Raw genomic sequence first — 72,089 nt, 5'->3', positions numbered from 1 at the left:
TGCTCAGTAGCAGTGCTGAAAGGAAGAGCAGAGGAACTCTCTAGGCAAATCTCCATAAATATGAGTTCCCATCTCAGTCTTTCCACTCTTTTATTTCTCCAGAGTATCTGTGCTTTACAATTCTTATTAGTTAAAAGAGGGCATCTTCTGTATTGAATGCAATACCTTGTTTATTTAAAAATTAATGTGAATTTATAGTTGGGGAGGGGGAAGTTGTCCCCTCTCCCTATCTTAAATTCTCGTTGTTAGACTAATAATAAAACTGACACAAGACAGGTTAACAGGAGAAAGAGGAACAAATTTTAATTCGTGTATGTGTAAATGGGACCTACGTGTGCTCAGTCATGTCCAGCTCTTTCAGACCCCATGGACTGTAGCCTGCCAGGCTCCTCTGTCCATGGGATTTCCCAGGCAAGAATACTGGAGTGGGTGCCATTTCCTGCTCCAGAGGAGCTTCCTGACCCAGGGATCATAGCCGTGTCTCCCGTGTCTCCTACACTGGCAGGCAGATTCCTTACCACTGCATCACCTGGGAACCCCAGATGGGACCTAGCAAGTTAGTCACTCAGTCATGTCCTACTCTTTGCAACCCCACGGGCTGTAGCCTGCCAGGCTCCTCTGTCCACAGAATTCTCCAGGCAAGAATACTGGAGTGGGTAGCCATTCCCTTTTCCAGGGGATCTTCCTAACCCAAGGACTGAACCCACGTCTCCTGCATTGTAGGCAGATTCTTTTCAGTCTGAGCCACCAGGACCCAAATGAGACCTAAGAAGTGGCCAAGGCAGACAGCTTTTATATTTTTTGGACAAAGAAACAATGTTTGGTGAGTAATTGATAGGACAAAGAAACTTAGGTTTGGGGTCCTCAATTACTGAAGAATTTAAACAGAGTTTGGGCTTGGGGTAATGAATTAAAGACATAACCAAGGTTTGTTTATTCCTGCTTCTAGGCCCCTGTTCTTCCATCTGAAGTAAACACAAGACATGATTGCTCACTCACATCAGCAAGTATTTCCTGTCCTGGTTAAAGGTGGACTGAAGCACAAACTAGGGCTCACTCATGAGGCCCAGGACCCTGGACACTTGTGCCCCTCCTTTCTCAGTCCAGGAGATTTTGTATGGGAGACATATAAAATCAAAACACCCTCCTGTTCACACACTGGCCTATTTGGGAAAATAGACAAATTACTGGTAATCACTTTGAGAAATTCACATCCAAGTAGTACCTGGGTATTTAATTTTAATGCTTTAAATATATAAAATTTTAACATTAAAATTTTATCATTAAATACAGACCATAAATATGTGTGTTTTTGTTTTGTGGTTAGACTATGTGACATGTGGGACCTTTAGTTCCCCCAACCAGGGAACCTGTGCCGCCTGCAGTGGAAGCGTGAAGTCTTAACCACTAAACCACCAGGGAAGCCCAAACTTATAAAGCTTTTTTTTTTTTTTTTTTGTCTTTTTACTTTTTTTTTTTTTTTTGGCCATGCCCTGGCTTGTGAGATCTTAGATCCCAAAGCAGGGATTGAACCAGGCCCTTGGCAGGGAAAGCATGGAGTCCTGACCACTGGACTGCCAGGGAAATGCCTTGTACTGCTCTTATGTCTGCAGATTAAAAAAAATATATATTTGTCTATTTATTTAACTACATCAGGTTTTCACGTTGCAGCATGCTGGATCTTTAGTTGCAGCATGCGAATTCTTCATTGAGATATGCGGGATCTAGTTCCCTGATCAGGGTTCAAACCCCAGGCCCCTTGCATTGGGAACATGGCGTCTTAGCCACTGGACCATCGAGGAAGTCCCATATCTGCAGATTTTTGAAATGTAAAGATAAATGGACAGATAGTTTAAAGGCTTCCCTAGTGGTGCTAGTGGTAAAGAACCCACCTGCCAATGCAGGAGACATAAGAGACAAGAGATACGGGTTTGATCCCTGGATCAGGAAGATGGCAACCTTCTCTAGAATGACAGAATCCCATGGACAGAGGAGCCTGGCAGGCTATATATAGTCCATGGGATCACAAAGAGTCGGACACAACTGAAGAGACTTAGCACGTATGCACAGTAAACATTAATTGTCAGACCTAAGTGGCGGTAAAATTCTAGATAAAAGTTACACTTTATACCCTCCACCACTAAGAAAGAGGGACAATGCATCATAACCTCTTTGAGCTTTGCAGGTGGCATATATGCAAGTGTAACTTGAATATATTCCTTGAAAATACTCCTTTGACACATTTCTTGATTAACTCACTATGCTGCCAGTTTTGAGCGTTGCCAGAATAACAAAGTGCTCTAAGTCAGGTCCAGGCTGTGCTGTAAGCTTGCCTGCCTCTTGATCCATATGCCCCTGGACATCCATTGAGTAAGACTTAGCCATGATGGGTAAACAAGCTGTGTGGAGTTCACAAAGCAAAACCCAAAGGGCTCGGGAGCAAGACTGCCTTCCATGGCAAAGAGCTCCTTGCTCTTAGAAAATTAGCTCCTGGCATGTTACTTGGCCCATGTAAATACCAAGTAGCTGATCATGGACAATCAAGTGACTAGGTGTCCAAAGAGGGATACATGAGCTCTATTCGTGCCATTAAAATAGCATTTAATATACTCAAGGCACAACTTTCAAATGATCTTCCAAAATTCTATAAGATTAGTAACTCTTTGGCTTGCTCCTTGTGTCTCCTTACATATATGTCCCAAAGAGATATCATTTATATCCACTGTTCATTTAATTCTTAAAGAAATGGGGTTCTCTGTTTCCTTTCCATGGTAGACATAGTTGTGATAATGAGAGAAGAATTTGGTGTGGGCAGGAGACAGACAGAGACCGCATCATGTAGAACTTCTCTGAAGAGGCCAAGGAGTTTAGATTTTATTCTAAGTGCAATGAGAAGCTTCGAGTGAGTTAATCAGGAGAGGACAGGATTTGATCTTCGCTTCTAAAATATTACTCTGGCTACTACACAGAAGAGTTGAGAAAGAGTCGTAGGTGGTGGGGGGTATGATGAAGGCAGAATTTGTTATTGTTTAAGATAAGAGATGGAGTGTGTTTGTGTACCAATGAGAATGATTCAGCACAAGTGCTATAAAGGGTTCCAGAAAATACCACTGTAGCATAAAAATTATTTAAGTTGAAAGCACTTTCGAGAATAGGCTTTTTTCTGAACACCCTTATCTGCTTGGATATATTTGCCATTGAGTGATAGGATCGGATGCCACGATCTTAGTTTTTTGAGTGCTGAATTTTAAGCCAGCTTTTTCACTCTCCTCTTTCACCTTCATCAAGAGGCTCTTTAGCTCCTCTTTGCTTTTTGCCATAAAGGTGGTGTCATCCGCATATCTGAGGTTACTGATATTTCTCAGTCTGAGTAAATATATGTCTTTTCTCTTGCTAATCTGATTCTTATGTGTTTAACTTGCAGAATCCCATCACTAAACATAAAGAGAGTAGAAAAAAAAAAAGGTTTTCCTCTCTGATGGTTAGATAATGCTTCAAAAGAGTGTCACAGGGACTTCCCTGGTGGGTCAGTGGCCAAGACTCCATGCTCCCAATTCAGGGGGCCCAGGTTCAATCCCTGGTCAGAGAACTTGATCCCAAACATGCTGCAGTTAAGATTTTGCAAGTCACAAATGAAAAGGTCTCACATGCCACAATGAAAACAGATCCTATGTGAGGCAACTAAGACCTGGCACAGCTAACTAAATAAATATACAAAATAAACATATTTATTTGATACAGAAACAGAGTGTCACAGAGCTTAGCCCTAGGGCTCTGGCAGACTCGCCCTCCAGGACAGAGAACTACTTGCCATGAAGAGGGAATAATTGCCAAAGTGAAGTTCTTCAAAAAGCTAGAAGGGCAGGAAAAGAACAGGGAGAGATGGGATCCTGTGTCTAGTGGAGAAGTGGGAACAAGAGCTTCACACATAGAAACAGAAGAAGAGGCAGTGAGCCTGCTGTCAGATGCAGAGAGTTTGATCGGTTTGCTGCTGGAAAATGAGGATCTTTCTTGAGACTGCTGCTGTTTTTGTCAATGGAGACCGCTTCATCAGTGGGAGTGAGGGTCAGAAAGGAAGCATAGGCACTCTGAAGACAGAAGACATGTAATACAGCCTCTTTTGGAAAGGGCGAGACAAGAAACAGCACTGGACATTTCTTCTCAGGGAGTGCTTAACACCTATTTGAGATTTGTGTTCTCTGATTCAGTCTGCACGCTTGAGGTTGTTTATTTGCATTCAGGAACGCTCAGCTTCTTGGCGCAAGCACAGAGAAGCATCAGAGCTTAACAAGAGCTGGATTGGAGACTTCCCTGGGGGTCCAGTGGCTAAGACTTTGGGCTCCCAATGGAGGGGGTTCAGGCTCGATCCCTGATTAGGGAACTAGACTCCACATGCCACAACTAAGACCCGGCACAGCCAAATAAATAGTAAGTAAATAAATATTAAAAAAAAAAAACAAACAAACCAGACCTGGACCTTCACCAGGTGAGTCTAATGGAGGGAGGGAGACTCAGAAGGATGATGACAACAAAGAGTCATGGAATCTGAGCTGGGTAAGAAGAGGAGGGATGAAAGAGTCGGGTAAGTGATCAGAAATGGGAGAGTCAACTGACTGAAGGACACCCCTCAAGCAATTGCTGTGATAGGTGAATTTAAGTGGGGAAATTAGCAGGAGGAGAGAGGTATCAGTAAGAGTGGGAGGCTCCAAGTAGAGGTTGGGATACGTTGCAGTTTCTGGGGATGTCAAGATCACAAACACAACCGTGGGAAATGGGGTTACAGAGAACTGAATAGAAGGCCCACCTGTCATTTGGGGGCCTCATTCAAGTCTCATATCTGCACACTGATCTCCCATGTGTAACTGTTTTCACCATTGCACAATAGTGGTGGATTTGGCAGGTCTCAGGGGACATCATCAATGTTTATGAAAGAGCAATGATCTCTCAAAGGTTATCAATGGCAGGTAGGCTTAAGGCAGAGTAAATAGACTTGTAATTCACACTGGGGAAATCATGACAGAGTTCTGGCAGCCTTATAAAGTTCAAGAGAAAATCAAGAGTATAAATCAGGGGCTTCCCTGGTGATTGATTCAGTGGCTAAGACTCTGAGCTCCCAATGGTCAGGGAGCTAGATCCCCTACACCGCAAGTAAGAGTTCACATGCTGCAGCTAAGGATCCCAAATGCCTCAACAAAGATCAAAGATCCTGTTTGCTGCAAATGAAACCCAGCCCAGTCAAATAAATGTGGAGCCCTGTACCAAGGTCACAGGATAAAAATCTCTGGAACTCACCAAGCTCCGGTAACAACTATCGCCATAAGCCCCCAGATCTAAACCAGCCAGTTCCCTGATCCTATATTAGGTAAAATACCTACCCTGTTACCCACCCTACAGTATCCTAACCAATCACCTAACGCCGTCATTCAAGTAGGAATTTTCCCCGTCTTGAGTTCCCATCACTTCATGGCAAATGGGTGGGGAAACAATGGAAACAGTGACAGACTTTATTTTCTTGGGCTCCAAAATCATTGCAGATGGTGACTGCAGCCATGAAATTAAAAGACGCTTGCTCCTTGGAAGAAAAGCTATGACCAACCTAGACAGCATATTAAAAAGCAGAGACATGACTTTGCCGACAAAGGTCCGTCTAGTCAAAGCTATGGTTTTTCCAGTAGTCACGTATGGATATGAGAGTTTGACCATAAAGAAAGCTGAGCATCGAAGAATTGATGCTTTTGAACTGTGGTGTTGGAGAAGGCTCTTGAGAGTCCCATGGACTGTAAGGAGATCCAACCAGTCCATCCTAAAGGAACTCAGTTCTGAATATTCATTGGAAGGACTGATGCTGAAGCTGAAGCACCAGTACTTTGGACACCTGATGAGAAGAACTGACTCATTAGAAAAGACCCTGATGCTGGGAAAGATTGAAGGCAGGAGGAGAAGGGGACGACAGAGGATGAGATGGTTGGATGGTATCATCGACTCAATGGGCATCAGTTTGAGCAAGCTCCAGGAGATGGTGAAGGACAGAGAAACCTGGTGAGCTAAATTTCATGGGGTCGCAAAGAGTTGGACAGGACTGATTGAACAACAACAAGCCTGTGAAAGGGTTCAGCTCTCCTGTGAGCCAACCCGCTGTTCTAACAGCGGCTCCCACTCTAAAAAACTTTATTCTCCTTTCCTGCTGCCTCATGTCTGGAAATTCTTTTCCAAACCACCTACAGACCACGGCAGTACATAAATATCAAAACATATGTTTATAAACCAATTTGTGGCCCAGAAGGCTGCTGCTAAGTCGCTTCAGTCATGTCAGACTCTGTGCACCCCATAAACAGCAGCCCACCAGGCTCCCCCATCCCTGGGATTCTCCGGGCAAGAACACTGGAGTGGGTTGCCATTTCCTTCTCCGGCCCGGAAGGCTACAGACAATAAAAGTGATAAAAACAGGATAGTTTGAGTGCTTTTCTTATGATGAAGTCAACTGCTCAGTAGAGGGAAAGGAACTGAATTAAACAAATTCCCTCTAATCTCTAGGGTCACAAGTTAAGAACAAATAACCCTGCACATTCTTCTGTTTACTCCCTCATCTCTCCATCTGCGTCTGTGTTCAGTCGAGTCTGACTCTTTGCAACCGCATGGACTGTAGCCCACCAGGATCCTCTGTCCTTGGAATTCTCCAGGCAAGAATACTGGAGTGGGTTGCCGTTTCCTCCATGGGGAGGATTTTTGCATGAAATGAATCAAGATTTAATGAAAATCCACAGTAGCTTGAACAGGAAAACAAGTAGCAATTAAACGAAGGTGGAGATTATAGAAAATTGATTCTGAATCTTTTTTCCTCAGTACAAGGTTTACCCAAGTCACTGAATAACAGAAAACAATAAACAAATTAGATGGAAACAGCATTAGGTTCCAGGGTGGAGTAAATGCCACTCTCTTTCAAAGCCTGATTTAAAAATTGTATAGTCTGAACATTACATATACAGAGTTTCTTATTTAAGATATTCGGTTTCAATTCAAGTCTCATTGATGAGGCAGGTCTATGTAGACTGGCTGATTTAATGTGTATCTGGTTTAACAAGCTTCACCGTCTTGTTCAGCAATTTACTGATAGAGTTTTCCTTGGACCACAAACTTAGATAATATCCTTATAGTGAGTTTTCTTACTGGTCGTTGGATTATAGATAACTTTCTGAAATTTCCACTACCGTGGCTGAATTATTCTTAGTAATTATTAACTTTTATACCCATCTGACCCTCTTTTCTTTGATTCAATCAATACCTTTTAGCACCTTTAAAAATACAGAGCACTAAGTTGGGTTTACTATTTCAGCTCAGGGTAAATGTATTATATTTTTAAAGAATCTAGCTGGTAAAATTTCAGTTATCTTTCAAAATGCTACTGAAGTGTTATTCACTGCCCCATTGTTAAAGCAGGCAAGTAGCTAGGTATGAGCAGAGAAAAGGGGGCAGGGACCAGATGGCAGGAAATTATGTATCTTGCAAACAGCGAGGGTCCATAGACAGACGAAAGAAAGCAGGAACTTTCAGACTGACAGGAAACCACACATTCGGGGTGATAACCTCCCAGTGGCAGACAAAGAAGGCAGGGAAAGGCAGGAATCTCCCGCGTTCAAATGCAACCTTCCACTCATTATGCTCTCACTCCCAGGTGGCACTAGAGGTAAAGAACCCGCCTGCCAATGCAGGAGACATAAGAGACACGGGTTGCATCCCTAGGTAGGGAAGATCTCCTAGAGGAAGGCGTGGCACCCCACTCCAGTATTCTTACCTGGAGAGTTCCATGGACAGAGGAGCCTGGCAGGCTACAGTGCATAGTGTCCAAGAGTCGGACACGACTGAAGTAACTTAGCAGTAAGGTTAGCCTGACAGATAAGAAGTGCCCATCATGCACTGATGCCGTGACACTTCTGATCTAAACTAAATAAGGACAAAAATCCCTCCTCTCCTGGGAAAATGGAGCTGGGATGAAAATCATGAAAGATGACTTCCAGACTCCTCCTTCCCTCGAGACTATTCCACCCCTTCATTCATATGCTGCTCATAACCAACTTGGGGCTTCTCAGGTAGCTCAGTGGTAAAGAACACCCCTGCCAATGTAGGAGACTCAGATTCTATCCCTGGGGCAGGAAGATGCCCCGGAGAAGGAAATGGCAACTCACTCCGGTATTCTTGCCTGGGAAATCCCATGGACAGAGGAGCTTGGCGGGCTACAGTACTAGGGTCACAAAGAGTTGGACACAAATGAGCAACTAAATAACAGTGACATAACCTGCTTGCCACAGAAACTCAAGGCTGCAGCTCTTCATCTGTCTGCCCACTCTTGCTCTGAGAGTGTATTCTTGCTTAAATAACTTTCACTTTACTTTCTTAACCTCTCTGCTTTCACAACAAAGAACCTTAAATCCACCCAGAACACCATTACGAAGAAATACATTTAATCACCATTCTGTAATCATTTATACTAGCAAAAAAAAATTACAATGAGGACCTTCCTGATGGCCCAATGGTAAGAGTCTGCCTTCCAACACAAGGGATAAGAGTTTGATCCCTGGTCAGGGAACTAGATCCTACATGCCTCACCTAAGAGTTCACATGATGCAAATAAAATATCATGCATGCTGCAACTTAAGGCCCAACACAGCCAAAAATAAATAATTTTTCTTAAAAAATTACCGTGAAAAAGCTGAAAACTAAAGGAAAGACATGATCCCTTAACATTAGGTGTAATTTCCAAATAAGGAGATAAGTAAAACCTGCCAGCAAGATTTAATTTGCTCATACTACAAACAAAGAAACTTCTAAAAAAAATAAATAAATAAATAAATAAGGAAACTTCTGAGAGTAACTAGGGCTTGGATAAGTAATTCTCAGTTGAGGATTAAAATGAAACAAAGGGCAAAACAGAGGCCTTCCTAAGGAGGAATAACCAGGATCTTCACAACAATGTGTAATTGGTGGTGGGGGGGAAGTATATTAACAATTAATAATATTAATATTTATTAATTCCCAAAGACATATTTAAACAGTAATTGATTAGATTTTTGTTCAGTTATTTCAAATAACATTAAAGGAAAGCATGAAGTTTAAAAATTATTTTTAAAAGTCAAAATGACTTCAAGCCTGAAAAAAGAAAAGCCTAGAAACAAAATATTCAGTTGTTGTCCTAGTTGTCCTGGGCCTAATGGCCAGTAAGTACAGGGTAAGAAACCCCAGGCCAGCCTGACTTTAAATGCTGTTTGTGTTTCACTCAAACATGCCAGGCACATCCTACCTCAGGGCCTTTGCACTTACAGATATGCACTGACTTGCAGTATAAACATATTTCTTACTGTAGACCCTGACATAAAATATTTTAAAGACACTATATTACATCAAGCTGTTCCACTTCTGTACATTCTCTTGCCTGAGGTTTCCTAAACCCAGGAACAGAAGTATATTATATTATATTTCTATATAATGAAATTAATTGATAAAGTAATTGTATTTTTTAAACTAGATGATTTTGTCTTTCCATCGTCTTTCACAGTTTATATATTACTGTGGATTTATTTGAGTATATCACACATTTTAGATTTCATGCAAAAATGTGAAAGAAAGAGAATTCCCTGGTGGTTCATTGGCTAAGACTCCACGTGTCCAGTGCAAGGGGTTCTGTGTTCAATCCCTGGTCAGGGAACTAGATCTCATATGCCAGAACTGAAGATCCTGCATGCTATGACTAAGACCTGGCACAGCCAAATAAATAGATAATTTTTTTTTAATGTGAAAGAAAAATAATAATGTGTCAGAGTGGTATTTTCCTCACAGTCTTTAATTAAAAAGAAGATAAACAGTTTGATTAGATGTACTCAACTTGTGATTGTGAGAGAACTCAAGGTATCAATGTGTAACAGAAAGGTGGATAAAAGGTATAAAGTTCAGGAGAAAGATCAAGATCAGAGCAGTACATATGTGAGTCACTCTGCTATAGACTGAATATCCCCATATTCATATCTGGAGGAGGAAATGGCAACCCACTCCAGTTTTCTTGCCTGGAGAATCCCATGGACAGAGGAGCCTGGTGGGCTGTAGTCCATGGGGTTGCAAAGAATTAGACTTGACTGAATGAGCTCATATCCATGCAAATTCATATGTCATGGTATTTGGAGATGGGGCCCTTGAGGTGTAATTACATCACGAGGACAGAGTCCTCCTGAGTGGGATTTGTGCCCTTATAAGAGGGTCTGTATTTGGGCTGTTGACAAATAACCTAAAATGTGGAAAGGAGCTTTGGAACTGAGCGGACATGGAAAGAGTTTTGAGGTACATGCTAGAAAAAGCTATATGGGGGCTTCCTTGGTGGTCCAATGGTTAAAGAATCTGCCTTCCAATGCAGGGGCTGCGGGTTCTATCCCTGGTTAGGGAACTAAGATCCTACATGCCACAGGCAACTGAGCCCATGCTCTGCTACTAGAGAAGCCTGCATGCCACAACAAAGGGCCCCATGAGGACAGTGAAGACCCAACACAGACAAAGACAGAGGAAACAAAAAGGAATCATTCACATTGCTCTGAATGAATCATTGAAGGTAATTCTGATGAGGACCCAGAAAGAAAAGAGGGGAGCTATAGAGAAAACCTGTCTTCCTAAGAACACCTCAATAATCGGGATGGTAGAAATGTTGAAATGCAGCATCACCCTGTGGGGCTCCTGGGAATGGTAGCCTTTCCACATACTCCATGTCTTGCTTGTAGGAAACAGGCTTCAGCCTCCATCACTTTGCCTGAGTTCCAAAGAGCAGGCTCAAACAATTGCTAATCAGGTGAGGAGGGGATGCTGAGATAAGGGAGGAGAGGTCAAGAAACAATAATGCAGCCTTGGAGCAAGGGCCAACTTCTGCCTCAAGTTCAGTTCAGTCGCTAAGTTAACTGAAGTGTCCAACTCTTTGCAACCCCACAGACTGCAGCACACCAGGCTTCCCTGTCCATCACCAACTCCCAGAGCTTGCTCAAATTCATGTCCATCAAGTAGGTGATGCCATCCAACCATCCTTATCCTCTGTTTGTCCCCTCCTCCTCTTGCTTTCAATCTTCCTCAGCATCAGGGTCTTTTCCAGTGAGTCAGTTCTTCACATCAGGTGGCCAAAGTATTGGAGTTTCAACTTCAGCATAAGTCCTTCCAATGAATATTCAAGACTGATTTTCTTTAGGATTGACTAGTTTGATCTTGCAATCCAAGGGACTCTCAAGAGCCTTCTCCAACACCACAGTTCAAAAGCATCAATTCTTCTGCACTCAGCTTTCTTTATAGTCCAACTCTCACATCCATACATGACTACTGGTAAAACCATAGCTTTGTTGGCAAAGTAATGTCTCTGCTTTTTAATATGCTGTCTAGGTCTGTCATAGCTTTTCTTCCAAGGAGCAAGTATCTTTTAGTTTCATGGCTGCAGTCACCATCTGCAGTGATTTTGGAGCCCCTCCCCCCCAAAAAATAAAATCTCTCACTTTTTCCATTGTTTCCCCATCTATTTGTCATGAAGTGATGTGACCAGATGCCATAATCTTAGTTTTCCGAATGTCGAGTTTTAAGCCAATTTTTTCACTCTCCTCTTTCACTTTCATCAAGAGGCTCTTCAGTTCTTCTGCCATAAGGGTAGCTCAAGGGATATACTTAATACGCTTTCTGCCTCAAGGGATACACTAAATATCTTTGATCTTCTCTACTAAAAACTCCAACAAATGGAAGATTCCTGACGAAGCATTCATCATTCCAGAGAGCAAGTCCCAGTTTGATAACCTCAAGAATCCACAGACGCTCATCAGGAAACCACTTGAGGTCAGATTAAAGGAATGTAGGCCCTGCACACACTCAGATCCTTATCAACAAACCCATCCTTGAACCATTGCTATAAAACTTCTTACCATATCCTCCCAGGTAGGGGGACACACAGTTTTGAGGGCATCAGCCTGCTGTGTCCTCTGCCTGGCAGAGCAATAAAACTACTCTTTTTTATTTTAAACAGTATAATTGCTATACAATGTTGTATTAGTTTCTGCTGTATAACAATGTGAATCAGCTCTATGTATACATGTATCCCCCACTTGGACCTCCTTCCCACCATTCCCATCCCACCCATCTAAGTGATCACAGAGCATGAAGAGGAGCTCCCTGTGCTAAATAGCAGGTCCATACTAGCTATCTAACTTACACATCAGTTCAGTTCAGTCGCTCAGTCGTGTCCGACTCTTTGCAACCCCATGAACTGCAGCACACCAGGCCCCCCTGTCCATCACCAACTCCCGGAGTTTACTCAAACTCATGTCCACTGAGTCAGTGATGCCATCCAACCATCTCATCCTCTGTCATCCCCTTCTCCTCCCACCTTTAATCTTTCCCAGCATCAGGATCTTTTCAAATGAGTCAGTTCTTCGCATCAGGTGGCCAAAGTAATGGAATTTCAGCTTCAACATCAGTCCTTCCAATGAACACTCAGGACTGATCTCCTTTAGAATGGACTGGTTGGATCTCCTTGCAGTCCAAGGGGCTCTCAAGAGTCTTCTCCAACACCACAGTTTAGACACCATCAATTCATCTTGTCAGCTACAAACTGGCACTTGCCAATAGCATTTGCCAGCGATTGAACAGCAACAAGGGCGTTTGCCATCTGCCTGTGCTGCTGCAGCTGCTGACCTTTGAAATTTCCTGAAGGGATTTCAGGGTAGATAGTGAGGCACTCTGTGCTCCAGGAAAGCTGGTAGAACAGGTCTTTAGATAGTTAGATATTTTTAGGAACTGATTTCATGATCCCAATTCTTGGATCGCCTCATACCTAGAAAAGCACTAAATCCCTTCTTAGTGACATCAGGTTCTGATTAGCAGAAAACCTTTGGAAAATGAGTGCCTGATTGTACTGAACTCCCCCTTTACCAAAACCACCTTCCCCTACTGCCTGTTTGGAACAGTTCCTAGGAGCTATCTGAGGCACTGTCTCCCAGGCTGCAGGCCTCATTTTGCCCTAAATAAGACTTAACTTGCAACTCTCAAGTTGTGCATCTTTTTAGTCAACAATCCCATGACCCAAAATCTGAGATTCAGTTCAGTACTGGTGCACAGAGGCTGTGTTCTGGTATCCAGATGGATGTTGAAGGCTATTCTGTTGAGGTCTTGATGCCAAAAGCTCAGCTTCTCTGTACAGCAGTGCTAAATCAAATCTCAGAGACAGAGATTTGGGTGAAACAGAAAAAGATAGCTTTTTTTTTGCTTTGCCAGGCAAAGGGAGCCACAACGGGATCCAGCTCTCAAAAGCTATGTGTCCCAACCTGGAGGATTTGATGAGAAGTTTTATAGCAATAGTTCAAGGGTGGGATTGCTAACATAATTAGGGTGTGCAGCATCTCATGTGGTTGGTTTCCTAATCTTAATGAGCTTCTCTTGTCTCTTTTGATGTCAAGGCTGTATATATTAAATATACTTATTTAACTCATATGCAGAGTACATCATGAGAAATGCTGGGCTGGATGAAGCACAAGCTTGAATCAAGATTGCCAGGAGAAATATCAATAACCTCAGATATGCAGATGACACCACCCTTATGGCAGAAAGCAAAGAAGGACTAAAGAGCCTCTTGATGAAAGTGAAAGAGGGGAGTGAAAAAATTGGCTTAAAACTCAGCATTCAGAAAACTAAGATCATGGCATCTCATCCCATCACTTCATGGCAAATAGATGGGGAAACAGTGGAAACAGGGACAGACTTTATTTTCTTGGGCTCCAAAATCACTGCAGATGGTGATTGCAGCCATGAAATTAAAAGATGCTTACTCCTTAGAAGGAAAGTTATGACCAACCTAGATAGCATGTTAAAAAGCAGTGACATTACTTTGCCAACAAAGGTCCATCTAGTCAAAGCTATGGTTTTTCCAGTAGTCACATAGGGATATGAGAGTTGGACTATAAAGAAAGCTGAGTGCCGAAGAATTGATGCTTTTGAACTGTGGTGTTGGAGAAAACTCTTGAGAGTCCCTTGGACTGCAAGGAGATGCAACCAGTCCATCCTAAAGGAATCAGTCCTGAATACTCATTGGAAGGACTGATGTTGAAGGTGAAACTCCAATACTTTGACCACCTGATGTGAGGAGCTGACTCATTAGAAAAGACCCTGATGCTGGGAAAGATTAAAGGCGGGAGAAGGGGACGACAGAGGATGAGATGGTTGGATGGCATCACCAACTCAATGGATATGAGTTCCGGGAGCTGGTAATGGACAGGAAGGCCTGGTGTGCTACAGTCTATGGGGTTGCAAAGGGTCAGACACGACTGAGCAACTGAACCAAACTGGACTTGTCTCTTTTATCTTACCTAAGGTGGTTTCTTGTCTCCTCCCTTAATTAGCAACTGTTGAAATCTGCTCTTTGGAACTCAGGGAAAGTCCTGGATGCTGAAATCTTTCCTATAAGAAATGGGAGACAAAAAAGTCCTTCACTGCCCAGGAGCCCCAGAATTTGGTTTCAGTCTCAGGTGGAAATGAAGAATATATTATTGGAAACTGTTCTAAAGTGGCAAAAAACTTAGCCAAATTGTGTTCAAGTTCTAGTGTTTTGCAGAAAGTAGAACTTGCAAGCAGTGAAAATGGATATTTAGCTGAAGCTATTGGAGAAGGCAATGGCACCCCACTCCAGTACTCTTGCCTGGAAAATCCCATGGATGGAGGAGCCTGGTGGGCTGCAGTCCATGGGGTCGCTAAGAGTCGGACACAACTGAGCAACTTCACTTTCACTTTTCACTTTCATGCATTGGAGAAGGAAATGGCAACTCACTCCACTATTCTTGCCTGGAGAGTCCCAGAGACGGGGGAGCCTGGTGGGCTGCCGTCTATGGGATCACACAGAGTTGGACATGACTGAAGTAACTTAGCATAGCATAGCATTACTAAGCAAAGTGTTAAGGAGTGACCTGGATCTTCCTACCAGCTTTAGTATGATGAAACAAATTTTCACATGTTGAGGTGAAGTCATTCTGGGGAAGTCATTCTGACTCATACATAAGTCAACTTGAATTTTTTTTTTCTTACCAAATTAGACAAGGAATTTTTATGCTTATACCAAATGAGTCATCCAAAATAACATAATATAATGATGTTTTAAGACTTACAAAATAATTTACAGTACTGTCAACACAATTCAATAGGAAATGTGAAAACACACCATATCTGACTAGGTCAAACATCTGCTATTTTGGTAAAGTGCCCACATTGAAAGCAGTTTAAAAAGCAGCCCCTGTTTTTCTAAAGTAAGTGCATGCGTGATAAGTTGCTTCAGTGTTGTCCAACCCCTTACAACCCTATGGACTGTGGCCTGCCAGGCTCCTCTGTCCATGGAATTCTCCAGGGAAGAATTCTGGAGTGCGTTGTAGTGCCCTTATCCAGGAGATCTTCCTAACCCAGGGACCAAACCCTTATATCTCCTGCATTGGCTGGCGGGTTCTTTACCACTAGTGCCACCTGGGAAGCCCAAAGAAAAGTAGTGACAGTGAATAACTCATCATATTCTTTCACTATTACACTGCTTTCATACAAATTCAGGAGAATGATACCCTGAACACAACGTATTTCACATTAGTGAACAAATCTAAAATTTTAATGAAGTTTTGACTTTTGGCCAGAAGATAAACTGTCTAAACTCTTAAACTCTTATTATGAAAATGGCTCTATGACTTGTCTTTAAGTTAAAAAAAAAAGTATGAAAAGTATGAAATACATTTGTATTTATGTCTGAATTAAGAAACTAATGAGAAACTACTCAGTACAGGGAGCTCTCCTCAAAGCTTTGCGGTGACCTAGATGGGAAGGAAAGCTAAAAAAGAGGGGATGGTGTAGGCATGCATTCTTAGTAGTATCCAACTCCTTGCAACCTCATGGATTGTAGCCTGCCAGGCTCCTCTGCCCTGTCCATGTCTTATATGTATATATCCACGTAACTGACTCACTTTGCTGTTACAGTAGAAACTAACACACCATTGTAAAGCAACTCTACCCTATAAAAATCAATTCAACTCCAATTTTATGCTAATTAAAATAGCCTATTCAAGCATACATTGTACATCTGCTTTAATTATTAAAGAAAAGGGCACACTGACCAGAAATAAAGAATGTCCGTCTTAAAAGTAAAAATGAAATGTCTCCCTGAAATGCCAATACTGTACTCCTTCTATGTAAGACTCCCTTCCCAGGTACTAAGGCCATACTGACTCACTATGGACGTGCTGATCTGTTTTTTTGAAATCTTGAAGGACTATATTCCTGACATGTTTGATGTTCTTTGTTCTGACAAGGCATAAAACTGTCCTGTAAACCCTGCTTCTCCAGAGTAGTTCCTCAGAGTTATCTGAGAATCTGTCATGGGGGCTGTGGACCTCAGTTTGGTGCAAATAAAATTCTTTTCTATTCCAATGATAGTTTGCTTATTGATTATTTTTATTGACAAGAAAAATGCAAAAGGAGAGAAATGACTTATTGATGTTACCAATCATCAAAAATGAAGTAGAGGATTTCCATGGTGGTCCAGTGGTTAGGAATCAACCTTGCCAGTGTGGGAGACAAGATTTCAATACTTGGTCCAGGAAGATAGATCCCAAGTAACGCAGAGCAACTAAACCCATGTGCCGCAACTTCTGAGTTTGCTCACTCAGGTATGATTCCTCCTGACGCAAACTGCTCTCCAGCTGTGAGCCTGTGAACCTAACATGCTATGTGCTGTCAAAATACAATGATGGGACAGACATAGGATAGGCAATCCCATTCCTAAAGGGAAAAATAGGAGCGAAGAAAGAACAGGTCTCAGGTAGGTGCTCGACAATAAGAGAAGCCACAGCAGTGAGACGCCCGGGCAACTAGAGAAAGCCCGTGTGCAGCAGCAAAGACTCAGAGCTGCCAAATAAATAAATAAAATTTTTTAATTAAAAACAAATGTAGAACATGAAGACTTGGAAAACTCTCAGTCTATTTATGTTGGGAAAAATGAGAAAGCAAGATTGAAACAGAAGGCTAAGTGTGTGCCCAAGTGATTGTTTCTTAAGGCGACTGGTATCGATCAACCATCTCACCAGAAGTTATTCTCGAAGAGAGCCAGAAGAACGAGCATGAAGGCAGTTCAGAGATCTTTGGGGCTGCCCTCAGAAGCCCAGAGTACAAAGGCTCTGGAGGTGGAGCAATTTCTAAAGGGAAGGCATCCTGCTCCTACAGAACCTTGGCATGCCCTGCCCAGCGTGGCCTCACATCTTAGGTTCATTGCTTGAACTTTGGTGCCATGCTCTTTGGGCACACTGGGTGTGGGTTCCAGCGGGCTGGGGTAGCTGCCACTCCAAAGGTAGCAAGCTCTGGCAACATCAGTGCAGCACTTTCTTCATCGGCAAACAGAGTGCAAGGGCCCAGGGGCACGGCTGCCTCCACCTAGGTTTCAAAGGGCAGGGCCACTGCAGAGAGCCCTCCTTAGGGTCTAGTGGAGTGAGGGTGGGGCCCTCCACTGACTCCAGAGCGGCAGAGTCACCTGCACTTGACCTCAACCAGGAAAAGATGCAGAGTTAGGACTGCAGCCCCGGCGGGCATGGAAGACAGAGCGTACAGCTGAAGAGGATTGTTCCTTAGTCTCTAAGGCTTAGTTTTGTTTGATTCTTTAGGTTTTAGACTTATCTGGGATCTGTTCTTTCTTCATTCCTATTTTTCCCTTTTGGAATGGGACTGTCTATCCATTGTATCCATTGCATCTTGGCAGCACACAGCATATTGGTTTCACAGCTGGAGAGCAATTTGCCGGAGGAGGAATCATACTTGAGTCTCACTATCTTATTTCAATAATGTATAAATGAGACTTTGGATTTTAGATTTCGTACTAAAATGAGTTAAGTCTTTCGGCTATTGGTATGTAATGAAGGTGTTTTTCATGTGTGAGGAACATGAATTGGGAGGGGGCAGGAGTGAAATGCTATAGACTGAATGTGTATGATCTCTTAGACATGACATCAAAAGAGCAAACAAACGGAAGTATACTGCATCAAAATTTAAAAGACACGTTTGTGCATCAAAGGACACTATCTAGCAAATGAAATGACAACCTGAAGAATGGGAGAAAGTATTTGCAAATCATATATTAGATGAAAGTCCAGTGTTCAGGCTATATAAAAACTCTGACAGCTTAACGACCAAAAGACAAGTAACTCAATTTAAAAATGGGCCAACAGAGACTTCTCTGATGGTCCTGTGACTGAGACTCTGCATTCCCAAAGCAGGGAACCTGGGTTCAATCCCTGGTCAGGGAACAAGATCCAATGTGCCACAACTAACATCCAGTGCAGCCAAATAAATAAATATTTTAAGATACATAATATACATGTAAATAGGAATGGGCAAAGAACTTTAAGAAAATATACAGATGGTCAACAAGCACATGGTAAGGTGCTCAGGCATCATTATTCAGTTCAGTTCAGTTCAGTTCAGTCGATCAGTCCTGTCCGACTCTGCGATCCCATGAATCGCAGCACGCCAGGCCTCCCTGTTCATCACCAACTCCTGGAGTTCACTCAAACTCACGCCCATCGAGTCGGTGATGCCATCCAGCCATCTCATCCTCGGTCGTCCCCTTCTTCTCCTACCCCCAATCCCTCCCAGCATCAGAGTCTTTTCCAATGAGTCAACTCTTCACATGAGGTGGCCAAAGTACTGGAGTTTCAGCTTCAGCATCAGCCCTTCCAATGAACACCCAGGACTGATCTCCCTTAGAATGGACTGGTTGGATCTGTTGCTGCTGCTGCTGCTAAGTCACTTCAGTCGTGTCCGACTCTGTGCGACCCCAGAGACGGCAGCCCACCAGGCTCCCCCATCCCTGGGATTCTCCAGGCAAGAACACTGGAGTGGGTTGCCATTTCCTTCTCCAATGCATGAAAGTGAAAAGCGAAAGTGAAGTTGCTCAGTCATGCCCGACTCTTAGCAACCCCATGGACTGCAGCCTACCAGGCTCCTCCGTCCATGGGATTTTCCAGGCAAGGGTACTGGAGTGGATCTGTTAGGGAACTGCAAATCGAAAACCACAATGAGCTGTGGTATGTGAATTATATATAAAGCTGTTAATAAACAAAACTTGTGGACATAAATTCCAGTCCCCCTAAACTTGTCAGCATTACCTTGGCAAGTTACTTGACCTCTCTGAACCTATCTTCCTTTGTAAATTGTAAGGGTTTTTTTTCTTCTCGTTTATTCAATGTTTATATACCGTACCCTTCTCAAAGGGGAACTAAAAAGTCAAAGATATATCACAGGCTACACTTGCAACCTGAAACTGTTGGTAAATGATCAAGCGGTTCCTGTTGATAGGGATAGAATAGGATAGTTATACAGGTAGCTGTAGAAATCTCAGTATGGAATTATAAATAGAGAGGAAAACTGAGAGAACTTTGGAAAACCCCTGTAAATTAATGTTTGCTCAAGAAAGCTATCAGATTATCATGGAACAAAGGAGGCTTGCTTAACTATAATGCCATAAATAAAAGCATGAGATATGCCACATGTCATTAAGTGAAAGAAAAAAATGAAGCCTGATTGTGAAGCAATTATCCTTCAATAAAGAATAAATTAATTTTTAAAAAATGAAGCCTGAGTTCTGCTGGTCAAATTCAGCAAGGTAACAATCCTGAGGATCAAGGACAGAAATTTGAGGGAAAGGTGACATTTCAAAGTAGGAGGCCCTCATTATATGGAAGTCTGAGATGATTCAACATACTTTAGTATATGTTACCACCCTTTTGCTAATTTGAATAAGCGCTATGACAGTCCTAGTTTGACCTCATAGGGTCAGACATTCTCCTGCCCTGTAAGAAGGAGCTAGTGGTGTAAGCCTAACAATCTTTTCCTCCTCCCCCACTTATCTGGATTATCAAATTGTAGCCCACTTAATCCTGGAGTAGAGCCCCCTTGCCTGCCTGCTTGCATCTTTCACAAGCATCCTCTATTAATATAACTACATCTTGCTTACCACTTTGTCTCTCATTAAATTCCTTCTGCACTGAGACACAAGGAACCTGACCCTCAAAAGTCCAGACACCAGGTGAGTGATTCTGATTAAAAGACCGTGGGTTCAAGTCCCAATCTGAGTTTAGGCTGGGTTTGACTCTGGGCATGTAGGTTCAAGTCCAAATCAGAAGTGCATGGTTTCACTGTCAAACTCTGAAGTATTTGGGTTAATTCAGATTTGACTACAATAAAGGCTTTCAGTTTTGTCTGAGACTCTTGGTCACATCTGCACAGCTTACTATGTACCAAATCCTATTCTGAGCATCCTATAAATATTATCTCATTGACTCTTCATAATAATCACAATACAATAGATACTATTCTTTTTCTTTTACGGATGAGAACACTGAAACCAAATAGTTATATAACTTGCCCAAAGTCACAGATAGCAGTAAGTAATTAGTTGAGCCAGGATTGAACTTCAGGCCATCTGGCTCCAGAGTCTATTCTCTTAACACTTTGCTCTGTTGCCTCTCAAGTAGCCAAGTACAAGTAGGCCATACATCCATCACACATACACTCCTCCACCCCATCTATCTGCCTACAGAAAACTGGAATAAAAGCTTCACTGGAATACTTATGCAGAAGAATGTCCCATAGTATTTGCTGTAAATAGCCCCTTCCCTGGTGGCACAGTAGTAAACAAATCTGCCTGCAATTCAGGAGATGCAGCTTTGATCCCTGGGTCAGGAAGATCCCTTGCACAAGGAAATGGCAACCCACTCCAGTATTCTTTCCTGGGAAATCCCATGGACAGAGGAGCCTGGCAGGCTACAGTCCATGGCATTGGAAAAGAGTCAGACTTTAAACAACGATTTGCTATAAATATTCTATATATAATATTTTAATGCTAATATGACCCTTTAATTGATTAGACAACAAAACAACTCCTTGACTCACTAATAGATAGTGGTGTACAACTTACAAAACACAAGATTGGAACAGCAAAACTCTTCCCCAGTTGGTCAGAATTTCCTTTATTCTGCTTAGTTGCTGATGAAGCAAGTAACCTTGAGAACACTGAATGGATTTTAGAAAGTTTAATGATCTTAACCAAAATAGAGCTCACTATTCGAAAATGAGGGCTCTTCTTACGTGGATCAACATAATTCTTTTTTCCTGAGTAGATTTAGGAGCAGGATTGAAAATAGCCTGCCCCAGTAGCTGCCTGAGTCATACCCACTCTCAGAACACAACTCAAATCCACCTTTCTCATAAGTCTTTCCTAACCACTAAAATCAATCTCCCTCTCCTTTGGGGCTTCCCAGGAGGCTCAGTGGTAAGAGAATCCACCTGCCAATGCAGGAGACTCAAGAGATCCCTGGGTCAGGAAGATCCCCTGGGGTAGTAAATGGCAACCCCCTCAAGTATTCTTGCCTGGAAAAGTTCATAGACAAAGAAGCCTGGTGGGCTGCAGTCCATGGGGTCGCAAAGAGTCAGACGTAACTGAGCACACACGCACGTGCAAATATTTGCTTGTTTTCCCAGGGTAACTTACTGGTCTGACCTCTCACTTAGACTATAGATTGCTAAGGAGATGCCTTTTTCTCTACTTCATACCCCTCACCGGGCATTGCATATTGGATGCATAATAACATTTACTGAATTGGATTAAATAGAATTGATGTGCTATGCTCAGTCATGTCTGACTCTTAGCGACCCCATGGACTGCAGACTGCCAGGCTCTTCTGTCTATGGGGATTCTCCAGGCAGAATATGGAAGTGGGTTGCCATGCCCTCCTCCAGAAATAGAATTGATAGTAATTCCTTAATAGTATTTTAGTAGAAAGAAAAAAAGACGCTAAAAGAGTCTGTAAACTACAGCTAAATTGATTAGAAGCATTTGATCTGAGAAATAAAACAGGGTAGGTCTGGGAATTCCCTGGTGGTGCAGTGGTTAGGACTCGGCACTTCTCACTGTTCGAGGTCAAGTCCTGCAAGCCTCGTAGTGTGGCCAAAAAAAAAGCAAAAAACACAAACAAATAAAACAAAACAAAAACCCCCAAAGAGTGTAGGACTAGGGACTGTCTTTTTGTTATCTTTCCTGTTTAATCATTTCAAACCAGATATATTCATTATTTTGAATTCATAAATTCAATACTTACTAAAGAAAAAGTATCCAGTTGGATAAGCTAACATTTAAATTCTTCCAGTTCTAAAATTCAGACTTTAGAGCCAAGAGTGAAGGCTTCTACCCCAGAAGTGCAAGATAACTATTGGAAGTACCTCCTTCATAACAACCTAGTCATCATTTCTCCACAGTCCTCCTCAGTACTCTTTAAAGTAACAGGGCAACTGTCTTTACTGATCTGTGTAATTACTAAGTTTCATGGCCTTTTGTTTTGAATCCATTAGAACTACTTGAGAAATAGCTGGTATGAGAATACTCTCTGTCTTCCTGAAAGCAAGACATAAATCTCCCCTGTGAAAGGTACTGTACTATCATAAACTTGGAATTGGCAGCTACAGGAAAAAATTGCAGAGACTATTCAGAATTTTCAGGAAATCTATAATGGAATTCTACATTGTGGAACTGTCACTTTATCCCCTATAACGGTGTAGGGCTGTTTAAATAAAAGGGAGAAATGAGTGTGACTTATTTGTGAACTTCCATCTTCTGTGATCTCCCTGCCTCTTAAATATAAAGGGTGACCATTAGTGATCCACATGACAGAAGTCTCTTTCCAAGCACCGCAGTGTCTCACAAAAAGCCCCACACTTCAGTTACTGTCAAGAACTGAATTGAGGGGCTGCTCTGGTGGCTCAGTGGTAAAGAATCCGTCTGCCAATGCAAGAGACATGGGTTTGATCCCTGATCGGGGAAGATCCCGCATGTCTCAGAGCAACTAAGCCAGTGTGCCCCAACTATCACACCTGTGCCTTAAGGCCAGAGAGCCCCAGCTACTGAAGCCCACCCACCCGAGAGCCCGTCCACAGCAAGAAAAGCCACAACAATGAGAAGCTCAAGCACTGCACCTGGAGAAAAGCCCCCCAGCAACGAAGACCCAGTGCAGCCAAGAACAAACAAATAAATAAAAATTCATTTTTTTTTTTAAGAAAAAAAGAACTGAGTTGATAGGTAACTAATGAAAACCTACTGTATAGCTCAGGGAATCCTACTCATTGCTCTGTGGTGACCTAAATGGGAAGGAAATCCAAAACAGCGGGGGTATATGTACACCGATAGCTGATTTCACTTTGCTGCACAGTAGAAACCAACACAACATTGTCAAGCAAACATACTCCAATAAAAATTAATTTTTAAAAAAAGAACTGAATTTTTAAAATACACATAAGGGACATTTATTAAGCTCTTCCTTCACACGAGACCAGAGTTTGGGTCTTTTATTTCAATAAACAATATGTAAGATTTTTTGTTTAAATCACCACTTATATATTGAATACTCACACACATCAGCTACTAAACAAGATTACATAGGTAATCTTTAGGCAAGGTGATCTTCCCACTTTGTTATTTATCTGGGGGGCAATGATGTTTTTAACCTGGATAAAGATACAATAACTAAAGTGTAATATATGTTTTTTTGCAAGTTCTAACAGATGGAGTGAAAAAAAAAAAAACTTATCCAAATCCTTCCTTGTGGAAGCAGTCTCCCCGGATATGATCAGAATTTCCCTGCGGCTTGGTTATTGCCGCCCTTGAAAGGACAAAACCTCCTTGTCCTCCAGAAACCTGTGCAGAGCTCAAACTGAAATCTGGTATAGCGTCCTTTTCTCAGCCAGCGACAACAACCGGTCTTCTCTCGAGATTCCTTTTAAACAAGAAACCACATTTGCATCCCTTAACCAGGGTAGGGGAACCGTCAAGTCTCAAGAAAGCCTCTGGACTGAGGACACTGGCAGTTAGCCTTGTAACTTTAAAAGGAATTGATCACATTTACCAAAATAAGTGGCAACTAACCCTCCAAGGTCGGCCCGCAAGACCAAGAGAAAGTGAGGAAAAGATGAGCCTGGAGGCGCACCAACAACTCGGAAGCTTCGCTCTTGGCTGGGTTTTGCCCCTCCCAGATTTCTGAGCTGGCGAGCACTTTCTCCGCACTGCAGCCTGAGCCAATTGCTTAAGACCTAGCCAAGCCCAGCCCAGCGGAAGGAACGGTTTCGGAGTTGTTTGTTTCTCTGCGATAAAGGAGCCCTTCCTTGTTCTCGCTTTTGTACTCGCCAGTCTTTGACGGAACAATCTCCCAGGAGCAATTTAGAGTGACTGGTAAAACGAAATATACCCAAAGCTCGCAGCAACAAAAAAGGATGCAATTCTTTCTGGCCAGCTTCCTGCTTCTGCCCTTTCTGCTCGTCTGCATCGTAGAGTCCCTCCTGAAGCTTTTTATTCCTAAGAAGAGAAAATCAGTCACGGGAGAGATCGTCCTGATTACCGGAGCTGGACACGGAATTGGCAGGCAGACTGCCTACGAATTTGCCAAACTTAAGTGCAAGCTGGTCTTGTGGGATATAAATAAGGTAATAGTGTTTCCTGTGCTTCACTTTCTAGCACCTTTCATCTGTGTTGCATTTTGCTGGCAACAGCCCCTTACAGCATTTCTGTTAAGTAGGTAGGTAAAAAATTACTAGTATTGCCATTTTATAGAAGGGGGAAAACATGCATCAATTAATGGGTTGATGTTCACATGATAAACGAACCTAGAGGATGTAAGATTTCCAGTTACTGCTTGTCACTAATTTGACATTGTAAATTTATCTTCAGTTCAATTCAATCGCTCAGATGTGTCCAACTCTTTGAACCTGATTTCACTAATCCCTCTGGCTTTTATTTTTTGACTGCTGGGCAGCATGTGGGATCTTCCCCAACCAGGGATCAAACCTGCGCCCTCTACATCGGGAGGGTGGAGTCTTAACTATTGGACCACCAGGAAAGTCCCTGATCCCTCTATCTTATCCTGTAGGAAAAGTCATAGTTTTAGGAAGAGTATTAAAAAAGAGGTTTGCACCAATTAAGAGAAAAATCTTATGGTTACTGAGATAAGCATGTTTAAAAGATACCCAACAGAAAGCAACGTTACTCTGTCATAGTAACTTTCAAGAGAACTTTTTAAATCATCTTTTAGTTAAAAACAATGAAAAAGAACAAAAACAAAAACCAACTTTCAATGTAATTCCCAGAAAAGGTGTACTCTAAGGAAGGGAGATGGACTTAGACTCTTACCTTTTATTATTTGACCAGTGTTGGATGGACAAGGGGTTTGGGGGAGCCACATGATGCCAAGAAACACCATCCCTTACACAATATCCAATGCTATAAATGAATTCAGGGGGCCGGGAGCTAACCTGGCTTCCCTGGTGACTCAGAGGAAAAGAATCTGAAATGCAGTAGCCGCGGGAGACGTGGGTTCAATCCCTGAGTGGGGAATATCCCTTGGAGGAGGGCATGGCAATCCATCCCAATATTCTTGCCTAGAGAATTCCATGGACAGAAGAGCCTGGCAGGCTAGTTTATAGGGTCAAAAAGAGTCTGGCAAAACTGAAGCAACTTAATACACATGCATGAGAGCTACCCAGTGAGTGACTAATTGAGATGCCATCAACAGATACCATTCACTGTCTGTTGCCCAGATGTTAAGAACACAGTGGCAAGCAAGAGATAGAGTCCGCTGCTCTCAATCTTGTAGGGAAATAAGCATAAGTAATTACACGTCAGTGAAAGGTAGAAACTAGGCCCAACTTCCTCTGGACGTGGTTACAGCAGTAAGCAGGGGGGAAGCGTGGTGTGGTCAGATGAACTCCACACTTCATGGCTAACTTACTCCGCATTGAGGGTAGCTTCCTACAGCCTTAGGTTCCTTTACTGCAAAAGCAATAAGATAAGCGTAGTTTCCTTACAGGGATGGGAAATAAATAACTCACACAGAGCATGCAGTGCAGTGTCCGCCACGTGGTTAACACACTAAGTGTTAGTTATTATTATCCCATCACAAAATGAAGTTTAAGCTAAAGTTCAAAGATGTATGAGCTTGGTTACGCGTCTAGATTCGTGACTCGCAGAGCCTGGTGCTAGTTTGTACAAAGTTTCTTCTGATCTGGAGTGAAGTACATTTGGTGGTGGTGGTTTAGTCGCTAAGTCGTGTCCGACTCTTTCTACTCCATGGACTGTAGCCTGCCAGGCTCCTCTGTCCTTGGGATTTGACAGGCAAGAATACTGGAGTGGGTTGCCATTTCCTTCTCCATTACTCAACAAATATTTATTGAGCACCTACTATCTGCCAGACACTGTTCTAATGCAGAACTGAGGATACAGCAGTGAGGAAAACGTTATGAGCTAGGGACAATAAACAGTATATACTAAAATGTGTAATTGTTGGATGTTGTCAAGTATAATTGAAAAATAAAACATGAAAGGGGATAGGGACTCTGCTTGTACTGTGGGGATGGCAGAGGTGGGAGTGTTGATCTTATACAGAAGGCCTCACCAAGATGGAGGCAGTTGAGTCAAAGTCAGAAGAGGCTGAGGGTACAGTGAGTCCCTGGCTTATCTCTGCAGAGAGGGATCCGCAAAGGCAAAGCTTGGCACAGAAGGGAGAGAAGTGAAAGAAAGCTCTGTGCTACTGTTGTTTGGGTGCGATAGTAAATATTAGTCACCAGCCACTTGTGGCTGTTGAGTGTTTGAAATGTGACTTGGCAGAATTAGGATGTGCTTTAGGTATGCATGGCTTCCCTGGTGGCTCAAACGGTAAAGAATCTGCCTGTAATACAGGAGACTAGGGTTTAATCCCTGGGTCGGGAAGATCCCCTGGAGAAGGAAATGGCAACCCACTCCGGTACTCTTGCGTAGAAAATCCTATGGATGGAGGAGCCTGGTAGCCTACAGTTCATGGGGTTGCAGTTATATAAAATGAGCTAAATTTAAAAAATTTAAGAACAGTTAAAATTAAATATCTGTGGCTCGCACTATATTTCTGTGAGATGGCTCTGGCCTAGAAACTGAAGCAACAGCTGCTCCAATCATGAAGGTTCCTGTAGGCCATTTGTGCTTCAGCTTTTACTAGGGAAGCCGGTGGAGGGTTTGGAACCCAGATTCTATAAAGAGGTTCCTCTGGCTGCTGGGTTGCAGGGAAAGCAGATAGGAGACTATTGTGATAATCCAGGTAAGAAGAGATGGCTTCCCTGGTGGCTCAGCTGGTAAAGAATCCACCTGCAATGTAGGAGACCTGGGTTCAATCCCCTGGGTTGGGAAGATCCCCTGGAGAAGGGAACCTCTATCCTTTCCAGGATTCTGGCCTGGAGAATTCCATGAACTACATAGTCCATGGGATCGAAAAGAGTCAGACACGACTGAGCAACTTTCACTTCACTTCAGGTAAGAGATAATGTCGGCTTGTCAGACCCAGCTGGTAGTAGCAGAAGTGGTCAGAAAATTAAGGATAATATAGGGAGCATGTATTATGTTAAATTCATTTAATTTACATAATTTATCTTTTACTTTGAGATGATGTTCTTTCTACTCTTTGGTGGATTCTGTATATAGATATAAATCTATTGTTCAGTCGCTCAGTCATGTCCAACTCTTTGCAATCGCATGGACTGCAGCTCACCAGGCTTCCCTATTCCTTCACCATCTCCAGGGGCTTGCTCAAACTCATAACCATTGAGTTGATGATGCCATCCAACCATCTCATCCTCTGTCATCCCCTTCTATCTATATATATATCTATTTATTTAATGAAATTATAGTGATAGTAAGTATAAATAGCTGCTGTGTTAGTTTTTAATGTCCTTAATTGGCTAAATAAAATTTTGGCAGTCCTAGTTCAGTATATTCACCCATCTACTTTTCATGGAGTTTACAGATTTAAAAAGTATGAAAGTCTGAGAACCACTAAAGCTCACTGGGAAAGGAGAATAGATGGAAATTTCAAGCAGGCCAGGCAGCAGAACCCTGAGAGGTAAAACTCTGGACTGGTAGACCTGTGGAAAATGAGAAAGAATGTGAAAGAGAGTTTAAGATTGTTTTAGGACCCAATTGAAAGGGTTGGGAGGGGCCATATCAACTGCTTTTCACCTAGGGAACAAAGATTGTTCCTAGGGCAATTTCAAGTGTTAACTCAAGTGGCAAGGCTAACAATCTCCAACTCTCCAACTATCTCCAGCTCTCCAACAATCTCCAGCTCTTCAACAGTCTCCAACAATATCCATCTCAGAATGTGAGGGACAGAGGTCTTCATATTCATCATGAAGTCTACAAAAAAATTTGAATTTAGGGAGGGATTAAGGATGTCTTCTTTTTTATTCTGAGGCTAATGCCATGAATGATTCATTCTGTTTTATGCAGATAATCCCATACTTCTTTTTTTCTTTTGATTGTGCTGCACAGCAAGTGGGATCTTAGTTCCCCAACCAGGGATCCAACCTGCACCACCTTCACTGGAAGGTGAAGAGTTTTAGCTAGACCACCTGGGAAGTCCCAATCCATTATTTCCTGACCATTCTCACCCCCATACTTGGTTAGGTAAGCTTGGAAAGATATAGTATGTATTAGACAGTGTATTAAAAGGCAGAGACATCACTTTGCCGACAAAGATCCGTATAGTCAAAGCTATAGTTTTTCCAGTAGTCATATACAGATGTGAAAGTTGGACTGTAAAGAAGGTTGAACACCGAAAAATTGATGCTTTTGAACTGTGGTCCTGAAGACTCTTGAGAGTCCCTTGGACAGCAACAAGATCAAACCAGTCAATCCTAATGGAAATCACCCCTGATTATTCATTATGCTGAAGCTGAAGCTCCAGTACTTTGGCCACCGGATGCTAAGAGCCAACACATTGGAAAAGACCCTGATGCTGGGAAAAATTGAGACCAGGAGAAGAGGGCAACAGAAGATGAAATGGTTTGAGCAAACTCCAGGAGATAGTGAAGGACAGGGAAGCCTGGCATGCTGCAGTTAATGGGGTTGCCAAGAGCTTCACAAATGACTGAGCAACTGAACAACAACAATAAAAATTTTTTATTGAATGATGAAGTGGATTAATGAAGAATTGGAAAATAGTATTAGAAAGAATCAGAAAAACATTATGGTTAGTGATCTAGGTAATGGGCAGAAGGTTTTAGTACTGGGGATAGAGGGCAAAGAGTGATTCATGAAGACTAAAGAGGAGCCCAGGATTTAAATTTGAGAACTGAATTCAATACATGAGGGGAAAAAAGGTTACCAAGGGAAATCCTGAAAAATGATGAGGAGTTCCACTGTGCTGAGAAAAATGTTAAGGGAGGAAAGCATTCTTTCTGCAAGTCTGCTTATTTTTTCTTTCTTTCTTTCTTTTTTTTTTTTTTTCCTATGTGGGACCTTAGTTTCCTGATCAGGGATTGAACCTGACCCTCCTGCAGTAGAAGCACTGACTCTTAACCACTGGGCTGCCAGCAGAGTCCCAATATTTTTTCTTTCTATTTTTTTCTGTTTTTGGTCTTTAAGTTTTTATTTCTAGCTCTAGATTATTCTATATGCTGTACAATATGACTTTGTATGAATCTTCTAAAATGTATTTCTCTATTCACACAGTGATGAATATTTGGAGTTGTTTTCTTTTTTTTTTTCATTACTGTGCAAATAATGCTACACCGCAAACTATTGTTCTTATCTTCCTGCATATAATACCACAAGAATGTGATGCAAAAATCAGTCCCAACTATCAAAAGAAGTTCATGTCAGTTATTCAGTTAAATATTCAGCCGACATTAACGATTTACTATTAGGGCTTCACACGTGGCTCAGTGGTAGAGAATCCACCTGCCAGAGCAGGAGACGTGGGAGATTTGAGTTTGATCCCTGGGTCAGGAAGATTCCCTGGAGTAGCAAATGGCAACCCACTCCAGTCTTCTTGCTGGGAAATCCCATGGACAGAGGAGCCTGGAGGGCTACCATCCATGGGGTCACAAAGAGACAGACATGACTTAGCGACTGAGCATGCAATGAACTTGGACACTGTCTAAAACTTTTTTCTGGAGGAATTCAGAACTTAAATTTGTTGCATAGTTCAGAAGGGGTGGAAAGGAGACCTAGGCCCTAAGAGAGGAAGACCAAGGAAATTCAGGAAAAGTGAGGCTGCAGATATAAAGGAAGGACCTTTTCGCCTCTACACACTCTGTCCACTGACAGAGAAAGCCAACCAGTAATGAGCAAATCTCTGAAAATAAAATAAATGGTGAATGGATTTTATTATAAAATTTGCTCCAAATAAGCCCTGAATCTTATAAAGACTCAATCCCCACCAAATCAGTCAACATGCTTTTTATCCTTTTTTTAAATTGTGGTAATATATATATAACATAAATTTTTTCACTTTAGCAAATTTTAAGTACAGTGGCATTAAGTATTAATACATTCATAAATATCAAGCAATGATCCCTGTTGCCCATCTCTAGAACTTTTGCATCATCCCAAATGGTAACTCTACCATTAAACGAATTCTTCCCACTTCTCTCTCCCCGTAGCTCAGTTGGTAAAGAATCTGCCTGCAGTGCAGGAGACCCAGGTTCGATTCCTGGGTTGGGAAGATCCCCTGGAGAAGGAAATGGCAACCCACTCCAGTATCCTTGCCTGGAAAATCTCATGGACAGAGGGCTGCAGTCCATGGGGTCGCAAAGAGTCGAGCACAACTGAGCAACTAACACACAACTCTCTCCCCTGGCCCCTGGTAGCCACCATTCTACTTTCTATCTCTCTGAATTTGACTCTTCTAGGTAGCTTAGATAACTGGAATTATATAATATATGACCATTTGTATCTGGCTTATTTCCTTTGTAGCATGTGTCAAAATTTTATTCCTTTTGAAGGCTATATAGTATTCCATCATATGTATATTCCACATTAATAAAATATACTTTTCAAGAAAGTGTTAAAAGCTGTCTGTTAGATACAGGAAAGGAGCCTAAGGGTGGTTGTTTAGTTGCTCCGTCCTGTCCAGCAGGAATACTGGAGTGGGTTACCATTTCCTTCCCCAGGAGATCTTCCCTACCCAGGGATTAAACTCACATCTCCTGCATTGGCAGAAGGATTCTTTACCACTGAGCCATTTGGGAAGCCCAACATAAGGGTTATCTGAGATATTTCCGTGTTTTTGCTTGTTAGTTTTTCCTTTGGCTATGCTGCTTGGTTCGTAGGATCTTAGTTCCTGGACCAGGAATTGAACCCGGACCCTGGCAGTGAAAGCACCAAGTGTTGACTGCTGGGCTGCCAAGGAATTCCTCCTGAGCTATCTTGATGTCTCTTGGGGAGTAAGCGCTCCTCAGCACAGTATACTATTGAATACAACTTGTATAGGAGATTTCGGCAAAGGAAAAACACCCTGTTTCCTTTAACTACCCCAATAAGTTCACTGCCCAAACTGCTACTTCTTTCCTTAGCTGTCCAAATTTGGTTTTTCTGCAAGAGCAATTGCTGTTTCCCAGCAAATTTGCACACTGGTGTTCTGTTTACCCATTAGCCCCATGGAAAAATGTAGTAAATTCTGTTACTGCATTTACTGCGGGTCAGTGTAGTAAGCCTGTGCACTTGTGTACTAGCTGAAAATAGTCTGGGCATACAGGATTCACAGACTGAACCTCTCCCCAAGGTGTCTTTTGAGACATTCTTCATAGAAAAGTTAAACAGTGGATCAAGAGCAAGCCAACAAACAAGCAAAAACAGAAACAAAAAGACAAGGATTTCCCTGGTGGTACAGTGGTTAAGACCCTGCCTTTCCAGTGTGGGGTCACAGATTCCTTCTCTGGTCAGGGGACTTGGATCCTAGTTCACTTAGTTGCTTCTTTTGGTGGGGCAAAAAAACAGAACCTTACCATCTGATCCTGAATTTAAAGTGGTTCAAAAGTAATGCCCCCAATTGAGATCATCATTGCTTGTCTCAAATCTGGTCTCTTCTTGTGATTGCCAGCTGACATGTAGCCAAGGACCAAAACTGAAAATTAAGGGCATCAGCCTTGGTTCCCTCCCACCTTTTTCATCCAGTCACCAAATCCTGATGCTTTTGCCTCCTGGAGATACATTTTAAACATTATTTTCTTCTCTACACCCTTTCAACTGGAACCACAATTCAAACTTGTATCATCTGTTCTGAAACTGCCTGCTAACTTTTCTCTCTTCCTTCAGTATTGACCCCTAAAATCTGTCCTCTGTACATTTTTTTTAAACAAGTTTATTTGGCTGTGTCGTGTCTTCATTGCAGCACGTGGGATCTTTGTTGCATCATGGGGGGGTCTTTTGTTGTGGTTTACGGACACAGGTTCAGTAGTTGCGACAGGCGTGCTTAGTTGCTTCTCCGCATGTGGGATCTTCGTTCCCCAACCAGGAATCAAGCCCCTGTCCCCTGCATTGCAAGGCTGATTCTTAACCACTGGATCACCAGGGAGGTCCCTGTCCTCCATACATTAGAAAAAGTAATCAATAGAATACACAAATTCGATTCTGTAATTTAATCAGTGGTTCTACACTAACTTTTTGGATAAAATGTAATACGATATCTATTGCCCTTTAATCTGGACTCTTGCTGGCCTTGAACATTATGACCAAACAAAAACAATCTGCTAGTGCTTATCTTGTAGGACCTTTCTCCTGCCATCCCTGTGCTTACACTGCTGGCATGCCCTTTCCCCTCTTTCTACCTGCCTGCTCTCCTCACCAGCTCAGGGGCCTCTTCTAGAATTACATTGCACACTCCTCCTCCTTTTTCCCATAACTCTCTTTATGTTATTATACTTAACACAATAAATTAGTTTGAACCATATGAAACTGCCAATATTCAGTCCTTTATTCCAAAGCAGTAGCAATTTCATACGGACCTACCTAAATATTAGGGCTTTCCTGGTGGCTCAGACGGTAAAGAATCCACTTGCAATGCAGGAGACCCAAGTTCAATCCCTGGGTCGGGAAGATCCCCTAGAGAAGGGAATGGCAACCCACTCCAGTATTCTTGCCTGGAGAATCCCATGGACAAAGAAGCCTGGTGGGCTACAGACCATGGGGTCACAAAGAGTCGGATATGACTGAGCAACTTAACACTACCTAAATGTTATACTTATTTTATGTTGTTTACGACACTGAAAATTCTTAAAGAGATGGAAATATCAGACCACCTGACCTGCCTCTTGAGAAACATATGCAGATCAGGAAGCAACAGTTAGAACTGGACATGGAACAACAGACTGGTTCCAAATAGGAAAAGGAGTACGTCAAGGCTGTATATTGTCACCCTGCTTATTTGAAGAGGAGCTAAAAAGCCTCTTGATGAAAGTGAAAGTGGAGAGTGAAAAAGTTGGCTTAAAGCTCAACATTCAGAAAACAAGATCATGGCATCTGGTCCCATCACTTCATGGGAAACAGATGGGGAAACAGTAGGAACAGTGTCAGACTTTATTTTGGGGGGCTCCAAAATCACTGCAGATGGTGATTGCAGCCATGAAATTAAAAGATGTTTACTCCTTGGAAGGAAAGTTTTGACCAACCTAGATAGCATATTAAAAAGCAGAGATATTACTTTGCCAACAAAGGTCCATCTAGTCAAGGCTATGGTTTTTCCAGTGGTCATGTATGGATGTGAGAGTTGGACTGTGAAGAAAGCTGAGTGCTGAAGAATTGATGCTTTTGAACTGTGGTGTTGGAGAAGACTCCTGAGAGTCCCTTGGACTGCAAGGAGATCCAACCAGTCCATTCTAAAGGAGATCAGTCCTGGGTGTTCATTGGAAGGACTGATGCTGAAGCTGAAACTCCAGTACTTTGGCCACCTCATGCGAAGAGTTGACTCACTGGAAAAAAACCCTGATGCTGGGACGGATTGAAGGCAGGAGGAGAAGGGGATGACAGAGGATGAGATGGTTGGATGACATCACCAACTCGATGGAAATGGGTTTGGGTGGACTCCAGGAGTTGGTGATGGACAGGGAGGCCTGGCGTGCTGCGATTCATGGGGTCGCAAAGAGTCGGACATGACTGAGCGACTGAAGTGAACTGAGCTTGCTGAAATCTGGACTTTATCTCACTCATATGTGTGTCTGCAGGTTTTGCTAAGCATGGTGACAGTTAAAATGTTGGAGGAATGGATGACTGAATCAATGGATGAACTGTAGTTAACTCATTATTTATGTATTTTGCAGCCAGAAAGTTGATATCCATGAATAGTTTTTAGTGACATAGAAAGAAATCTCAATATCATTATTTAAAGCCTGATACAGAATACACAGGGCTTACCAGTTGGTGCTAGTGGTGAAGAACTCATCTCCCAATAGGAGACACAGGAGGTGAGGGTTCGATCCCTGGGTCAGGAGGATCCCCTGGAGGAGAGCATGGCAACCCACTCCAGTATTCTTGCCTTGAGAATCCCATGGACAGAAGAGCCTGGCAGGCTACAGTCCATGGGGTCACAACGAGTCAGACATGACTGAAGTGACTTAGCATGCACATGAAATACACACATACATAGTCACAGAGCATGACACAACACCATAAAGCAGCTATACTCCAGTAAAAATTACTTTTAAAAAAGTATGTGAAATTCATGCATACACGCTCAGTATTTCAAGACTTTTCTCTGCTTTTAAAAGCTTGCTTTCAGTTCAGTTCCAAATAAGAGAAACTAGTTGTAGTACAGAGAGTGAAGTGTGCCTATATCCCTGTCAAAAATACATCAGTTAAATTCTTGCCCAGTCCTAGACCAGAGAAGTGGAATCCCCTTAGCTGTTTTCAGCTGTGTGTATGATCTGCTCATGTCATTTATCTCATTCTCCTTGCCCTTCGTTGCTTTTTGCAGCATGGACTTGAGGAAACAGCCACCGAATGCAAGAGACTGGGTGCGAAGGCTCATACCTTTGTGGTAGACTGCAGTAACCGAGAAGATATTTACAGCTCTGCGAAGAAGGTAAACTTCTTTTAAATTTGGTTCCAATCGTATCGTGCCAGAACTGGGGAGGATTTGGGAGATGACCCAGTTATGATGTAGGCAAAGTAAACAGAAGTTTTGTGGTTCCTCCAAGGTTGTCCACCTGGCCATCTCAGACTGTAGTGTGTTCTGGAGTTTTCCGGGGAACTTGGTAAAAATAAATATGCACCCCAAGGACTTCCCTGGTGGCCCAGTGGTTGAGAATCTGCCTTGCAGTGCAGGGGACACGGGTTAGATCCTTGGTTGGGGAACAAAGATCCCACATGTCGTGAGGCACCTAATCCAGGGAGCTGCAACTACTGAGCCGTGCAGTCTGGAGCCAGCAGGCAACAAGAGAAAAGTCTACGTGCTGCAACCAAGGCCCAACGCAACCAAATAGAGAAGTATTTTTAAAAAATATGTACCCCAGAGGTTTTCTTGTAGTTGGCCAAGGGCTGAACCCGGGAATCTGTCTGTTTAGCGCCCTCCACACCTACACTTTGCCCATCTGATTCTGCTGCAGGTGAATCTTTGATGACCTGCAAAATCACTGATAGGATCTTCTGAAGCTCAGTCAAAGAACTGGGTTAGTAAATTAGGATAAACCGAACTATTTATCAAGCTTTGATCATATGTAAATCTACAAAAAGCTATGACAAACCTAGACAGCTTATTAAAAAGCAGAAACATCACTTTGCCAACATAGTCAGAGCTATGATTTTTCCAGTAGTCACGTACAGATGTGAGAGTTGGGCCATAAAGAAGGCCGAGTGCCAAAGAATTGATGCTTTCTAGCTGTGGTGCTGGAGAAGACTCCTGAGGGTCCCTTGGACTGCAAGGAGGTCAAACCAGTCAATCCTAAAGGAAATCAACCCTGAATAGTCATTGGAAGGAATGACTCTGAAGCTGAAGCTCCAATACTTTGGCCACCAGATTCAAAGAGCTGACCCATTTGAAAAGACCCTGATGCTGGAAAAGATTGAGGGCAGAAGATGAAGGGGCCAACAGAGCACAAGATGGTCGGATGGCATCACCAACTCCATGGTCATGAGTATGAGCAAACTCCAGGAGACAGTGGAGGTCAGGGAAGTCTGGCGTGCTGCAGTCCATGGGGGTTGCAGAGTCGGACATGACTTAGTGACTGAACAACAACAACAATCCTTTTTCTAGAAAGCGTTATTTTCCTCTTCTATATACAACCAAGATGTGCTACGTATATTAGGCTTTTACGCCGAATGCGTTTATGCACATCCTTGTTAACTAATTACTGTAATGGTAGAAAGGTCATTTGGACCTGGGAAAATTCTTTAAAATACACATTCCTGGACCTCACCTCTGTACTGATTCAGTACAGTATGAAGATTCCAATTCTACTAGACTTCAGAATCTCTTTGTTTAGGAAATGTTAGCTTTGGGAACCTTTTTAACTTCTCTTTTCATTTTTTTATTGGCCACACTGAGCGGCATGTGGGATCTTAGTTCCCAGACCAGGGAACAAACCCATACTCCCTGCATTGAAAGCTAGGAGTCTTAGCCACTGGACTGACAGGGAGATCCCAACTTCTATTTTTAGATTTTAATTTTTAATTTCAAATGGATGCCTCTTTATTATAAGTGCTACCTAAGCTAAGTCAAAAGAATAAGTAGAAATTACCCAGGCAAGTGATGGGAAATGGCTTTCCCAGAAAGAGGTACAGTGAGAGCAAGGCCTATAGGTAAGAAATATCTGCATTTTGTTAAATATCTGTTAAACATTTGTTAAAAATGCAGATAAAATATCTGCATTTAACAATGACTGTTTTACTTAAGGTAACAGTGATTCTCCTTCATATAGATGAATGCTCTTTCAATTAATAGTAACTGTGCGACTTTGAGCAAGTTGCTTAACCTCTCTGTGCCTTTTTTCTTCATCATATACTTTAAATGGATGTGTTTATTACACTGGTTTATTATATAAAAGGCTTTTTAAAAATCCACAAACCTACAGTTTAAATATATAAGGTCTTTCTTTCTTTTTCCTCTGCCTAACTTTTCTCAGTTACAACATGGGGATCGCAGCAGTATCTACTTCATAGGGTTGTTATGAGGATTAACTGGATTAATGATGCAGACTTCTTAGAAAAGTACTTGGCACTTAGTAGCCACTTTGTAAGAATAGTTGTTAGTATTAATATAATCACCAATCTAATAGAATCACCAATTAGTAGAATCACCAGTGCTATCTATGTAATTTTGTTATTGGCCATTGTTAAGGGGATTTACTTGGAGAAGGCAGTGGTACCCCACTCCAGTGCTCTTGCCTGGAAAATCCCATGGACAGAGGAGCCTGGAAGGCTGCCGTCTATGGGGTCGCACACAGTCGGACATGATTGAAGTGACTTAGCAGCAGCAAGGGGATTTACTAGTTACCTAAAATGGAATACATTCATTTCCAGACTTATCTGGGCAAAGGCTTTCTGGAAAAGATAGTTTTATTATTTGAACCTATTCATGTGTTTTAATTATTGTGTTTTTACTAAAATTATTCCAAAATAAACTATATACTTAAGCAGAGTTTACACAATGGAGTTGTGATTATCAGATATTTTGGCATAGGCTTTTTAATGTAGCTCTTTTGGTTTTTATGCAACCTAAACAATTAAACTGTCAGCCTGCTTTCATTATTAAGAAATGTGAAAGCCCTAGGGTGGGATATTATGTGATGATGAGGAGCTCAGGATGAAGATAAGGTCAAGAGTGTCACTGGCAATATAAAACAGTAATTTATATCTTGTCCCTGATGTGTGTGTGCTTGGTCATGTCTGACTCGGCGACGCTATGTCGCCAGGCTCCTCTGTCCGTGGGATTTCCCAGGAGAGAATACTGGAGTGGGTTGCCATTTCCTTTTCCAAGGTATCTTTCTGACCCAGGGATCAAACCTGTGTCTCCTACATTTCAGGCAGATTCTTTACTGTCCGAGCCACAAGGGAAGTCATGAAGTTATACCTTGAGTCCTGTTACTTTGGAGGCATAATGGCAGCTTCATCAGTTCAACCACACAAAATATCCTGTTTTTCTCAATAACTTAGGGGCATTATTCTGAACAACAGTTTTTATATTGTGCTAGAGACGTGCATACAGGTACACATAGTGTTTGTCAAGGGCCAGACCACTCAGCAATTTACATACAACCTGGTGAAATTTATTTCTGACTGCTGAGCATTTAGCAGCGACACACTCATGTCCTCCTGATGTGCTGACCGGCCTTCACTCCGACTTCCTTTCTGTCTGAAGTGGCTTATCTTGGCCTCTGAAGTCAGATAATCTGGGAGAGTCTCATCTCCATGTGACGTTAGATATCCACGTGACCTTGGGCAAGAAACAGCCCTTCTATGTTTCACGTTTCTGACCTTTAAAATGAGCATATAAGAGTTACTACTTCGTAGAATGGTGAGATTTCAGTGGGATAAATAATGCAATCGTGTGAAATGCATACCGTAGTGAAAGGCTTTAATGGGCTACATACCACCTTTCCTTCAGTCCCCCAGCTGCTGCAGGGCTGAGGGGGGCGAGGGCGGTGGGTACTGGTCCATGACCTGTTAGGAACCAGGCTGCACAGGAGGTGAGCAGTGGTTGAGCAAGTGAAGCTTCATCTGTATTTACAGCTGCTCCCCGTTGCTCGCATGACCACCTGAACTCCACCTCCTATCAGATCAGTGGCATCAGATTCTCACTGAAGTGCTCACCCTACTGTGAATTGTTGTTTATCTGTCACTGATTAGGTTTTTGTTAGCCAAATGCCTCTTGGGTTCTAATCAATAGAGACCAAAGTCAAGAGACTGAATTGCAAAAGAAAATTTCTGCCTATTTATTAGACTTACAGGCAGGGCCATTTTGCAATTAAGTACTTAATAATTTTTTTTTCTCTGCTTGACATATATGTTACAAAACAACTTTTTTCTCCCATATAATAGAAAGAGTTATACTTCGTTAAGAGTCATTGCATGCAGACCTATTCCCAGACCTCTAAATGTTGCAAATATTTTAATTTTATTTTTGAAGGTGAAGGCAGAAGTTGGAGATGTTAGTATTTTAGTAAATAACGCTGGTGTAGTCTACACATCAGACTTGTCTGCTACACAAGATCCTCAGATTGAAAAGACTTTTGAAGTTAATGTCCTTGCACATTTCTGGGTAAGTATGATTTCTTTTACCAAAAACATTCCCTTTTGTGCAACCCGAGGATTATGTTTAAAGTGAAGCTTTCAGCAGACATAAGGTTGAATCAAATCAATACTGACATTTTCTCCAGATACCGAGAATAACATTATACAAAGAAATCATTTTCCATCCTATGACCAAATCCTATCAATCATTCTTCTCTTCCCTAAAAAATTATGAATAATATGAATTAATAATAAGAATAAACTTTAGGTGTTATATATGTTTTAATTCCAAGCTAGATTTTTACATTTCTGCATGATCTGTCTAGAGATGAGGGAGGGATTAGAGATTATCTGAGTCGCTTTCTGTGATTCTATAAAAGGTGAACCCAGTCTACCTGTTTCCTTTCAGAGTCTTGTAAGACTCAGGCCTTATATTATTTCTTGGTTCCAAAATTGCAAACTTTATCAGGAACTTCACCATTCAAGATCTTAAATGGTGAGAGAGAGAGAGAATGAGAGAGAGAGTCTAAATGTTGGTCAAATAACCATTACATAAAAGAGCCCCTTAAAGATTTCTTGGATGTGAGTTTGGGATGGATAATCTCAGAATGTAAATTGGTATAGTCACTGTAGAAAATAGTATGGAACTGCCTTAAGAAACAAAAAAGAGAGCTACCATATGACCCAGGCATCCCACTCCCAGGTATATGTGCAGAAAAAATGAAAACCCTAATTTGAAAAGGTACATATACCCCAGTGTTCATAGAAGCATTATTTATAATAGCCAAGACATGGAAACAACCCAAGTGCCCAGCAACACACAATTGAGACTTAGAAGGTGTAGCAAATATGTATACAATGGAAATTTACTCAGCCATAAAAAGAATAAAATATTTCCATTTGCAACAACATGGATGGACCTAGAGAATATATTTAGTGAAGTAGATCAGATAGAGACAAATATATGATACCCTTTACATATGGAAAATGAAAAATAATACAAATTAATCTATATACAAAACAGAAACAGACTCACAGACACAGAAAAACTTATGGTTATCAAAGGGGAGAGGGAAGAGAAAGGGACAAATTAGCAGTCTGGGATTAACAAACTTCTAGGCATAAAACTTCCCTGGTGGCTCAGATGGTAGAGTGTCTGCCTACAATATGGGAGACCCGGGTTCGATCCCTAGGTTGGGAAGATCCTCTGGAGAAGGAAATGGCAACCCACTCTAGTACTCTTGCCTGGAAAATCCCAAGGATGGAGGAGCCTGGTAGGCTACAGTCCATGGGGTCACAAAGAGTCGAACACGACTGAGCGACTAAACTAAACTAAAACTAGGCATAAAACAGATAAGCAACAAGGATCTACTGTATAGCACAGGGAATTATATTTAATACCTCATAATAACCCATAATGGAAAATAATATGAAAGTGTGTATACATATATATATATATATAAAACTGAATCACTTTGCTGTGCACCTGAAACTAATACAATATTGTGAATCAACTTTACTTCAGTTTAGAAGAAGGGATATTGGGGGTTGTTGAAAATGCAGTATTGTTTCATTTTATCAGCCCAAGTTATTGACATCCATTTTTTATATTCTTATGCCTTTAAAGTTTGTGTCTTTCTGCCACTCTGGAAAGGTAGTTTTTTCTGAATCCTCAGCATACAGTAGGTGCTCATAAATACTTATTGTATAAAATCATTCAGTGACTGTTGTAAGATTTTTGTCCCTTCAGTATCTTGATGATATAACCAAACTCTTTTCTAACAATTTCACCTTAAATGTAAAATTTTCCATAACTCTAGATATTATACTTGTTCAATATATGAGAAGAGAGAAGACATCAGTGATGGAAGGTGGAGGAACTGGAGACATAAGAAATTGACAATTTAATTGAGATGGATTCTCAAAGCTTCCAGTGTTCATTGTTTCATTTAGCTTTTCTAATCTGGGTGTCCTATCTGCATTATGTTGCCACATCTGGTTTTTTTTCTCCTATGAAAATTAATCTAGGTTTTTTTCATTGATGAAATGTTATGAACAATGTTAAAATACACCTTCATTCTGAAATATTCCCACTGGGTTTGCAAATCAGAAATAATTGTTTGTCTCTTAATAAAACCGTTTCTAGACTACAAAGGCATTTCTTCCTGAGATGATGAAGAATAATCATGGCCATATTGTCACTGTGGCTTCAGCAGCTGGGCATATTGGGGTCCCCTTCTTACTGGCTTACTGGTATGTGAATATGTGTTTTTTCATTGGTTCCTGTGCTTAACTTGAGTGTGATTTCTTGAGTGTAATGAAGACTATTGTTAACAATGATAGGCTTTCCTGGTGTCTCACATGGTAAAGAATCTGCCTGCAGTGCAAGAGACCTCATTTCAGTCTCTGGGCTGGGAAGATCCCCTGGAGAAGGGAATGGCAACCCACTCTAGTATTCTTGCCTGGACAATTCCATAGACAGAGGAGCCTGGCAGTCTTCAGTCCACGGGGGGCACAAAAGAGTCAGACACAACTGAGCAAGTAACACACAGACTTCCAGTGTTGCTGAAATAAGCAGATGGAATTGCACAAAGTCTCTTGCACAACAGCCTTATCAATCATTAATCCTCTCCTAGGCTGACCATTTGAGAGGTGGCTACAGGGAAATTATCCAATAGGAAGCCAAGTGCTTCAAGCATTTCTCATCCCTTTTAGCAGCAAGAATTAGAACGAGGGCAGGATTTTTGCAAGATGAAAAAGTTAATATCTTTTTAATAAAGTAATTTTGGGGAAACTAACCATTAGAAAGAGAGAATATAATCTGGGACTCCAGATTAAAAACATCCAGACAATGAAATGGTTGTAAAAGTGAATTTTAATACTTCTTCTAAAAACCCATGCTATTATAATAACTAAGAAGTTACTGTAACAAGTAGGGCACAGTAATGGTGTGCTCCCCCATGTGGAGAATTAATCTGTGAGGTCATGATAGCCGTGGTCTTCCTGCTGGTTGCAGGCACCCTGTTAGTTGTTAGCTGTTTCTGTATGCTAGCAAATTATCACCCTTTAATGTTGAATTATGACCGTGCAGGTAAATAGATATTGCTCAAATTTGTTTTCCACCAAACAAATGTGCTCTTTTGGAATTAAGTATCTAAATTTTAGAAGTAACACAGATGTAATTGTAAACGTAGCCATACTGCTACTGCTGCTAAGTCGCTTCAGTCACGTCCGACTCTGTGCGACCCCATAGATGGCAGCCCACCAGGCTTCCCCGTCCCTGGGATTCTCCAGGCAAGAACACTGGAGTGGGTTGCCATTTCCTTCTCCAATGCATGAAAGTGAAAAGTGAAAGTGAAGTCGCTCAGTAGTGTCCTACTCTAGCGACCCCATGGACTGCAGCCTACCAGGCTCCTCCGTCCATGGGATTTTCCAGGCAAAAGTACTGGAGTGGGGTGCCATTGCCTTCTCCGAATGTAGCCATAGATATGTGTATAAATATGGGATTTCCCTGATAGCTTAGTTGGCAAAGAATCTGCCTGCAATTGCAAGAAACCCTGGTTCAATTCCTGGGTTGGGAAGATCCGATGGAGAAGGCATAGGCTACCCACTTCAGTATTCTTGGGCTTCCCTTGTGGTTCGCCTGGTAAAGAATCCACCCACAATGCGGGAGACCTGGGTTCGATCCCTGAGTTGGGAAGATCCCCTGGAGAAAGGAAAGGCCACCCACTCCAGTATTCTGGCCTGGAGAATTTCATGGACTGTGTAGTCTATGGGGTCACAAAGACTAAGACACAACTGAATGACTTTCACTTCACTTCACTTCAGGCTCTGGTGGATAACTTATTTTCTTATGACATATAAACATATGAGCCTAGCAGCAGATCCTGAAACTGTCTTTCATCAGGGGAGTGATATACACGTAAAAATCGAATTAGCGTTTAACGGCTAGGGGCTAATTACTTCAAAAGAGACAGTAATGCAGTCTAGGCATGATAGGCCTGTCCTGTGACTGCTTTAGCAGTATTTCATCTTTTTTAAGAAAAACTCAAGTCAAGGTTATATTTATTTCTAAAACTATTAGAAAATAAATATATACCAACAGAGAAAGAAAGAAAATGTAGATGAACAAAAGAACAAAATAAAAATCACTTCTGTTGCCATTGCCTAAGAACAACCAACCAGTCTGTGGATATGGTTAGACTAACTTTGCAAATTTGTTTGTTCTTTTTGTTCATCTATAAACTCTAGCTGATATATTTTGTCAATTCAAATAGCCAATTTATAAGCATGAAAGTTACCAGTATGGAAAGACATGCCAAAATTGAGTTCTAATCATTAGCTTGTAATGGAATGTTATCCAAAAGAATAATTTGGAATAAGAAAATATTAATTGAGGTTATTGATAGTAAGAAGAAATTTAGTGGGCTTTCCTGCTAGCTCAGATGATAAAGAATCTGTCTGCAATGCAGGAGACCTGGGTTCAATCCCTGGGTCAGAAAGATCCCTTGGAGAAGGGAATGGCTACCCACTCTAGTATTCTTGCATGGAGAATTCCATGGACAGAGGAGCCTGGCGGGCTACAGTCCATGGGATCACAGAGTCAGACACGATTGAGCAACTAACGCTTTCACACACACAAAGTGTAGTAAAAAATCCACTTATAGTTAGCTTTTATATATATATATATATCTAAAAACAAATTCACTCTGAAGTTCAAAAATATAAAATTCCTTCAACATACTCAAGATCATTACGAGTTTTAATATATTTCTGCATTGTTGGTTCACTTCAGAAAAATCAGAAAAAACAGTTTAGTAGAAGAGAAAAGAAGAATATTTATTGATAATCTCACCACACAGAAATAACCATGATGAGTGTTTCTTATCATTTTTTAGGACATTTTTAATGTAGAAATACAGTCATACCTTGAAAAAATATACATATGTAATCTTTTTTTTTAAGTGAACATTTTGCGTGTTAAATATATATATGCAATGTCATTTTAAGTTTTTATTGGATAATTTATTTTCCCAGATTCTTTCAGTTGCAAGGAACACAAAACGTATACTGCCTCAGACCAAAAGAGGAGAAGTCTTAGGGAGGCTCTCTGTTGCCAAGATGGCTACCAGCCTTGCTGGAATAGTATCTTCTCAACTCCCAAGTCTAGCAGCAGTGGGGAAAAGCCATACCTCCCAGTGTTCTAGTCCTGGAGTTCACTCTTAACTAGACCAACTTGGATCCAACTGCTGAACTGGGGTGTAAGCCAGCAAAATCAAAGCCATCTTAGCAGAAAGAGGGAATATGAATGCTAACAGAGGCAAAAACAGCCTCTGTCCACTACAGACATTTTCAGCTCTTTCCAACGATTTGACTTCATGAACTGGATACCCCAGGGACTATCCTTGACTACACATCTTTAGAAACATGATTGTTTATTTCCTTGGGATAAGTAATTAAAAGAGAAATTACTGGCTCTAAGAGTATAGCATAGATAGATAGATAAATGGTTAGATAGATAGAATTTTTTTTATTTGGCTGTTATCTCGTGGCATGTGGATCTTTGCTCCCCAGCAAGGGATTAAACCCGCACCCCATGCAGTGGAAGCACAGCCTTAACCACTGGACTGCCAGAGAAGTCTCAAGCATGGCATATTTTTTTAATGAATTTTATACCTTTTGCCAAATTGTCTTCCAGAAAACGCTGCCAACTAACCTGTACTTTGGAAAACTGCCATTTAACCTATACTTTGGAAATTCTGTTGAACGTTCTCTCACATTTTTTTCTTAAAGCTGAGACATATGACTTAAAAATATTACCAGTCCAATTCTATAAAATGAAAATATTTTGTACATTGAAAACAACTCAAACAAATAAAAAATTTCCTACTATCCTTAATGTTACTCCTAGGCACAACTTTTATTTTGTATTTATTTTGTATTTATCTTGTATTTATTTTGTATTTATATTAATTACCCCTGAAAAGATAAAACATTTCATATACATATATCTGTTGGTTTTGGGGGGCTTAAGAACCTGCCTACCAGTGCAGGAGATGTAAGAGATGCATTCGATCCCTGGGAAGATCCCTTGGAGCAGGGGCACGGCAATCCACTCCAGTATTCTTGCCTGGCAGGCTACAGTCCATAGGGTCGCACAGAGTTGGACAGTCGACTGAAGTGACTTAGCACTCATACACATTGGTATTTTTATTTTGTAAATTTTCTGCTAATGCCCTTAGGCATTTATCCATTGAATATTGTCTCATTCACTTGACTTGCTCAGTGGCTCAGTGGTAAAGAACCCACCTGCCAATCCAGGAGATGTGGGTTTGATCCCTGAGTTAGGAATCCTGCCCTGGAGAAGGAAATGTCAACCGAATCCAGTATTCTTGCCTGGAAAATCCCATGGACAGAGGAGCCTGGTGGGCTACAGTCCATGGGATCGTAAAATGGGTCAGACATAACTGAGCATGTTCATTCATTTATAAAAATTGTTGTTTATTCACCTAATTCTTACTTCACGCTAATCCTTACTTTACCCTAATCCTTGTCCTGTAAGTTGCAAATGCTTTACCAGTTTGTCATTTACCTCTTAACTTGGTTGTTGTTGCTTTTGTTTAGTCACAAAGTCAATTTCCCAGGCAAGAGTACTGGAGTGGGTTGTCACTTCCTTCTCCAGGGGGTCTTCCCCACCCAGGGATCGAACCCGCGTCTCTTACATCTCCTGCGCTGGCAGGAAGACTCGCTACCACCAGTGCCACTGGGAAGCCCTTAACTTGGTTAGGAGCTGATATAAGTTTCGACTATATCATATTAGAGGTCTGATTTGCCGCCCAAATTTAAAGCCTAATTCCACTATTTTGTTTTTCGTCTTTGGGCAAGCTCTATAATCCCACCTCTACCTAAGTTTCTTTTTTGGGAAATAGAGATCATAATAGTATCGGTTTCAGAGAATTGTTGTAAGGGATTAAATCAAATAATGCATCTGAATAACTGAGGTCAGTGTCTGGCATATAGTAATCAATTTTAGATATGATTATTTTTGTTTCTGTTGTGTACAGAAGATTTACATTTTATGTAACTGAATCTAGCAATCTTTCTTTTAAGGCTTCAATAAATGTCTAAGCTTCAGGAAAAAAAGAGTGAAAGAGAACTGTCCACAGCTTTCTGTTTTCCAAAGCACAGGTTAATTGGCAAGAATTTACTTTGTATAATTGCTAATCTGTACAGGCTTAGAGAAAAGCAATCTGTCTAGTAATTAATGGTACTGAATTATACACTTAAACATAATTAAAATTGTAAACTTTACATTAAAAATATTTTGTATAATTTTAAAAATTAATAAAGTAATATTCTAAAACCCATTGAATTGCATTCCTAAGTGAGTCAATTATATGGTATGTGACTTCATATTTTTCAGTAATGCTACTTTCTCTAAAAGCCTAGTTGAGGAAAAGTAATGTCCACTTAAAATATGGCTAATTTCCCTTCTCTTTCCAAATGAAGGCACTATGATGATAAGAATTGCTTTACATTTTGATTTATTCACTTGAAAAATATTTACTGAACACCTATTATATGCCAAGCACTGTGCCAGGTCCTGGGGATTCACTGGAGACCAAAACAGTCATAGCGATTATTATAGTGATGTTATGGGGCCAGACGTTTAAAAAGTTCATCCAAATGAATATTTAATTACAAATTCAAGATGTGCTTCATGGAAAACTGAAGATTACTGTATAAAGGGGAAATAATTTAGACTAGGGTTTTGGAAATGCCTCTTTGAAGAAGTCAAGCTAAGACTTTAAGGAAGAACAGGACTTATCCAGGAGAATTTCCCAATAAATTCCGTGAACACGTTGTAATAAATAATGAACAGCCTATAGTGACATTACATTTTAGGGAAATAGCAACAACAAAACCGAACACCCTACCAGTTTTCTTAACAAGACATTTAAGCCTACTCAGTTCTCTGATAAATGCTGAGATGCAGTAAATGCTTCTTAGACTTAGTGATTATTTGTTGGTTTAGTTGCTAGTGGTATCCGACTCTTTTGCAACCCCCTGGACTGTAGCCTGCCAGGCTCCTCTGTCCATGGAATTTTCCAGGCAAGAATGCTGGAGTGGGTTGCCATTTCCTTCTTGAGTGGATCTTCCCAACCCAGGGATCGAACCCAGATCTCTTGCATTGGCAGGCGAGTTCTTCAGCGCTGAGCCACCTGGGAAGCCCTCTGCGACTTTACTGTGCCTATCAGTTTGCCCAAGGGTCATCTAAAATGCAGATTCTAATTCAGCAGGTCCTGGCCAGGCCTGAGATTTAGATGTTGCCCATGCTGTTTGGCAGAGCACCACACTTAACTAAGGAAAACAGACATGTGAGTTAAATACATGTAGCCGTTTTCTTGAATTATTTTATGAACTCTGTTTATTTTCAGTTCAAGCAAGTTTGCTGCTGTTGGATTTCATAAAGCTCTGACTGAAGAATTGAGTGCCTTGGAAAGAACTGGAATCAAAACAACATGTCTCTGCCCTAATTTTATAAACACTGGCTTCATCAAAAACCCAAGTACCAGGTAAGTTGACGCAAAAAATGGAGACAGAAGGATTGGTGGTTGCTATGAATATCAACCATTCTATAGGTTTTCCTGAGTATTTTAATCCTTAAAGCATCTCATATTCAAGGCCCTTAGCTCATCTCAGTTTCAGCTTCTGGAGACTATGGGAGTATCTAGAGAAAGAGAGAGAATGTATAGAAACAGATATGAATGACACCGTGAAGTTGCTTAGCCTTCCTTTTTTCTTTGCTTAGGTGATGGTTCTCAGACTTCAGTACTTACACCTTTCTCTAGGAGTACTGGGAACCATGCAGGGGTCCCACCCCCAGACTTGTGCATTTCTTCATTTTGGTCGGGATAGAGTAATGGTGGAGAAGGGAGCCTGGAACTCTGTATATTTAACAAGCATCATAATTAGTTTTTTTATTTTTTAAAAATATTTATGCATTTATTTCACTGTGCTAGATCTTACTTGTGGCACGTGGGATCTTCCTCCTTTGTTGCATCACACAAACTCTTAGCTGTAGGATCGAGTTTGCTGATCCGGGATTGAACCCAGGCTCCCTGCATTGGGAATTCGGAGTCTTAGCCACTGGACCTCTAGGAAAGTCCCACATCATAAGTAATTCTGATAGAGGTGACTGGTACCAGTGTAAAAAGAAAAAAGAGCTTTCCTTTGGTAATCTAGAGATCATCCTTCAGATAAGTTCATTTCAGTTCGGTCTCTCAGTCCTGTCTGACACTGCAACCCCATGGACCACAGCACGCCAAACCTCCCTGTCCATCACCAACTCCCGGAGTTTACCCAGACTCACGACCATTGAGTCAGTGATGCCATCCAACTATCTTATCCTCTGTCATCCCTTCTCCTCCTGCCTTCAATCTTTCCCAGCATCAGGGTCTTTTCAAATGAGTCAGCTTTTCACATCAGGTGGCCAAAGTATTGGAGTTTCAGCTTCAACATCAGTCCTTCCAATGAACACTCAAGACTGATCTCCTTCAGGATGGACTGGTTGGATCTCCTTGCAGTCCAGGGAGGCTCAAGTGTCTTCTCCAACACCATAGTTCAAAATCATCAATTCTTCTGCGCTCAGCTTTCTTTATAGTCCAACTCTCACATCCATACATGACTACTAGAAAAACCATAGCCTTGACTAGACAGACCTCTGTTGACAGTATAATGTCTCTGCTTTTTAATATGCTGTCTAAGTTGGTCATAACTTTTCTTCCAAGGAGTAAGCGTCTTTTAATTTCATGGCTGCAGTCACCATCTGCAGTGTTTTTAGAGCCCCCCAAAATAAAGTCTGCCACTGTTTCCACTGTTTCCCCATCTATTTGCCATGAAGTGATGGGACCAGATGCCATGATCTTCGTTTTCTGAATGTTAAGCTTTAAGCCAACTTTTTCACTCTCCTCTTTCATTTTCATCAAGAGGCTCTTTAGTTCTTCTTTGCTTTCTGTCATAAGGGTGATGGTATCTGCATATCTGAGATTATTGATATTTCTCCCGGCAATCTTGATTCCTGCTTGTGCTTCATCCAGCTCAGCGTTTCTCATGATGTACTCTGCATAGAAGTTAAATAAGCAGGGTGACAATATACAGCCTTGACATACTCCTTTTCCTATTTGGAACCAGTATGTTGTTCCATGTCTAGTTCTAACTGTTGCTTCCTGACCTGCATACAGATTTCTCAAGAGGCAGGTCAGGTGGTCTGGTATTCCCATCTCTCTCAGAATTTTCCACAGTTTACTGTAATCCACACAGTCAAAAGCTTTGGCATAGTCAATAAAGCAGAAATAGATGTCTTTCTGGAACTCTTTTGCTTTTTCGATGATCCAGCAGATGTTGGCAATTTGATCTCTGGTTCCTCTACCTTTTCTAAAACCAGCTTGAACATCTGGAAGTTTGCGGTTCACATTTTGCTGAAGCCTGGCTTGGAGAATTTTGAGCATTACTTTACTAGCGTGTGAGATGAGTGCAATTGTGCAGTAGTTTGAGCATTCTTTGGCATTGCCTTTCTTTGGGATGGGAATGAAAACGGACCTTTTCCAGTCCTGTGGCCACTGATGCCTTTTCCAAATTTGGTGACATATTGAGTGCAGCACTTTCACAGCATCATCTTTCAGGATTTGACATAGCTCAACTGGAATTCCATCACCTCTGCTAGCTTTGTTCATAGTGATGTTTCCTAAGGCCCACTTGACTTCACATTCCAGGATGTCTGGCTCTAGGTGAGTGATCACACCATTGTGATTATCTGGGTCGTGAAGATCTTTTTTGTATAGTTCTTCTGTGAATTCTTGCCACCTCTTGTTACTATCTTCTGCTTCTGTCAGGTCCATACCATTTCTGTCCTTTATTGAGCCCATCTGTGCATGAAATGTTCCCTTGGTATCTAAGTTTCTTGAAGAGATGTCTAGTCTGTCCCACTCTATTGTTTTCCTCTATTTCTTTGCACTGATCACTGAGGAAGGCTGTCTTATCTCTCCTTGCTATTCTTTGGAACTGTGCATTCAAATGGGTATATTTTTCCTTTTCTCTTTTGCTTTTTGCTTCTCTTCTTTTCACAGCTCTTTGTAAGGCCTCCTCGGACAGCCATTTTGCTTTTTTTGCATTTCTTTTTCTTGGAGATGGTCTTGATCCCTGTCTCCTGTACAATGTCACGAACCTCCGTCCATAGTTCACCACTCATTCTGTCTATCAGATCTAGTCCCTTAAATCTATTTCTCACTTCCACTATATAATTGTAAGGGATTTGATTTAGGTCATACCTGAATGGTCTAGTGGTTTTCACTACTTTCTTGTATTTAAATCTGAATTTGGCAATAAGGAGTTCATGATCTGAGCCATAGTCAGCTCCTGGTCTTGTTTTTGCTGACTGTATAGAGCTTCTCCATCTTTGGCTGCAAAGAATATAATCAGTCTGATTTCAGTGTTGGCCATCTGGTAATGTCTGTCTGTAGAGTCTTCTCTTGTGTTGTTGGAAGAGGGTGTTTGCTATGACCAGTGTGTTCTCTTGGCAAAACTCTGTTAGTCTTTGCCCTGCTTCATTCTGTACTCCAAGGCCAAATTTGCCTGTTACTCCAGGTGTTTCTTTTTTTTTCTTCTCCCCAGATGTTTCTTGACTTCCTACTTTTTCATTCCAGTCCTCTGTAATGAAAAGGACATCTGTTTTTGGTGTTAGTTCTAAAAGGCCTTGAAGGCTTCCCTGGTGGCTCAAACTGTAAAGCGTCTGCCTGCCATGCAGGAGACCTGGGTTTGATCCCTGTGTCAGGAAGATCCCCTGGAGAAGGAAATGGCAACCCACTCCAGTGTTCTTGCCTGGACAATTCCATGGACGGACGAGCCTGGTAGACTCCAGACCATAGGGTTGCAAAGAGTCGGACACAACTGAGCAACTTCACTTTCTAAAAGGTCTTGTAGGTCTTCAGAGAACTGTTCAGCTTCAGCTTCTTCAGCGTTACTGGTCGGGGCATAGACTTGGATTACTATGATATTGAATGCTTTGCCTTGGAAATGAACAGAGATCATTCTGTTGTTTTTGAGATTGCATCCAAGTTTTGCATTTCGGACTCCTTTGTTGACCGTGATGGCTACTCCATTTCTTCCAAAGGACTCTTGCCCACAGTAGTAGATATAATGGTCATCTGAGTTAAATTCACCCATTCCAGTCCATTTCAGTTTGCTGATTCCTTAAATGTCAACGTTCACTCTTGCCATCTCCTGTTTGACCACTTCCAGTTTGCCTTGATTCATGGACCTAACATTCCAGGTTTCTATGCAATATTGCTCTTTACAGCATCAGACCTTGCTTCTATCACCAGTCACATCCACAGCTGGGTGTTGTTTTTGCTTTGGCTCCGTCTCTTCATTATTTCTGGAGTTATTTCTCCACTGAACTCCTATAGCATGTTAGGTACCTACTGACCTGGGGAGTTCATTTTTCAGTGTCCTATCATTTTGCCTTTTCATACTGTTCATGGGGTTTTCAAGGCAAGAATACTGAAGTGGTTTGCCATTCCCTTCTCCCATGGACCACATTTTGTCAGATCTCTCCATCATGGCCCACCCGTCTTGGGTGGCCCTATGGTCAATGTGATTAGGTTGGTTAGTTTTCTGTGACTATGATTTAGTCTGTCTGCCCTCTGATGCCCTCTCTCAGCGCCTACCATCTTACTTGGGTTTCTCTTACCTTGGACGTGGGGTATCTCCTTTTGGCCACTCCAGTGCCACCCGAAATTAGTAACAGATCAGAATCTTTTCAAAATAAGTACCAGATCAGAATCTTTTCTTGGTTAGAAAATAAAATTACAAAGGATTGGCACTGAGGTTAATTTTTAATGTTTCCTGTCTTTGAGAATAGCTTTAATATTTTTATAATCATGATGGTTACTTTAAAAGACGATTCCAACATACAGAAAAGTACAAATAAATTTTTTTCCATTTCATTTAAACCCTCTATCCAGTGGAGACTATTTTTAACATTTTGAAGAACATTCTTTTGGACATCTCTTTGAAAATGAAAGTGATTGACAGTAACTCAGTCGTGTCTGACTCTGTGACCCCATGAACTGTAGCCCACCAGGCTTCTTTGTCCATGGGATTCTCCAAGCAAGAATACTGGAGTGGGTTGCCATTTCCTTCTCCAGGGGATCTTTCTCTAGGGATTGAACCCAGGTCTTCTGCATTGCAGGCAGATTCTTTACCATCTGAGCCACCAGGGAAGCACAGATATCTCTTTTTGTACAGATTTAATGTCTAAATTTCATATAACTGGCATATATTACACATGAGATTCTAGAAGCAGTAAGTAAACTGCTTGTTCCCTCAGCATTATGATTATAGACAACAAGTTATTAGTATTGTTTAGCCACTAATTCATGTCCAACTCTTTGCGACGCTATGGACTGCAGCCCGCCAGGCTCCTTTTTCTATGGGATTCTCCAGGCAAGAATACTGGAGTGGGTTGCCTTTTCCTTCTCCAGGGGATCTCCCAGACCCAGGGATCAAATCCTCATCTCCTGCTTGGCAGGTGGGTTCTTTACCACTGAGCCTCCCATGAAGCCCATAGGCAGCAATACTGTATTTACAAAATTCAAAGTTGCTTAGAAGTTAGATTTTAAATGTTCCCATCACAAAACAGAAATAAATATGTAATGAGATACAAGTGTTACCTAATGCTAAGGTGGCAGTCATATGGCAGTATATAAATATATCAGATCAACTAGTTGTACACAAATTTATGTGATAGGTAAAATATATAGGAAATAATTTTTAAAAGTTCACTGAAACTGAAAGGTATTCTCAAAGGTAGAGGAGAGTGTTTTATCCCCAAGATAAAGTTTGCCGATATTTAGACACTAAAATAATATATTTGAGTCAAGCTTATCACTTAGACTGTCTTTCAGCAGTTAAAAACAGACATTGTGTATATATTTTCACTGTAATTGAATTTTTTACCCTTGCCCCCAGAATAAGCCTGAGGAAAGTTGACATTCATGATGGCAAGGGTGACCTCTGCTGGCCAAACTCTGCTGGTACAACTAAAAATAATTGGGACACTTGCCTTAGCGGATGGTGCTGCTGCTGCTGCTAAGTCGCTTCAGTCATGTCCGACTCTGTGCGACCCCATAGACGGCAGCCCACCAGGCTGCCCCGTCCCTGGGATTCTCCAGGCAAGAACACTAGAGTGGGTTGCCATTTCCTTCTCCAGTGCATGAAAGTGAAAAGTGAAAGGGAAGTCGCTCAGTCGTGTCCGACTCTGTGCGACCCCATGAACTGCAGCCCACCAGGCTCCTCCGCCGGCAGATGGTAAGGGGAAGTTTAAGTAGAAGTCAACCTGATTCTAGCCTGATCGAGAATATAACCTGACTAAGGAAGGGTCTGGGGCTTGTCCTGCCACACGAATCCCCTTGAAGATAAGCTGAATTAGGATGCCAAAGGTGAAGTTGGTTTAATGTAGAAACTGAGTTTCAATTCAGTTTGGTTCAGTTCAGTCGCTCAGTCGTATCCAACTCTTTGCAACCCCGTGGACCGCAGCAAGCCAAACCTCCCTGTCCATCACCAACTCCCGGAGTTTACCTAGACTTCCGACCATTGAGTCGGTGATGCCATCCAACTGTCTTATCCTCTGTCATCCCTTCTCCTCCTGCCTTCAATCTTTCCCAGCATCAGGGTCTTTTCCAATGAGCTAGCTCTTCGCATCAGGTGGCCAAAGTACTGGAGTTTCAGCTTCAACATCAGTCCTTCCAAAGAATATTCAGGACTGATCCGCTTTAGGAGGGACTGGTTGGATCTCCTTGCAGTCCAGGGGATTCTCAAGAGTCTTCTCCAACACCATAGATCAAAAGCATAATTCTTTGGTACTCAGCTTTCTTCACAGTCCAATTCTCACATCCATACACGACTAGACTAGACTAGACTAGACTAGACGGACTAGTCTAGCCTTGACTAGATGGACCTTTGTTGACAAAGTAATGCCTCTGCTTCTTAATATGCTGTCTAAGTTGGTCATAACTTTTCTTCCAAGGAGTAAGCGTCTTTTAATTTCATGGCTGCAGTCACCATCTGCAGTGATTTTGGAGTCCAGAAAAATGAAGTCTGCCACTGTTTCCACTGTTTCCCCATCTATTTGCCATGAAGTGATGGGACCGGATGCCATGATCTTAGTTTTCTGAATGTTGAGTTTAAGACAGCTTTTTCACTCTCTTCTTTCACTTTCATCAAGAGGCTCTTTAGCTCTTCTTCACCATAAGGGTGGTGTCATCTGCATATCTGAGGTTATTGATATTCCTCCCAGCAATCTTGCTTCCAGCTTGTGCTTCATCCAGCCCAGGTTTCTCATTATGTACTCTGCATAGAAGTTAAATAAGCAGGGTGACAATATACAGCCTGACATACTCCTTTTCCTATTTGGAACCAGTATGTTGTTCCATGTCCAGTTCTAACTGTTGCTTCCTGACCTGCATACAGATTTCTCAAGAGGCAGGTCAGGTGGTCTGGTATTCCCATCTATTTCAGAATTTTTCACAGTTGATTGTGATCCACACAGTCAAAGGCTTTGGCATAGTCAATAAAGCAGAAATAGATGTTTTTCTGGAACTCTCTTGTTTTTTCAGTGATCCAACAGATATTGGCAATTTGATCTCTGGTTCCTCTACCTTTTCTAAAACCAGGTTGAACATCTGGAAGTTCACGGTTCATGTACTGTTGAAGACTTGCTTTGAGAATTTTGAGCATTACTTTTCTAGTGTGTGAGATGAGTGCAATTGTGCTGTAGTTTGAGCATTCTTTGGCATTGCCTTTCTTTGGGATGGGAATGAAAACTGACCTTTTCCAGTCCTGTGGCCACTGCTGCCATTTCCAAATTTGCTGGCATATTGAGTGCAGCACTTTCACGGCATCATCTTTTAGGATTTGACATAGCTCAACTGGAATTCCATCATCTCCGCTAGCTTTGTTCATAGTGATGCTTCCTAAGGCCCACTTGACTTCACATTCCAGGATGTCTGGCTCTAGGTGAGTGATCACACCATTGTGATTATCTGGGTCATGAAGATCTTTTTTGTACAGTTTTCTGTGTATTCTTGCCACCTCTTCTTAATACCTTCTGCTTCTGTTAGGTCCATACCATTTCTGTCCTTTATTGAGCCCATCTTTGCATGAAGTGTTCCCTTGGTATGTCTAAAATTCTTGAAGAGATGTCTAGTCTTTCCCATTCTATTGTTTTCCTCTATTTCTTTGCACTGATCACTGAGGAAGGCTTTCTTATCTCTTCTTGCTAATCTTTGGAACTGTGCATTCAAACGGGTATATCTTTCCTTTTCTCCTTTGCTTTTCACTTCTCTTCTTTTCACAGCTATTTGTAAGGCCTCCTCGGACAGCCATTTTGCTTTTTTGCATTTCTTTTTCTTGGGGATGGTCTTAATCCCTGTCTCCTGTATAATGTCACGAACCTCCATCCATAATTCATCAGGCACTCTATCAAATCTAGTCCATTAAATCTATTTCTTACTTCCACTGTATATTCATAGGCATTTGATTTAGGTCATACCTGAATGGTCTAGTGGTTTTCCCTACTTTCTTCAATTTAAGTTGGAATTTGGTAATAAGGAATTTATGATCTGAGCCACAGTCAGCTCCTGCTCTTGTTTTTGCTGACTTTTGGCTGCAAAGAATATAATCAGTCTCATTTAGGTGTTGACCATCTGGTGATGTCCATGTGTAGTGTCTTCCCTTGTGTTGTTGGAAGAGGGTGTTTTGCTATGACCAGTGCGTTCTCTTGGCAAAAGTCTACTAGCCTTTGCCCTACTTCATTCCGTACTCCAAGGCCAAATTTGCCTGTTACCCCAGGTGTTTCTTGACTTCCTACTTTTGCATTCCAGGCCCCTATAATGAAAAGGACATCTTTTGGGATGTTAGTTCTAAAAGGTCTTGCAGGTCTTCACAGAACCATTCAACTTCAGCTTCTTCAGCGTTACTGGTTGGGGCATAGACTTGGATTACCGTGATATTGAATGGTTTGCCTTGGAAATGAACAGAGAGCATTCTGTCGTTTTTGAGATTGTATCCAAGTACTGCGTTTTGGACTCTTTTGTTGACCATGATGGCTACTGCATTTCTCCTAAGGGATTCCTGGCCACAGTGTTAGATATAGTGGTCATCTGAGTTAAATTCACCCATTCCAGTCCATTTTAGTTCACTGATTCCTAACATGTTGACATTCACTCTCCTGTTTGACCACGTCCAGTTTGCCTTGATTCATGGACCTGACATTCCAGGTTCCTATGCAATATTGCTCTTTATAGCATCAGACTTTGCTTCTGTCACCAGTCACATCCACAACTGGGTGTTGTTTTTGCTTTGACTCTGTCTCTTCATTCTTTCTGGAGTTATTTCTCCACTGATCTCCAGCAGCATATTGGGCACCTACTGACCTGGGGTGTTCAATTTTCACTGTCCTATCTTTTTGCCTTTTCATACTGTTCATGGGGTTCTCAAGGCAAGAATACTGAATTGGTTTGCCATTCCCTTCTCAAGTGGACCACATTTTGTCAGAACTCTCCACCATTACCTGTCTGTCTTGGGTAGCCCTACATGGTATGGCTCATAGTTTCATTGAGTTAGACAAGGCTATGGTTCAGTGTGATCAGATTTGGTTAGTTTTCTGTGATGGTAGTTTTCAATCTGTCTGCCTTCTGCTGGAGAAGGATAAGAGACTTACGGAAGCTTCCTGATGAGAGGGATTGGCTGTGGGGGAAACTCTGTCTTCTTATGGGCAAGGCCATGCTCAGTAACTCTTTAATCCAGTTTTCTGTTGATGGGTGGAGCTGTGTTCCTGCTGTTTACCTTGGGCCAAACTATGCTGGCGGAACTCGCTCCAACACCACACAGGACTGCTCGCTCCAGCAGAGTTCTAATTAGAGGACAGAAAAATTCTTACTTCAGTTTGTATTTTGAACACTAAATAAAATCTCTAGTTTTCTTAAACCTCATCAACAGTACTTTGCTTAGAGAGATCAAGTAACTTGACTGTAATTAGCAGAACTGAGTTTCAGATTGAAATTTCCTTTTCTTTGCAGAGGGACAAGCCTTTGAGAAAAAAGGAAGCAATCCTCCTCTAAGGGACCAGTTCAGAATAATTTGCTTTATACTTATGTTGGAACTTAAATTCTCTTTTAAGGCACATCAAAGATGTAGCTTATTGTTATTATATTTACATATCTAACACCCTGCAAAGAAACTGTTTTACTGTAAGGGTTATAATGTAGCATAATCTGAATTTATTGGAATTAAGTGTAATCAGGTGCTCCAAGTAAGTTTTTTGACAGCTAACAGTTATTTTTGTTAAATAAACTTGGTTATTGGGCTTCCTCGGTGGCTCAGTGGTAAGGAATCCACCTGCCAGTGTAGGAGACATGGTTCCGTCTCTGATCTCGGGAGACCCACACGCCTCGGAGCAACTAAGCCCGTGCACCACAGCTGTTGAGCCTGTGCGCTAGAGCCCGGGCTCCGCAATCAGAGAAGCCCCTGCAGTGAGAAGTCCAAGCACCGCAACTAGAGAGGAGTGCTTGCTCTCTGCAATTAGAGAAAAAAACCCTCGCAGCAATGAAGACCCAGCACAGCCAAAAATAAATAAGTTAGTTAATTAAAAAATAAATACACTTGGATATCAAGAAATCATCTTATTAAAAGCCTTTATTGAAAGCCTACCAAATACAAGGTACCCTGGTGGCTCAGATGGTAAAGAATCCACCTGCAATGCGGGAGACCTGGGTCCGATCCCTGGGTTGGGAAGATCCCCTGGAGAAGGGAATGGCTACCCACTCCAGTATTTTTGCCTGGAGCATTCCATGGACAGAGGAGACTGGCAGGCTTCAGTCCATGGGGTCACAAAGAATCAGATACACTGAGCAACTTTCACTTTTCCACCTTTCACTGAAAGCCTACTAAATACCAGGTACCCTACTAGGTCTAGATACCTGACATAAATTACCTCTGATCTTTAAGATGGGAGAACTTGATTTGGATCCACACCATCGGTTGCCTCCCCCAGCTCTAGTCATAGCAATCTGCAAGATTGCCCATTTTATGGACAAAGAAACTGAAACTTGGAGAAGTTAAGAGAATTCCCCAAGGTTCCGCAGTCCCAGAATGGCAGACTGGAATTCTTGCCTGGGTCCCTGACTCCAAATGCCCCTCTATTCCTAGCTTTCTTTTTTTGACATAATTTTTTATTGAAGTTTTTCCCCAAGAATCATTATTTTTAAAATGTGTATTAAGTGTTTCATTGGAAATAGCTTCATTGCTTTTAAAGAGTCTACGCTTCCTAATTGATTTCCTTTTTCTGGTACCTGGAAACATACATGCTATTTATATAAGCTACCTTTCTGATAACAATATGCTGCCGTTAGCTTTCTGTGTTGATATATAAAGAGCTAACTTGTGTGCATGTGCTCAGTCATGTCCGACTCTGCCACCCCAAGATCTATAGCCCGCTGGACTCCTTTGTTTCCCGGATTCTCTAGGCAGGAATACTAGAGTGGGTAGCCATGCCCTACTCCAGGGATCGAAGCCCAGTGTCCTGCATTGCAGGCAGAGTCTTTACCATCTGAGCCACCAGGGAAGCCCAAAGAGCTACCTTACTCTTCCTTTTTCTTACCTTACTCTTTCTTTATTTTTATTTTTGGCCACACTGTGTGGCATGTGGGTTCTTTGTTCCCAGACCAGGAATCCCACCCATACTCCCTACGGTGGAAACTCAGAGTCTTAATGGCTGTCCTGCCACGGAAGTCTCACCTTATTCTTTTTAATGTTAGCCTAATGATCCTTGGATGTAAATTTTCTCTGTTGATGGACATTTAGATCTCAAATCTTTCATTATTGCAATAAATGCATATTTTTGTGTGCATGTATACATGTACATATATATACATTATGTGTTTATATATTCACATGTATATATGTAAGTGTGTCTGTATCTTTGCTTTTTCTCTTTTCCCTTGTTTTTATTTTTTTCTTAATTTAGTTTTAATTGAACTATAATTTAGTGTTGGTTTCTGCTGTACATCAACATGGATCAGCCATAGTTATATATATGGCCTCTCCCTCTTGAGCCTCCCTCCCACCTCCCACTCCATCCCCCAACTCTAGGTTGTCACAGAGGCCTGGTTTGAGTTCCCTGAGTCATATAGCAAATTCCTACTATCTGTCTTACATATGTTAGTGTATATGTTTTCATGCTACGTTCTCCATTCGTCACAGTGTCTCCTTCTTATCCCCTCCCCAGTGTCCATAAGTCTGTTCTCTATGTTTGCATCTCCGTTGCTGCCCGGCAGATAGGTTCATCAGTACTATTAATATATGATATTTGTTTTTCTCTTTAATAGGCCCTAGGTTTATCCACCACGTTAGCACTGATTCAAATGCATTCCTTTTTATGGCTGAGTAATATTCCATGTGCATAGGTACTACAGCTTCTTTATCCATTCATCTACTGATGGATATCTAGGATGCTTCCCTGTCCTAGCTATTGTAAATAATGCTGCAGTGAACATTCAACCATCTTATTATAATTATTTTTTTGAAACAAATTATTGGGTCAAAATGTAGGAACTTACTTTTGATTGATTGATTAGATTACCCTTCTGAAGGATTGTTTTAATTTATCCTCCCCCTGGCAGGGTATAAAGTGTCCATTCCTCTCACCTTTGCCAACTTTGAATATTCAGTTCAGTTCAGTTCAGTTGCTCAGTCATGTCTGACTCTTTGCAACCCCATAAACCACAGCATTCCAGGCCTGCCTGTCTGTCACCAACTCCCAGAGTTCACCCAAACTCATTCCCATTGAGTCGGTGATGCCATCCAACCATCTCTGTCGTCCCCTTCTCCTCTCGCCCTCAATCTTTCCCAGCATCAGGGTCTTTTCCAATGAGTCAGCTCTTCGCATGAGGTGGCCAAAGTATTGGAGTTTCAGCTTCAACATCAGTCCTTCCAATGAACACCCAGGACTGATTTCATTTAGCATGGACTGGTTGGATCTCCTTGCAGTCCAAGGGACTCTCAAGAGTCTTCTCCAGAAGAAGGAACCCTCTTACACTGTTGGTGGGAATGCAAACTAGTACAGCTACTATGGAAAACAGTGTGGAGATTCCTTTAAAAATTTCAAATAGAGCTGCTTTATGACCCAGCAATCCCACTTCTGGGCATACACACTGAGGAAACCAGAATTGAAAGAGACATATGTACCCCAATGTTCATTGCAGTACTGTTTATAATAGCCAGGACATGGAAACAACCTATATGTCCATCAGCAGATGAATGGATAAGAAAGCTGTGGTATATATACACAATGGAGTATTACTCAGCCATTAAAAAGAATACAGTTGAATCAGTTCTAATGAGGTGGATGAAACTGGAGCCGATTATACAGAGTGAAGTAAGCCAGAAAGAAAAACACCAATACAGTATACTGACACATATATACGGAATTTAGAAAGATGGTAATGATGACCCTGTATGCGAGACAGCAAAAGAGACACTGATGTATAGAACGGACTTTTGGACTCTGAGGGAGAGGGAGAGGGTGGGATGATTTGGGAGAATGGCATTGAAACATGTATACTATCATGTAAGAAACGAAGTGCCAGTCTAAGTTCGATACAGGATACAGGATGCTTGTGGCTGGTGCACGGGGATGACCCAGAGAGATGATACAGGGTGGGAGGTGGGAGGGGGATTCAGGATTGGGAGCTTGTATACACCCGTGGTGGATTCATGTCAATGTATGGCAAAACCAATACAGTATTGTAAAGTAAAATAAAGTTAAAAAAAAAAAAAGAGTCTTCTCCAACACAACAGTTCAAAAGTATCAATTCTTCTGCACTCAGCTTTCTTTATAGTCCAACTCTCACATCCATACATGACTACTGGAAAAACCATAGCCTGACTAGATGGACCTTTGTTGACAAAGTAATGGCCTCTGCTTTTTAATATGCTGTCTAGAAAAGACCCTGATGCTAGGAAAGATTGAGAGCAGGAGGAGAAGGGGACGACAGAAGATGAGATGGTTGGATGGCATCACTGACTCAATGGACATGGGTTTGGATGGACTCCGGGAGCTGGTGATGGACAAGGAGGCCTGGCATGCTGCAGTTCCTGGGGTTGCAGAGTTGGACACGACTAAGTGACTGAACTGAACTGAACTGAACTGAGCTAGGTTGGTCATAATTTTTCTTCCAAGGAGTAAATGTCTTTTAATTTCATGACTGCAAGTCACCATCTGCAGTGATTTTGGAGACCCCCAAAATTAAGTCAGCCACTGTTTCCATTGTTTCCCCATACATTTGCCATAGAGAGATGGGACCAGATGCCATGATCTTCATTTTCTGAATGTTGAGCTTTAAGCCAACTTTTTGACTTTCCTCTTTCACTGTCATCAAGAGGCTCTGTAGTTCTTCTTCACTTTCTGCCATAAGGGTGGTGTCATCTGCTTATCTGAGGTTATTGATATTTCTCCCGGCCATCTTGATTCCACCTTGTACTTTATCCAGACCAGTGTTTCTCATGATGTACTCTGCATATAAGTTAAATAAGCAGGGTGACAGTATACAGCCTTGGCATACTCCTTTGCCTATTTGGAACCAGATTGTTGTTCCATGTCCAGTTCTAACTGTTGCTTCCTGACCTACATATAGGTTTCTCAAGAGGCAGGTCAGGTGGTCTGGTATTCCCATCTCTTTCAGAATTTTCCACAGTTTACTGTGATCCACACCGTCAAAGGCTTTGGCATAGTCAATAAAGCAGAAATTGATGTTTTTCTGGAACTCTCTTGCTTTTTCAATGATCCAGCGCTCTTAATCTTGGCCATTATGATAGGAAAAAACAGTGCTTCTATGTGATAGTATATTTTTGCTTATTAGGCTCACAGTCATCTTTTCATGTTTAATAACTCCTATTATCTTCTCTGTTTCACTCTGGTTATACAGATCAGACTGCCTTGTACAAGTGCTTAGAAAAATAAGGTTGAGGAAGTTCCCTTATGTTCCTGGGTTGTTGAGTAATTTTTTTTCAAGAAAGAGTGTTAGATTTTGTTAAATGCTTTTTCTATGCATATTGAGATGATCATGTGGCCTTATCCTTCATTCTATTAATATGGCATGTTACATTATCTTATTGCTATGTTTGATTTGATGGTATTTTGTTGAATATATTTGCATCTGTATTCAGAAGAGATATTGGTAGTAGTTTTCTAGTGATACCTTTCTCTGGCTTTAGTAACGGGGTTATTGTGGCCTCATAGAATGAGTTGAGAAGAGTTCTCTCCTCTTCTGTCTTTGGAAAGACAATGAGAAGGACTGATGTTAATTCTTTAAACTCCAGTGGAGTTCATCATGAAGCCCTCTAGTGCTGGTCTTTGCTGGGAGTTTTTTGATTATTTTTGTTACATGTTTTGTTAATGCACTACTCATGTTTTCTATTCCTTCTTGTGTTAGTTTTGGTGCTTTGTGTGTTCCTGGGAATTTGTACATTTAATCAAACTTATCTAATCTTTGACCTATAATTATTCATCATATTTTCATAGTCCCTTTTATTTCTCTAAGATTAGTAGTAGTGAACTCAGTAATGAACTCAGATTTATTCTTGATTTCAATGGTTTCTCTAATCTCTTTTTTTCTTGGTTAGCAAAAAGTTTGTCAGTCTTGTTGATCTTTTCAAAGAGCCAGCTTTCGGTTTTATTGACTCTATTGTTATCTGTTCTCTCATTTATGTCTGCTTTAATCTGTATTATTTCCTTTATTTTGCTTGCTTTAGAGTCAGTTCTTTTCTCTAGATTCTTCAATTGGGAAGTTAGGTTATTGATTTGAAGATTTTTTTTTTTTTTTAATTTTTGGCTGCACCTCATGGCTTGTGAGATCATAGTTCCTTGACCAGGGATAGAACCCAGGCCTCTGGCAGTAGAAGCACTTGAGTCCCAACCACTGGATCACCAGGGAAGTCCTTTCTTGATGATCTTCTGTCTAATTGTTCAATCCATTGTTGAAAGTAGGATTAATGTCTCCAGCTCTTATTTTTAAACTGTCCATATCTCTTTTCAATTATGTCACTTTTTGCTTCATATATTTTGGGGCATTATTATTAGGTATATGAATACTTTTCAATTAAATGCGTTTGCCTTAAATTTGTTTTTCTTTTCCATTAGTGATATAAACAATGCCACATAATCTGGATTCATTTGTCAAGAATAATTGGATGCTCTGATACATTGTTTTAAAATGTCTACTCTCCTATGTGTAATATACATAACAAAATTTATTTTCTCTAAAAATTTAGCTTTTGTGGGTTCCACAGAAAGATTAGGCTTCCCAGGTGGCACTAGTGGTAAAGAACCTGCCTGCCAATGCAGGAGACAAAAGAGACGTGGGATCGATCCCTGGGTCGGGAAGAGCCCCTGGAGGAGGGCATGGCAACCCATCCCAGTATTCTTGCCTGGAGAATCCCATGGCCAGAGAAACCTGGCAGGCTACAGTCCATACAGTTGGAAAGAGTCAGACACAACTGAAACGACTTAGCACGCACAGAAAAATAATTAGTTTTTCATTGGCTAGTACCATAAAAAAGTTGTTATATAAGAAGGTGACAAGTAACATTTGTATAGTATAACTCTATAAGTATTTATATGTACATTTTCCATTTAACCGTCATATTACCTGTGGCGTGCAGAAGACAACTTATATTCCTTTGGTGACACCATGCTGGTAATTTGCAGTTGGCTATGTTGGAAGTTTTCATATCATAGAATCTGAAAATGCTACAAAACTGATAACTCTGTCCCTTGGAGAGTCAGTTGGTACCACTGCATTATCTCCTTTTTTCCAATTAAGTACAAAACCAAAAAATTTTGAAGAGTAGAGATGTCATCCCCCAAATTACTCAGCTACCTAAGTGGTGAAATTAGATAACCACTTGGGTAGTTCTACCTGAAAATACTTTCTCCCTGCGTATTCTTAAGATCCCACGTGCATTCGTCTTCTCCATCCCAACAGATAGGCCTGAAGTGTTTTTGAATAGTTTCAACAAAATCCATTATCTATATTTATTTAATAGGATTCGCAACTCTTGTTAACATTAGACTATCAAGGAAAAAGTATTTCCATATACTGACATTTTAATGATTTAGATTTGAGTTTGCCAAGAAACTGAATTTTTTCTGGAAGGCTTTTCTTACAGTCTTTTTATCATGCTATTAGACAGTCTTTAAATTCAGTGAAAATTCTTCTGGCAGAGGCTAAGACTTTAGGTAAGGAGATCAAGAAACTAAGAGGTTCAGTGATGTCCAACATCACTGGATTGGTAGGTTAGCAAGGCCACGGTGTGAATGAAGACATGTGCTGCCTGTTTACACAGGTGTTTGTGGGATTTGATGGAGCTTGGGGATACAGAAGCCTGGTAGCAATATGCTTGAATTTCCCTCTGAACACTTTTCAAGGCATAAACATCCTTCAGTTTCTAGAATCACCCTGCTTGGCACTGTTTACCTGCTAATCCCACAGGCTAAATGACTGCTTAGTCTTCTTCAAGTTCTCATTGCTTTTCATTGGTGCCTCTATTGGGCCAAAATCCATCACTTTCATTATTACATTTCCTCTGCATTTCATATGTAATATTGTTGCACCAGGGTTCTGGGGTAAACCCAGGATTCTAATAAATGACCTATTCCGAGAATGAACTTCCTGGTGGCTCAGTGGTAAAGAATCCACCTGCCAGTGCAGGAGACGCGAGTTCCATTCCTGGGTTGAGAAGGTCCCCTGGAGAAGGAAATGGCAACCCCCTCCAGTATTCTTGCTGGGAAATCCCAGGGACGGAGGAGCCTGGCAGGCTACAGTCCATGGGATCACAAGAGTCCGGACACGACTAAGCAACTAAACAACAACACAATGCTAAGAATGAGAGATTATACCACGTGTGATTTAAGTTCTGTTTTCCTTCATGTATCCAATGATCATGCTCACTTACTTATTTATTTTTTTTGGCTGTGCTGGGTCTTTATTGCTTCATGAGGGCTTCTCTTGTTGCAGAGCACTGGCCCTAGAGCTCAGCAATCTGATTGTGGTATGCTGGCTGGGTTGCTCAGAGGCATTTGATCTTAACTCCCCTACCAGGGATTGAACTCATGTCCTCTGCAGTGGAAGATGGATTCTTAACCACTGGACCATCAGGGAAGTCCCCTCATGTTCACTTTTAAGTACATGCTACACTTTCCAGCTGTCCCAGTCTTACTTTACTGCATCTTCTTCTTTCTGAATGAACTATTCTGTATTTGTTCCTAAAGAATCTCATTCAATTTGTTTAATTTTGTCCCACTTAACCAGTCACACACATTTAAAATCTGCCCTCCAAAATGTTAGTCACCCAGTTTGATGACATTTGCCAATTTAGTGAGTAAATTTGATTATGCATCTTTTTTTTTCTAAGTCATTAATAAGATGTTAAAAATTCAGGACCAGCTCTGGTGCAACTCCAGCCTAAGTGCACTTATTTCAACACCCAGATAACAAAGGTCACTTTTTAGGGACTACATGCTACTCAGTAGTACATATGCCAGGATGATTACACAGTAAAGATGTAACATGAGCTAAGTAACAAAGCTGAAAATTAAAACAAGACTTAATAAAGATTCCATATGGAGATCACGGACTTAGAGCTGGGCATAGTTCTATGTTTTAATTTTTCTGATTCTTCAGAAATGGTTCACTAAACTGTCTTAATAGAATAATACAACATATTATGGAATCTGACTTCTTTCTTAAGACTTCTAGAGATTTAAAAATGAAATTTATCAGTCCTAATCTAGTTAAATTAATTTGAGTCCTAGTTATTCCTATAGTTCTTATTTGAAAAATAAGGACTCTAGTATCTCCTCTTTGTAGAGTTGTTGGAAAACTTTAGTGAAATGATCTGGGTAGAATGTTTAACATAGTATGCAGTACATGATAAGCACTGTCTTGCTGTTTGCTGAACCCAGGGTAGGCAAGGTGTGAGTTAGGAAGCTGGAAGAAGATGCGAGGAGCCTTAGGAACTACAGACATGCTTTATTCGCTGATGGCTGATGTAGCTGCAAGGGCTGTTCAGGTGGTGCTTATATAGATATACAGAACAATGGTGGCATGTGGCCAAGTGAGTACATCATGATGTGTGTGTGCGGTGCTATAAATAATCTCAGCTGTTCCATAGCCATGCAGAGTCATTGTTTACAGGATGTGGGGCGTGAGCAAGAGGACGGGGATGGGGGCGGCAGGGGGCAAGAGAGACTAACCATTGCCATCTTGGCTAATTGCTCTTCCCTTATAAGCACTAAATAAGTGGTTTTATTTTGTTATTATTATTGCTAAAATAGATACCATTTTTGAGCACCTGTGTTGGGCTGGATGCTAACTATAGATCAGTTATATAATGGTTTGTATGGTAACTTAACATACTCGTTTAGCACCAAACCAAAGCTGAAGCCTCAGTGAAATGTTTTGGTTCTGAAGACTGCTTCTGTTTCAGTTTGGGACCCACCCTGGAACCTGAGGAAGTGGTAAACAAGCTGATAGATGGGATCCTAACTGAGCAGAAAATGATCTTTGTTCCATCTTCTCTCAACTTTTTATCATTGATGGAAAAGTAAGTGACAGTGATGTTTGCCCCATGATAAATTTTTTCTATTACGTTTTAACTCAGATTTAAAGCCAGGCATTTGATAAAGCACATGGATTAAGTTAATAAAAATAATAGTTAAGCTTAAGGAAGCCATCCATTTTTAAAACCACATTTGTTAATCATTCAAGCAAGATTGGAATGGGCTTCCCTGGTAGCTCAGTTGGTAAAGAATCCACCTGCAATGCAGGAGACCCCGGTTTGATTCCTGGGTCAGGAAGATCCACTGAGAAGGGATAGGCTACCCACTCCCGTGTTCTTAGGCTTCCCTTGTGGCTCAGCTGGTAAAGAATCCACTTGTAATGCGGGAGACCTGGGTTCAGTCCCTGGGTTGGGAAGATTCCCTGGAGAAGGGAAAGGCTACCCACTCCAGTCTTCTGGCCTGGAGAATTCCACGGACTGCATAGTTCATGGAGTCACAAAGAGTCGGACACGACTGAGCAACTTTGACTTTCAGGATTGGAATAGCAATAGTTAATTGCAATAGCAATTAGGCAACTAATTTCTATTAAGTTTTTAAAAAATATTTTTTTAAAGAAAGAAGTTTGTATATTTCTGGAAGTCCTATCATAAATGAATGTATATGAAGGAGGGTAATTTTTAAGCATTATTACATAATGGAATTATGTGACATTGATATTCGAGGAGATCATAGTCAAGTTTTAGACATTCATTTTAAATATACAACAGATAATCACTGAGCTCTTACTTTGTGCAAAATTATACTGAAGCATATTGCTAAATAATCTTTTATACTAAAAGAATTGCTAAATTATCTTTTATAATTTTAGAGACCCTTGAGACTTGCTACTTCAGATCTGGCCCACGGACCAGCAGCCTAGGCATCACCTGGGAGTTTGTTTGCAATACAGAATCTTCTGATTCCCCAAATCAGAATTTGCATTTTAGTAAGACCCATAGGTGATCTGTATGCATATTCAAATATGAGAAGCATTTCTTTGGAGCAGTAGCTTTCAACTTTAGTGCCATTGGAATTCACCTGGGACTTTTAAAAAAAATGCCAACACCTGACATCTGCTCCCAAGATTCTGATCTAAATGGTCTGTAGTGTGGCCTGGTCTTTGAGAGATACAGCCTTCCAGCAATTCCAATGTACATCCAAGATTGGAAACTGCTGGTTTAAAGAATGTCTCATAACACATTACCCCGTTACTTTTCTGGGAAGGCTGTGTGCCGATGAGGCTGCTTGAGGGGAAACATAAGAGATGACTTAGGTCAGAGAGGGATAAAAGCCTCTTGCTGCTTGTCCCTAGAGTCAGGCTTCCATGACATAGATCATTTGGGAAGTCAGTTTGAAAAATAGATACCTGGATCTTACCTCTAGAGATTTTAAGATAAGATGTTCAAGTTGGGATCCAGAAATCTCTTATTTCAACAGGCAGTTGTTGCAGGCATTCGGTTCAAAGATCATACACTGAGAGTTAGTGACATAGAGTCCAAAAAAAAAAAAAAACACCCAAGAGATCAAAAGCACAAGTGGCTTGCGTCAAGCTTTTCAAGCCCCTTCTGCTAGGAACTGTGGTTGAAACTACCTTAAAGTTTAGGTGGTAAAGCTCCAGGGTCTTCTTGGTGAATAAATGAGTTAAAACCTGTGAAGTGTTTCACATTACACTTGTATTATGTAAGTGCTCAGTGATCAGTCCTTTAGAATGTAACTCTCTGAGAGCAGGAATTTGCCTGGTTTTCATCACTGTATCCTCACACTTTGAAGAGTTAATGGACACGTTTGTTGTTGTTGTTTAACCACTAAGTCGTGTCTGACTCTTTTGAGACCCCATGGACTGTAGCCCTCCAGGCTCCTCTGTCCATGGAATTCCCCAGGCAAGAATACTGGAGTGGGTTGCCGTTTCCTACTCCAAGGATCTTCCCAACCCAGAGATCGATCTCGAGTCTCCTGTGTCTCCTGCACTGGCAGACGGATTTTTGACCACTTAGCCACCAGAATTAGCTAGACAGGTTGTCACATGGGAGGCACGAAAATGTCTGTTTATTGATTAAATAAATAAAGATTACCTAGACCATTAGCATAGAGATTCAGTTTGTGTTCTAGAGTTAGATGAAGCTGTGTTTTTATAACTTGCTCGCTACATGAACATGGATGAGTTATCTAACTATTTTGAAGCTCAGTTTCTTCATCTGTCATACAGAGACAAGACTTTGCAGGAGTGAGGAATAAACAGAATAATGCATTTAAAATATCTAGTATATGATAAAAATACATTTTTATATATTGATGCTACTATCATTGTAATTATCACTACTATTAATATTGCCCTGATTTTCCTCTGACTGTGAATGTTTAGTGCTCAATTTTCAAACCTTATTTTAATTCCATCTAAGCAGATGTCTGTATATAGTTACACTGACTTACATATTCTGTTTAGTTTCTCTCAGACTCATTGGAATGTGACAAGTTCCTCAGTATTCTTAAGTGTAGGGTAGGGAGAAAAAAATTAAACCTACTATGTGTCCATCACTGTTTAAAGCATTTTATGTATTTTAAAATGTATTTATTTTTAATTGAAGGATAATTGCTTGACAGTATTGTGTTGGTTTCTGCCATACACCAACATGAGCCAGCATTTTATGTTAACATCGATTCTTCACAAGAACGCTGTGGCATAAGTGCTAATTCCTTCATTTACATGGAAGGAATTTAAGCTCTTCTGTTAAATAACTTGTTCAGTACTATGTTCAAAACCAAGTACATTGCCTGCATTTTCTTTTAGCAATTCTGCTTCTTTGGTACCTTAATGGAACATTTTAATAGTTTCTGAATTACAAAGTATAAAATTAGTTCCTATTCTTACTTCCTTTTCAATGTCAGTTTTCTTTTTTTAAGAGCCTTTAACGTCTGAACTATTCAGTTCTATACACCTTGTCTTTTAGGTATTTTTAAAAATATTCAAGTGTATTTATTTTGAAGGCTAAATCTTTCAAGTCGCTCTTACTGTAAACAAGCCTAAACCTCTTCTCTTTTCCTTTTCAAAAGGAATTGGATTTCTTTGGAAAGAACACATAATAGTGACTCAGAGTTAATGTTCTTAATCTTATTTAACATGGACATGAAATATGATATATATAAGTATTCTCAAAGATATTTTACAAATGCACTTAATATTAATTTCCTAATTATTTTTATGTATCTTTCTTTTAGGGTCCTTCCTGAGCGTTTCAAGGCAATTTTAAAACGAAAGATTGATATTAGGTTTGATGCAGTTATTGGATATAAAATGAAAGGAAAATGAGTGCTTAAGTTTCTTAAAAACTAATTTACCAGGTTTAGGTTGATTTCATCTAATTTTAGTCAGAATTTTAATGTTTTTAAAAGTATCTTTTAAATAATTAACTTTTTTTCCTTCAATATCACCTTTTGAGGCTCTGTCAGGTCCTAATTTCATATAATACAGAGAAATATATTAGGAACTGATTTTGTGGGGAAATGGAGAAAAAGAGAAACAGTTTTATAATAATTTCTAAGATTTTGTGACTCATTGAAAGCTTTGCAAGGTATGTAATGTGAATATTTAAGATACATGTTTACTTTCATTCAACTTCTACATAATTCACATTCCTTTTTCTATTCTACGTAAGAAACAAATTTCAAGCTTGCTAACTGTAATGAAGGACTATATCTAGTGGCGTTTCATAGTGTCACGTGAGTGTATGTTCCTCGGCTCTTTGTCTCGTCACAACAAAGATTTGGCGCGACGGACATTAAAGCCCTCGGCGCGTCACAGCTCTCGGGTCTTGGACAAACCGTGTTATAGCTCTTAGGCAAATCAGTGTTACAGCTCTGTTTTATTTAAAAGATAGCAGGAGAATCCGTCCTCGAAGCGTGAGGGCATGTCAACTCAGAGATTTGAAGGGAAGAGAGTGGAGGAGCGCGTGGAAGAGGGGGAGAGAGGGAGAGAGAGAGAAAGAGCGCACACATGCGGGAGAGGAAGAGAGAGAGAGAGCGCGAGCTTTAGCTCCTCCTTTTATGTTTTTCCCTCCCCCTGGGCCTGCCGTATGCAAATCGGGCTTAGCCAGGAGCGCTGTTTGTTCTACCTGAAGTCTTCACTCTGGTCCTCGGACCTTCCTTTGACCTTCCTTGTTTTTTTAGCCACCACCATTTTGGACTCCTTTTCCCTGTTCTACCTACCTAACAATAGTGAATTTCATGTGATGTAAGAAATACTGCCCAAACATTTCATCCTACACCTTACTACTCTGTTTTCTGAGAAATACCTCATATTCCCATGTCAAACATTTCAGCACAGGGAAAATGGAGATAAATATGTGTTGCAAGTATAAAAGCATCATTGGGATTTGAGACAAAGAATTGGAAAAATGTACCCATAAGTGGCAGCAATAATAAATGAATTGAACTCAGCTTTTGGTGTTTCTGTCTTTTCATTTTGAGCAGAATACAGCTTAACCTTCGAATGAAAGGAAAATGGATTATGTAATCACTGTTTTTTATTTATTTTTTTCTCTTTTTAGTATCTGGAAATTTGTTCAAGGAAAGTTGGAGTGGGTTGCCATTTCCTTCTCCACTAACATACATACTATAGGTTCTATTACATATAAGGAAATTTCAACTGAGGTATCATTTCTACAATTAATTTCTCCCTCTTTCTCATCAACTAACTTCTTTGATACAAAGAATCAAAACACAATTACTGTTAAACTATATTCTGTGTTTAATTGATATAAATACATACCTGAATAAAAAATGCCTGCTTTCCAAAAACATCATTATATTTGAATATTGTAACTTAGGGTCCTCTCCATACTTCAGCTATACTACAATAGCTATCAATCGGCAGAGTTTATATATTTAATGAGATCCCATCATGTTAACAGAGAAAGACACTAGAAGGTGGAGAGTCTTCTAACTCATTTTGAAATAGATTGTCTATTCTTTTGATTACTTGTTCCAGGTTGCCAAGCAGCAATTTTCAGCAGACTAGGAGAAAGCCTTTACTGAAGTTTCAGTAAAAGAACTGAGGCCCAAAATGCACTAAGTTTCCGCTTTCACGATAAACATGCTTTGGCTTTTAACACAGTTGTCTGAAATTAACCCTTGGATGAATTTTGGCATTGACCATTATGAGAAATAAGTACTACTTGTTTCGTTTGTGGGGTACTTCTTGGATATTATGCTGACAGAATGGTAATCAGTCCCTTTTATTGAATGCTAGCTACATCCTAGGCACACTTTGCCATTTAATCCCCCAACAATCCTGTG

The 72,089-nt window shown here is 41.1% G+C and overlaps 1 protein-coding gene across 1 annotated transcript; it reads left to right on the top strand.

Annotated features, from left to right (window-relative positions):
• Positions 24,165-71,231, top strand: HSD17B11 (hydroxysteroid 17-beta dehydrogenase 11). The gene is made up of 7 exons (XM_005681879.3): positions 24,165-24,540; positions 34,827-34,934; positions 38,976-39,107; positions 41,226-41,332; positions 47,518-47,655; positions 66,686-66,802; positions 70,014-71,231. The coding sequence occupies exons 1-7, from the start codon at positions 24,331-24,333 to the stop codon at positions 70,102-70,104; spliced, it is 903 nt and encodes a 300-aa protein (XP_005681936.2). The 5' UTR covers positions 24,165-24,330; the 3' UTR covers positions 70,105-71,231.

The sequence above is a fragment of the Capra hircus genome, chromosome 6 (assembly GCF_001704415.2).
Source record: "Capra hircus breed San Clemente chromosome 6, ASM170441v1, whole genome shotgun sequence".
NCBI lineage: Eukaryota > Metazoa > Chordata > Mammalia > Artiodactyla > Bovidae > Capra > Capra hircus.
The sequence above is the reverse complement of the archived record's forward strand: the minus strand, read 5'-3'. Positions and strand labels throughout refer to the sequence as shown.

Bases quoted from the DNA above. Each gene is read 5' to 3' on its own strand.
- HSD17B11 (XM_005681879.3), top strand. From the start codon at position 24,331: ATGCAATTCTTTCTGGCCAGCTTCCTGCTTCTGCCCTTTCTGCTCGTC. The intron at 39,108-41,225 runs GTAAGTATGATT...AACCGTTTCTAG, and splicing joins ATGTCCTTGCACATTTCTGG to ACTACAAAGGCATTTCTTCC. The intron at 66,803-70,013 runs GTAAGTGACAGT...TCTTTCTTTTAG, and splicing joins TTTTTATCATTGATGGAAAA to GGTCCTTCCTGAGCGTTTCA.